The sequence below is a fragment of the Rana temporaria genome, chromosome 1 (genome assembly GCF_905171775.1).
Source record: "Rana temporaria chromosome 1, aRanTem1.1, whole genome shotgun sequence".
Classification (NCBI taxonomy): domain Eukaryota; kingdom Metazoa; phylum Chordata; class Amphibia; order Anura; family Ranidae; genus Rana; species Rana temporaria.
The window spans coordinates 65,876,824-65,948,912 of NC_053489.1; positions in this window are offsets into that span (position 1 = coordinate 65,876,824).

The window sequence follows — 72,089 nt, forward strand, 5'->3', positions numbered from 1 at the left end:
TGACTACAGATTTACATAGTGGGACTTATTCCTTTTAATAAAGGACTTTTTCTAAGGTAAGTGTGTGTTTTACTTCAATTTTTTTGAATGAGTAACCTGGGGGGTAGTGTGTACACCTTATGCCGCGTACACACAACCATTTTTAATGGTCTAGAAAAAACAACGTTTTTTCTACGTGATTCTTGTCAAGCCTGCCTTGCATACACACGATCGTGAAAAAAAATGAAAGCTCCGTCATGTACAACACGTACGACGGCACTATAAAGGGGAAGTTCCATTTAGATGGCGCCACCCTTGGGGCTGCTTTTGCTGATTTCGTGTTTGTAAAAGTTTGGTGAGAGACGATTCGTGCTTTTCAGTTTTCGTGCTTTTCAGTCTGTTATGCCGCATACACGCGATAATTTTTCGGCATGAAAAAAACATTTGAAAAGGGGGAAATACTGCGCTGATCTAAAATATCAAGTGAGCAGCCACACAAGCAATATGACAAAAATTGAAAATACAATAGTGGAAAAATATGCAGCGCTAAAAATTCTTATAAAGAACAAATTATGCATCAATGTGATGATAACACAATAACCTGTGAATGAGTGTCCATTTGAAACAACCAACACAAAAAGAAAACACAAAGAAAAGAGTCCATCAATAGGGGGTGTATGACCACATCCTCATCTTTGGAAAAACTTTCTGCACGGTAGAATCAGAAATAGATGGAATACTCTTACCAGATGACGTGGATCTGCTTGTCAGCGACAACAGATCACAAAGGCATGTAAGGGATCGGCTCGGCTCTGCTCGGCTGGATGATGGTACAGTGGTAGACTCACCACGGGGTATCCTGTTGGATGGCTGTAAGCCTGGACTGGAACCTCACCGTAGGTGTACTCGCTCCAACTCGAATCCGTGGACAGGAACAGAGGGTCCGATTCTTTAAACGCCAACTGGTGATACGAACAGTGGTGTCCACTGATGCAAGGTGCACACTGGTATGGAGTTTTGAAAAAACTTTGCATCCAAGCAAGTCATGCAGGGAAGAGAAAGAAAACAATGCTCCGGATGGTGCAGGTAAAAGAGGGTAGGTTTTATTGAAATAAAACCAATAACATGAAAGTGATCACTTCAGTATAAAATTGAATAAAAGCAATATGGGGTGCAGGTATAGCAAGCCCGACGCGTTTCGTCCAAGTGGACTTCAACTGGGGCATCTACCTTCACCCCCATATTGCCACATATATATAATAAAATTGCTTAGTCAAACAGAGTGGGCGGACCAATCAGGTAAGCTCGGTAATTAACCAATCGGATCCGGCAGTACTCCTGACCCAAATGGTTACCAATCATCAATCAGCTTTTAGAAAGACAGGAAATGAGTAAACAAAACCTTATCTAAAAAACATACAGTTACAAAAAAGGAAAACAGATATTACACCATTCCCATTGTGCAACCTGTGTTAAACTCATGAATTCATTATACAACCTGTATTAAGCTCATGGACTCATATCGGTGATTATTTTGAATGAACAAAAAGAAGGGGGAAGTGAAAAGTGGGGAGGGATGTTTGCCACCTGTATCTGGGCTGCAATGGATACTCTCCACCTTCCTGTTGAATCGGTACATATTGGATCCTCCCATGGATCCAGGCTAACCTGCAGCGAATGCAGGAAGTGTTGACCAATGTCCTGTCTGGGGACACAGGCCAATGCGCCGCTCGATCTTCCTTGCAGCGCTAGCCTGGCGTCCCCAGACATCCCGGAACCACCCTGGAGCGCAACGCCCATGTGCGGATTCACGCCGCGCGTGACAGGAAAGCACACGGCGCTCAGTGGCCAATGGGAACGCGGCACCACTAAACACATGGCATTCGATGGCCAATGGGAGCGCGGCTCCTCTGACGTGTGGATCTAACAGAAAAGCGCCGCGCAACCATGTCCATCAGGGTATTAATTTAAATGTACTGGCAAAGCTGCCAGACACTTAACATATGAGCGATAAAGTGAAACCTTCTACGCTCATATATGCGGCCAATAAAATGATCATCCCTGCGTGCTCCTATATTAAAGTAAAACGTGCATGGGGAATAGAGCGTGAAAAAGGGGGAAATGTCGCCCTCAAGGGGGGAAAAAAGGGCAGCACAACCCCAGGACCTTTTACACAAAAAAAATGTGTCATAAAGTGCAGAAAATATGTATATCTATGGGCTATAAATATACATCTCTCAAAAATGTAAAACATATAAAAATGTGAATCAGAAAATAGTTGCTGGATCTATTAAGGATCACAGTTAAACTAAAAATATTTTTTTATATAAACTCTGTGGTTTGCGAAACACAAAAAAGACAAAAATAAATTAAAATAACTCAAACATTAATAAGATTAGGCCTTGTTTATGAATGAATTTATATCCCATTCTACGTTCATACCGAATGGTTGGTATGTGCGTAGTTCATGTATCCAGTATGTTTCTAACTGCGATACACCCCATATGCGGGATTCACCTCTCCAGTGGGGTACAAAACGATCAATAACCAAAAACTGAGTCCCATGGGGATTTTTGTCATGATATTGTAAATAGTGTCGTGGAACACTATGGTTGGTTTTGCCCAGCAGGATGTTAGCTATGTGCTCATTCACTCGAACTGTAAAGGTTCTAATAGTCCTCCCGATATATTGTTTCTTGCAAGGGCAAGTTAAAAGGTAAACAACGTATCGGGTGGCACATGTCGTGAAATGTTTCATCTGGTATATTTTAGAGGTGGTCGTAGACTGGAAAGTTTCACTTTTCCGTCTGCCGCTTGTGTTGTGCAGACAGACGGAAAAGTGAAACTTTCCAGTCTACGACCACCTCTAAAATATACCAGATGAAACATTTCACGACATGTGCCACCCGATACGTTGTTTACCTTTTAACTTGCCCTTGCAAGAAACAATATATCGGGAGGACTATTAGAACCTTTACAGTTCGAGTGAATGAGCACATAGCTAACATCCTGCTGGGCAAAACCAACCATAGTGTTCCACGACACTATTTACAATATCATGACAAAAATCCCCATGGGACTCAGTTTTTGGTTATTGATCGTTTTGTACCCCACTGGAGAGGTGAATCCCGCATACGGGGTGTATCGCAGTTAGAAACATACTGGATACATGAACTACGCACATACCAACCATTCGGTATGAACGTAGAATGGGATATAAATTCATTCATAAACAAGGCCTAATCTTATTAATGTTTGAGTTATTTTAATTTATTTTTGTCTTTTTTGTGTTTCGCAAACCACAGAGTTTATATAAAAAAATATTTTTAGTTTAACTGTGATCCTTAATAGATCCAGCAACTATTTTCTGATTCACATTTTTATATGTTTTACATTTTTGAGAGATGTATATTTATAGCCCATAGATATACATATTTTCTGCACTTTATGACACATTTTTTTTGTGTAAAAGGTCCTGGGGTTGGGCTGCCCTTTTTTCCCCCCTTGAGGGCGACATTTCCCCCTTTTTCACGCTCTATTCCCCATGCACGTTTTACTTTAATATAGGAGCACGCAGGGATGATCATTTTATTGGCCGCATATATGAGCGTAGAAGGTTTCACTTTATCGCTCATATGTTAAGTGTCTGGCAGCTTTGCCAGTACATTTAAATTAATACCCTGATGGACATGGTTGCGCGGCGCTTTTCTGTTAGATCCACACGTCAGAGGAGCCGCGCTCCCATTGGCCATCGAATGCCATGTGTTTAGTGGTGCCGCGTTCCCATTGGCCACTGAGCGCCGTGTGCTTTCCTGTCGCGCGATGACGTCACGCGCGGCGTGAATCCGCACATGGGCGTTGCGCTCCAGGGTGGTTCCGGGATGTCTGGGGACGCCAGGCTAGCGCTGCAAGGAAGATCGAGCGGCGCATTGGCCTGTGTCCCCAGACAGGACATTGGTCAACACTTCCTGCATTCGCTGCAGGTTAGCCTGGATCCATGGGAGGATCCAATATGTACCGATTCAACAGGAAGGTGGAGAGTATCCATTGCAGCCCAGATACAGGTGGCAAACATCCCTCCCCACTTTTCACTTCCCCCTTCTTTTTGTTCATTCAAAATAATCACCGATATGAGTCCATGAGCTTAATACAGGTTGTATAATGAATTCATGAGTTTAACACAGGTTGCACAATGGGAATGGTGTAATATCTGTTTTCCTTTTTTGTAACTGTATGTTTTTTAGATAAGGTTTTGTTTACTCATTTCCTGTCTTTCTAAAAGCTGATTGATGATTGGTAACCATTTGGGTCAGGAGTACTGCCGGATCCGATTGGTTAATTACCGAGCTTACCTGATTGGTCCGCCCACTCTGTTTGACTAAGCAATTTTATTATATATATGTGGCAATATGGGGGTGAAGGTAGATGCCCCAGTTGAAGTCCACTTGGACGAAACGCGTCGGGCTTGCTATACCTGCACCCCATATTGCTTTTATTCAATTTTATACTGAAGTGATCACTTTCATGTTATTGGTTTTATTTCAATAAAACCTACCCTCTTTTACCTGCACCATCCGGAGCATTGTTTTCTTTCTCTTCCCTGCATGACTTGCTTGGATGCAAAGTTTTTTCAAAACTCCATACCAGTGTGCACCTTGCATCAGTGGACACCACTGTTCGTATCACCAGTTGGCGTTTAAAGAATCGGACCCTCTGTTCCTGTCCACGGATTCGAGTTGGAGCGAGTACACCTACGGTGAGGTTCCAGTCCAGGCTTACAGCCATCCAACAGGATACCCCGTGGTGAGTCTACCACTGTACCATCATCCAGCCGAGCAGAGCCGAGCCGATCCCTTACATGCCTTTGTGATCTGTTGTCGCTGACAAGCAGATCCACGTCATCTGGTAAGAGTATTCCATCTATTTCTGATTCTACCGTGCAGAAAGTTTTTCCAAAGATGAGGATGTGGTCATACACCCCCTATTGATGGACTCTTTTCTTTGTGTTTTCTTTTTGTGTTGGTTGTTTCAAATGGACACTCATTCACAGGTTATTGTGTTATCATCACATTGATGCATAATTTGTTCTTTATAAGAATTTTTAGCGCTGCATATTTTTCCACTATGAAAAAAACATTGTTTTAAAAAAAATGTCATTTTAAATGATCGTGTGTGGCCTTCACATCATTTTTCAGGTTCTGAAAAACGACAAAAAAAAAAATTCGATTTTTTTTTTAACGTCGTTTTAAATTATGTTGTTTTTCGGGTTGTAAAAAATGGTCGTGTGTGGGCTAAAACAATGTTAAAAACCTGCGCATGCTCAGAAGCAAGTTATTTGACGGGAGCGCTCGTTCTGGTAAAACTACCGTTCATAATGGAGTAAGCACATTCATCACGCTGTAACAGACAAAAAAGCGTGAACAGTCTTTTACTAACAGGAATCAGCTAAAGCAGCCCAAAGGCGAATGGAACTTCCCCTTTATAGTGCCGTCGTATGTGTTGTACGTCACCGCGCTTTGCTAGATCATTTTTTAAAAACGATGGTGTGTGGGCTACGTCGTTTTAATGATGAAGTTGGAAAAATTCATTTTTTCAAAATGCTGAAAAACTATGTTTTTTTTCATGCTGAAAAATTATCATGTGTACGCGGCATTACAGCGTGACGAATGTGCTATCTCAATTACGAATGCTAGTTTTACCAGAACAAGCGCTCCCGTCTCATAATTTGCTTCTGAGCATGCACGTTTTTTTCACATCGTTAAAGCCTACACACGACCGTTTTTCACGACGTTAAAAACGACAACGTGAAAAACGACGTGAAAATTTAGAGCATGTTCTAAATTTTTAATGCCCATTTTTCACGTCATGAAAAATGCTCTGCAGCCTACACACGGTCGTTTTTAATAACCATTTTAAAAAATTTAATTTTTCAATACATAAAAAACGGTCGTGTGTACGCGGCATCACTCATTCACATGAGGGATTATATGGTCCTTTTATTTAAAAAATGAGTTAAAAAATTCTGCCCCCCCCCCTCCTAATTCCCCCCTTGCAGACCAACAACCAGTGAGCCAGAAGAATCCCTTGTCCTCATCAACATAGGGACTGTGGGGTAGATTCAGGTAGGACTTACGCCGACGTATCTCAAGATATGCCACGTAAGTGTAAATGTGCGCCGTCGTATCTATGCGCCGTAACCACAGAACTAGATATGCCTGAAAATAGGCTTCTCCCGACCGACGTAACTTTTCTCCGCCGGCGGAGCGCATGTCTGGGCGTAATTATAGGCTCGGCGTATCCCAGGAAGTTGGGCCTGCGTAGTTGTGAGCATGCGCACAGGGGAGCGATCATACGTCCACTTCACTGCGCATGCTCCGTTCAGGATACGCCGGGCGTATATCACTACTCCATGTTCCGACCATCATTTTCATAAAGTCACACCCACTTACACTTACGCTGGCTTACACCGACAAAATTAAGTTACGCCTGCGCAACGTTAGGAGCAAGTGCATTGTGAATACTGTACTTGCCTCTCTGATATACGTCGGCGTATCGCAAATAAGATGCGTTACGCAGGTATAAAGATGCGCCAATCTACCTGAATCTACCCCAATGTGCTTTGTAAGGGGCATCTCCAAGGTCCGCTGCCCATGTTGAGGACATAGACCCTGGTATGGTTTGGGGGAAAGCTGCATGCTCGACCCTTCTTTTCCTGGCCAGACTGGTTGCATGCTCGCAAAAGAGTCTGGTGTGGCTTTAGGGGGTGCAGCATTTTTTCTTGTTCGCTCTTCAGTGCAGTTTGCATTCAATTTTGCAACTTGCCGAACCCATCTGGGAACCAAACCCATGCAGATTCCCTCATCTCTAGACTATATAAATATATTTATATCATACCTTTAGTTTGCCTGGAATGAAAAGACGGTAGTAGACAAACTGCATTGCTTTTTAAGTAGATTTCATACAAAACAATACAGACCACCTGGCGTTCTAAGAGACTAGAGCTTTCCGTTGAATAAAAGTATTGTTTATGCATTATTTTCTACAGCTATTTTGTGCTTTTCAAAAATACCTGAAAGATGAGATATTAGGCATAATAATCCCATTATTTATGGGTTCTGTCCCTATCGTTAGTTATTTTGGGAATCACAACAATAACTCATAGGCCTCGTACACTTATGCTTAGAAACCTGCGCATGCTCAGAATAAAGTATGAGACGGGAGCGCACCTTCGGTAAAAGTAGTGTTCGTAATGGAGATAGCACATTCGTCACGCTGTAACAGACTGAAATGCGCGAATCGTCTCTCACCAAACTTTTACTTAACACGCAGTAACATGAGATTAGCAAAAGCAGCCCCAAGGGTTGTGTCAGTGGAATCGAACTTCCCCTTTATAGTGCCGTCGTACGTGCTGTACGTCACCGCGTTTGAGAACGACGAGATTTTGTCTCGACAGTGTATATGCAAGGAAAGCTTGACAAGAATCTCGTCGAGGAAAACAACGCTTCTTTTACGACGAGATTCTCGGTCGTGTGTACGAGGCCATAGCCTGGAATCTGCATATATTTCTGTCATGTATGCATCATTTGTAATAACATTATTTTGTATACTGTAAATTTCAAGCAACTATGCAGGTTGCACATACTTTATATTTTCTAGAAACCATTTGTAAATGCCATTCCTGTAAACCTGTTGAATCAAGCTGTGGTTTCTCTTGGCGCAGGCTAAAGGTGGCATGTATGGGCTCAGGATCTCTATCATCCTATGCCCCTTCTGCACTGGAGCAACATAATGTAGCCTTACAAAAAAGGATTGTATGCTTACCCTTTTCCACGTGTCCTTTGCCAATGATGTCACTGATACTTCTCATCCTCTTCTTTCTCTGGTGGTTGTTGGATCCTATGTGTTGCAGGAGGTGTGTCAGATAATGAAGTGCAGGGCTGGCACAAAACATTGTGCTGCCTGTATCCAAGAATGAAATGCTGCCCCCCCCCCAAAAAAAAAAATTACACCCATCAAAAGGCCCCCACATGCATTCTTTTATATCATGAGATAATTAAAACTAAAATGTTATTTTAAACAATGTAGGGATCAGAAGTGCTTTGAACTCAGATTGTAGAGATCTGGGGCCAGATTCAGATAGATTAGCAGATCTTTAGATCCGCGTAATCTATCTGATTTACGATCCGCCGGTCCAATTTAGCGAGGCTAGTGCATGATTCACCAAGCACTTACCTCGAAAATTGTACTGTCGGATTGTAACTCCCCCGGCGGAATTCAAATTCCGCGGCTAGGGGGAGTGTACAATTTAAATCAGGAGCGTTCCTGCGCAGATTTAACTGCGCATGCGTCGCCGGCGAAATTTGCCAGTGCGCATGCTCCAAATGACGTCGCTAGAACGTCAATGTTTTCGGAGGCTACGTAAATTCCGTAAATTCCGGCCATCCGTATTCCCGTTCGACTTACGCAAACGACGTAAAAATTTGAATCTCGGCGCGGGAACGACGGCCATACTTAACATTAGCTACCCCTCATATAGCAGGGGTAACTATCCGCCGTAAAAAGCCGAACGCAAACGACGTAAAAAAAAAGCGACGGGCGGCCGTTCGGTCTTGAATCGGCGGTTCTCCTCATTTGCATATCCGATGCATAGAAAACTGCGACGACACCTAGCGGCCGGCGGTAGATTGCAGCCTAAGATCCGACTGGTGTAAGTCACTTACACCAGTCGGATCTAAGGGAGATCTATGCGGAACTGATTCTTATGAATCAGTCGCATAGATCCGACCGTCGGATCTCAGAGATACGACGGCGGATCAGAAGATCCGCCGTCGTATCCCCTTGATGAATCTGGCCCCAGGAGTCCATTGCACTCATAATGCAGGGATCAGGAGTCAATTTGCTGCCTCTCTCAAAGTGTCGCCTGGGTTCAATGGACCCAGCGGGACCCATGGTAGGGCCAGCCCTGATTAAGTGGCACCTCTCTCTGCACCAGTCTGTGAATCCATGGTGGAGGGGGCAAAGTACTGGCAGGAAGTGGGATGAATGGTGCTGGGCACACTATATGAGCACAAAAATCCTATTGTTAATGTTATTATTACACTACGTTTTTTTTTCTTCTGATTTATAAACAATATTTTTTTTTTTTTTTAGATCAAATCATCTTTTTATTTCTTTTACATACAAACAACAAAAAGACCAAATACAACATACAAACCAAGCCCGCATTGAGAGGAATGAAAAAAAAAAACACAAATCACATCCCCCTTATCTCATATTTAAGAGGTCCTGTCATGCTTTTTTTTAATTACAAGGGATGTTTACATTCCTTGCAATAGGAATAAAAGTGATTTTTTTTTTTTTTTTTTAAAGAACAGTGTAAAAATAAAAAGTAAAATAAATAAGAAAAAAAATTCAATGCAGCTATAGTGATATATCTCTCTGATGGTCAGACTGAAGGAAGCGGTATTACTGACGGAAGCACTCAGCGGAGTATGGGATAGGATCCGTCACAGACTCTATTTACTAATCAGGTAACTTCTGAAGGCAATTGGTTCCACCAGATTTTAGTTAGGGGTATCAGATTAAAGGGGGCTAAATACAAATATACACCACACTTTTCACATTTTTTTTTTTTTAATGAAAAGACACTAGGATCTTTCTAGGCAATTTTCATCATGTGAGAACTATTTTTAATCATTCGCAATATACTGTATACAAATATAAATAGGAGACTATTTTTCTGCCCCACTTATATATATTTGTATATGTGTTGTATTGAACTGCATCAGGTTATCATTATTTTGTAGTATGCTGACATCTAGTGTCTGTTTTGGACCACTACAACTTATTTACTATGTGATCTTGGTTTCTCCCTTTGTTTTTTCATCCTGTTTAGTGCTAGTTAGTTTAGTCCTAGTTAGACCCCTGTTTCTTCCATTCCCCACCCCCCCAGTCTGTGTTAGAACTTTTCAGAGACAAGGCTTAGAAAAGTCATTGACTTCCTACACTTCAAAGGACTGGAAAACCTGTCCTGCAATTGGCTGAAGTAAAATTGAGCTTGATTCACCGCCTGTGTCTTATTGAAGAGTTAATGGATGGTGCTCAGTTAGCAGGTGACTATTATTGTCCAGATGGACTGGGGTTGATTTACTAAAACTCTAGAGTGCAAAATCAGGTGCAGCTGTGTATGGTAGTCAATCAGCTTCTAACTTCAGCTTGTTCAAGTAAGCTTTGACAAAAAAAAAACGAAGAAAAACTGGAAGCCGATTGGTTTCTGTGCAGAGCTGTATCAAAATTTGGACTCTCCAGTTTTAGTAAATTACCTCCACTGGGTCTAAAGAGGTTTGCCAATGCATTAAGTGGCATTTAAAACAGAATATTAATATAGGATGAAAGTGCTGGCATTACCCGCAACTGTTCTTGAGCCTAGGTTCACATTGCATGCGATTTGACATGTCAAATTGCATGCCAATTCAGCCTCTATTTCCGGCAGGGGCCCCGTCCGAATCTGGCGACGCCTAGGTTCACATTGCAGCGTTTGGCATGCAATTTGACAAGCCGGCAATGGCCCTGTCCGAATCGGTGCGACGCCGACTGCAGTGTCGCACGGATTCCCAAAAGTAGTTTCTGTATTACCTTTGGCAACTTCAGGGTGCGATTTCTATAGACATCTGTGCAGCAACACACACAGATGTCTCAGAAATCACCCTTGAAGTCGGGACTGACATGCAGGAATGAAATAGTGCGAGTTCAGCTGAATCCGCACAATTTCAATCCCGCTGGTCCGTGTGAACCTGGGCTTAAGTATAGAAAATAGGAAAAGTGGGCCAAATCCTCAGCCAGGCGGCGTAACTTAACTTTCAGCAGTTAAGTTACACTGACTTAAAGTTTCTACCTAAGTGCCTGATCCACAAAGCACTTACCTAGAAATTTCAGGCCGTGTAACTTAAGTGCCGCCGTCGCAAGGCGGTCCTCCTCTCCGGGGGGCGTTTAAAATTTAAATGAGGCGCGCTCCCGCGCCGGCCGTACTGCGCATGCGTGTGACGTAATTTTCCCGACGTGCAGCGCGCAAACGTAATTGACGCCGGGCGGCTTTGTGGATTGCGACGGGACACTAAAGTTGCGACGGGTGAAAAAAATATACGCGCCGGGAAAACAAATAATAATTTAAAAAAATGACAGCGTCGCTCAGCATGCATTCCTGAGAGGGAGAACTCCATGCCAATTTTCAAAGAAAAAACCGGCATGGGTTCCCCCCCCAGGAGCATACCAGGCCCTTAGGTCTGGTATGGGTTGTAAGGAGACCCCCCCACGCCAAAAAATCGACGTAGGGGGTCCCCCTACAATCCATACCAGACCCGTATCCAAAGCACGCTACCCGGCCGGTCAGGAAGGGAGTGGGGACGAGCAAGCGCCCCCCCCCTCCTGAGCCGTGCCAGGCCGCATGCCCTCAACATGGGGGGGTTGGGTGCTCTGGGGCAGGGGGGCGCACTGCGGGCCCCCCCACCCCAGAGCACCCTGTCCCCATGTTGATGAGGACAGGACCTCTTCCCGACAACCCTTGCCGTTGGTTGTCGGGGTCTGCGGGCGGGGGCTTATCGGAATCTGGGAGTCCCCTTTAATAAGGGGCCCCCAGATACCGGCCCCCCACCCTAAGTGAATGGATATGGGGTACATCGTACCCCTATCCATTCACCTGGAGGCAAAAAGTTTAAGTTATTAAACACACAACACAAGGGTTTTTAAAATAATTTATTATTCTGCTCCGGAGGCCCCCCCTGTCTTCTTTATTAGCTCTATTACCAGGGGGGGCTTCTTCTTCCACTCTCCGGGGGGGGTCTTCTCCGCTCTCCGGGGGTCTTCTTCTCTCTTCGCCGCTCTCCGCTGTTGACTCGGCGAACCCCGGTTCTTCTCCAGCTGTCCGGTGCCTTCTTCTTCAGCGCTGGCTGCCTGCTATCTTTGTGTGTTAGCTCAACTAGCAGGCAGCCGGCGCGGTCTTCTGTGACGTCAGGTTCTTCTTCTCCCCTCTTCCAATGTTGACTTGTAGCCTCTTGTCACTGCAATGATGGAAGCGCGCCTTGCATCCCATTTATATAGGCATCACCGTCCCATCATGCTCCGGCAGGTACCCACGTGGTGGGTGCCTACCCACGTGCACCCACCACGTGGGTACCTACCGGAGCATGATGGGACGGTGATGCCTATATAAATGGGATGCAAGGCGCGCTTCCATCATTGCAGTGACAAGAGGCTACGAGTCAACATCGGAAGAGGGGAGAAGCAAACAAAATGTGAGCAAGTTTCGTGTTGGTAGGTGGTGGGGAAAGAAAAGAAAAAAAAGTATAGCTAAAATCAAAACTTTTTTTGTTGTTATCTTTGAATAGAGTGGGAAGGGGGAATTAGCACACATGTTTTTTATTGTAAATTGTGCCCCTCGTTATGGAGATTCACCCTCTCTATTTGTCCTGTGTAACACCGAGACTGAAAGTGAAAGAAAATTCCAAACTTTGGGTTGTCACCAGAACTGGAATAGAGGAGAAGTTTTCCAATTCCTGTTATGTCTATGGAACAGGAAGCAAAGGGAAATCTGCCCTATAGGACACAGATGGCAAAAAAAAAAAAGGTCCAAAACAGAAGAAAAAGGTTTTGCCTTTACTTTTACTATAATTTACTAATCTATTTTCAAATGTAAAATACTGATAAAATAATAGTTTAGTGATCTAACCAATTTTTTTTCTCTAATTTGCATTAACTTGTTTAAAGTGGAGGTTCACACAAAAAGTGAACCTCTGCTTTTTGGATCCCTCCCCCCCTCCGGTGTCACATTTGACACCTTTCAGGGGGGAGGGGGGTGCAGATACCTGTCTGAGACAGGCATTTGCACCACTTCCAGGTTTGAATCCCCACGGGGAATCCAGGCTGGCACTATTCCCAGGAGAGAGCGGGGACCAGTGACGGCGCGCCGCAATCCTCGCGCATGCGCAGTAGGGAATCGGGCAGTGAAGCCTCAAGGCTTAACTTCCTGATTCCCTCACCGAGGATGGCGGCGAAAGCAGCCGAGGACCGAGCGATTGCTCAGCCGAGGCTGCTGACATCGCGGGCACGCTGGACAGGTAAGTGTCCATTTTTTAAAAGTCAGCAGCTGCCGTATTTGTAGCTGCTGGCTTTTTTTTAAAAGTCAGCAGCTGCCGTATTTGTAGCTGCTGGCTTTTAAAAAAAAAATTCGGCCAAATCTCCGCTTTAAGTATACTATGCTAGAAGATTCATTAAAAGGGTTGTTCGCTTGTATGAAAAATAATACCACTGAAGCCCACTAGTGGAGAGATTGGTAGATTTAGTAATTCAGCAGGTTGCCCCATAACTTTTGGATCTGGCAAATAAAAGGTTGTATCGTACAACCATGGGTGTCCGCAGGAGGGGGCAAGGGGGGTCAAGTGGCCCGCCCTGAAATCAGCAAGGTGTCCACACTCTAGGGAGGAAAGTGCAGGAAAGTAAAGTCAAACATGATAAGACCTTTACTTCACTGGGGCTCAGCCTTATTTATTGTCTGGCTGACACCTGGCTCTCCTTCACCGCTGTCACAGTCTACCTGATCGCTGTTATCTTCTGTTATCCACAAACTTCTTGTGGAATGTGTCTCCAATTGCAGGACTGTGTATCTGTCAGCATAGACTGTCTAGCTTCTTACACCGTCAGGCTGAACCTTCTGTTATCATGTTAAAGCGGAGTTCAGCTGTAGCTGCTGACTTTTAATAAACAGACACTTACCTTCTCCATGGTCCAGCGATGCGGCCGTCTGGAGCATCGCTCCTCTCCCCCCTCTCCGCCCGCGCCTCCATTCACATTGTGGGCACCCGGCCGTGACAGCTTTCGGCTTCACAGCCGGGCACGCACTGTGCATGCGCGAGTGGCGCTGCGCTCCCTGAGGGGACAGGCGATCTCCTGGAACCTGTCACGTGTCCCAGAAGATCGCCTAGAGGGACGTAGGGTGACCACATTTCCAAACTGCCATTCAGGGACACCCCCCTCCTTCACAAAAAATTACCAATTTTAGAGGCTTATATGCAAGTAATTCACCATAATAGGGGTCCGGGTACTGCCTTGAGGGACATATATCAATGAAAAAAAATGTTTTTAAAAATATAGTGCCTGGGGGGTCCCCTTAGTCTTCCTGAAAAGTGGCCCATGTGTACCATGTATAGAACATGCTGCAGCAAAAAAGAGATTTCTAAAGAAAAAACAAAAAACTAGTCAAATCACATTAAAAATGACTCACAGTTTTAATTGCTGGCACCCGGCTATTGAAAAAAAAAAGCAAAAAAAAAACGTAGTAGCTCCCCCCGGTCCAAACCAGATCCCACGGTTATATGCCCCCCCGGTCCAAACCAGATCCCACGGTTATACGCCTGTGCGTGTTATACGCCGATAAATACGGTACATACATTATATTGTCAAAAGAATTGGCACACTTGCCTTTACATGCACATGAACTTTAATGGCATCCCAGTCTTAAGCCTCGTACACACTGTTCGATTTTCGGAAGGGGATCGTCTGTTGACAAACTGTCTGAAATTCTTACCGTTAATACGCTCCTTTTGACAACTATTGTCCAATTTTCCAACAACAAATGTTGCATGACAGGCTAGTAAATTTTTGTCAAATGACAGCTCCACGTCAGATTTTCAGATGGTCAGTACACAAATTCGTCACACAAAAGTCTAAAGTTCAAACATGCATGCTCGGAATCAATGCTCACCAAAACACAAAATTAGCAGAAGGGGCCCAAAGGGTGGCGCTCAAGAGCTGAAATTCCTCGTAGTACCTCACTACGTTCGTGTTTGTAGCACGACAATTTGTGTAACGTTAGTATGCAAGACAAGATCCTGGCACATGCCCTTTTGACGAAAATCAGACGCTCGGTTGTCCAACAATTGTACGTGTGTATGAGGCTTTAGTCCATAGGGTTCAATATTGAGTTGGCCCACCCTTTGCAGCTATAACAGCTTCAACTCTTCTGGGAAGACTGTCCACAAGGTTTAGGAGTGTGTCTATGGGGATGTTTGACCATTCTTCCAGAAGTACCTTTGTGAGGTCAGGCACTGATGTGGACACGAAGGCCTGGCTGAGTGCAGACACCTTAAGACAGGTAGTGTCTGTGTCATTTATGCAGAGTCATCCTGTTCTTCAGCTCATAAAAGGAGTTGGCAAATAGGACATCATCTACAGAAAGCATTGAAGGTGATATCCTATTCAGATCATAGGCTCGATGCACACCGCTTGCACATCAGGATAATATACTTATTTTCAGAAGAGTCCAATGAGATTTTAAAATTATAGTCATGTGGCTAAATTAGAGAGCCTTATGCTTGTGTTAAAGCTTTGTGAATTGTGCCTTATGTGTTTCTATTGGTCTTGGAGATCAACATTACAGTTTTACCTTTTGGACACTATGGCCCAGATTCTCAAAGGACTTACGACGGCACAGCGTCATGTACGCCGTCGTAAGTCCTAATCTGGCCCGTCGTATCTATGCGACTGATTCTTAGAATCAGTTACGTATAGATATCCATTAGATCGACAGGCGTAAGTCTCTTACGCTGTCGGATCTTAACTGCAATTTTTTTTTTGCCAGCTAGGTGGCGCTTCCGTTGATTTCCGCGTTGAGTATGCAAATTAGCTCGATACGCGAATTCCCGAGCGTACGCGCGGCCGACGCAGTAAAGTTACGACGTTTACGTTAGGCTTTTCCCAGCGTAATGTTGCCCCTGCTATATGAGGCGCAGCCAATGTTAAGTATGGCCGTCGTTCCTGCGTCGAAATTTTAAAAAGTTACGTCGTTTGCGTAAGTCGTCCGTGAATGGGGCTGGACATCATTTACGTTCACGTTGAAACCAATGACGTCTTTGCGACGTCATTTGGAGCAATGCACACTGGGATATTTTACTGACGGCGCATGTGCAGTTCGTTCGGCGCGGGGACGCGCTTCATTTAAATGATACACGCCCCCTACCCGCCAAATTTGAATTCCGCCGGGTGATTTACGCTACGCCGCCGCAACTTTACAGGCAAGTGCTTTGTGAATAAAGCACTTGCCTGAAAAACTTGCGACGGAGTAACGTAAATCGGATACGTTACACCGCCGCAGAGATACGCCCAATGTACCTGAATCTGGCCCTGTGACTCTGGATTTACAGTATATTGGTATGAAATATAAGTACAGTAGCTACAATACTTGAGTTTAGCCCCGGCTTTATTTAACCACACCCTCTTATTCTTATGCCGTACTCACATTTTGGCAGCACACTCTTTCCATTGGTCTACAGCTGTCTAGGAGTGCCGCACTTACAGAACTGCGATAACTAATAACAATTCTCCTTTTGTGTCTAACAATCCTTTGTAAGTCCTATACAGACTATCATCAAACAGAGGATTGTGTTGCTTAGATACATTTCTGCTTCCTTTGGATATTCTTGATGGCTTTCTCTTGAAGGGATTTATAACACTTTTATCCATGTTTGTTCTTTTATAAGAAACAATAAAAATTGTCAAATAAAAGCCTTTCCATATAGCAAGTGCTCCGTACAGAAGAAAATAGATCAGTACACTGAGCTTGAAGGATGTAGCAAAGATGTACACATAAAACCAGTCTGAACGTGTGAATTTATTGTTCTCTCCAATACTAATTATACTTAAGAGTAGATGAAGATGTCTTAATATGACAGGCTTGGACTACACCCAACTATTAGCTATTATCTCCCACAATGACATTGGAAAAGCAGTTTTCCTAGAAAGTGAAAAGGGTGGATCCAAGAATCATGTAGCCGCAGGGCCTTATCATACGAAGACGTGTGGAAGAAAATTCACCTGAGACTGGAGAACAGTACAAACCTTTGCACAAATACATATGCAGAGATGTGGTATTTTGGCTATTTTTGTTAGTGTAGGTAAATTCTGCCTGTACTTTTCTGGGTCAGGATTTGAGTGACTCCGGGAGGGCTGGATGACTCAGCAGCAGCATCTCTGGTAATTCCTCCCTGCTTGCTGGAAACTTGGAGAAGGTTCCAGAAGCAGTTGTGAGGGATCTAGGGAGAGCTGGCTGGAGTGTTCTGAGGGCCCTTGTTCTGTCAAAACAGCCAACTCGTCAAAGTCACCTCTACAGCAGCGATATATGCAGATTTAGATGACTTTGATGACTTCTACAGCATATACAGTACGGTACACGATATAATGAAAGAACATTGTTAGTCTGCCCGATGATAACCAACAACATGGCTGCCTCCAAGGCGGCGATAACTTTTTTCCCCCTAACTTGGTGTTCTGTCAAAACAGCCAAGTCCTTGTGTGCCGTACTGCATATGCTGCCGTTGTTATGTCAAAACAGCTAAGTTGTCGAAATCTGCAATTATAGCTGCTGTAGAGTCACCCGAAGTGATGTAATTGGCAATTTTGACGAGTTGGCTCTTTTGGCAGAAGACAATGACCAATCCCCAACAGATGTGTTGGCAGGGAGCAGGCTCCCTCAAATACTCTGGGTCAACCCAGCTGGGACAGTAGAGCTCGGGTGGAAGATGGAGATGGAGTATTAGGCTGTCAGAGGTCTTTAAGAGTAGCTCCCAGTCTAGGGAGGGAGGGTGAGAAGGGACCCTCATGACACACAGAGGAATCCTGACCAGGAGGCACGGGAGCAAGGAGAGGACAGCAGGAGAACACTGTAGTGCAAAGCTCCATGGAGAAAGACAGTCACATGGGCAGGTGAGTTTACAGTCAGAGGACTGAGAGGCATGCCTGAAGGGACTGGGTGCAACCAGTCTGGGATGGATGCAGAGTCAGTCTGGGAGGACTGTGGAGAAATAGCCAGGAGGGCTAGTGAAAGGGGGAGCTGCAGCCATGCAGCCCGTCTGGCACCAACAACCATGCCACGTTCAAAGTCACTTAAATCCCCTTTCTTCCTCTCTCTGATTTAAACTTCAGCAAGCCGTCTTTACCGCATCGAGATCCCTAAAGTTGCTGCCATGTGATTGGCTGATTAGCAATTTGTGTTACCAAGCAATTGAACAGGTGTACCTAATAAAGTGGCAAATGAGTGTATATACAGTATGTATAACTTATCAGGTGCTAAGGGGGAGTGACTACATGTCAAATCCTGAATCCTCTGCACAGTGGCGTATCAAGGGTATGGCAGCCATGGAAAGTGCCATGGGCGCCATAGGGAGGGGGGCGACAAAAAGTCACCCCTGCATGAAAAAAAACCCCATCTGTTCTGCTGCACTAATGAAGCTGCTGGAGTGTAGCACCGGCACAGCAATTGCTAATATTGCTACTTGGCCTGGGGAGGGGAGTGACAGGTGCCCCCATGACAGCTGATGCCTGGCCAGACTGGATCCACGTAGGGTAGGGTAACAGTGGTGGAGGCGGAGCCAAAGGCTCCGCCTACCCTCCTCTGCACGGCATAATCTTATCTCTAGAGCGGGGAATGTGACGTGAGGTGAGGAGAAGAGAGGATGGGAGAAGGAATGTATGACGGCCCGATATGGAACCCCTAGCAGCAGCACCAAGGATAGCAGCCAGGTACTACTTCTTGATCCCCGTCATCATATTCATGTGTGCCAACTGACAACCAGAAACAAGCTCAGTGGATTAAATAAATATGCATAGCCATATCATAAATAAACTGTAATAAAGTGATTTGTGAACAGCTGTTGCACAAATCACTTTATTAATGATATCTATGGCTATGCATATTGTGACAGGAAGTCAGGTAAATCTGTGGGTGTTGTCACAGACGGGAGATACATTTCTGCCTTGTTTAGACAATACACCAATTATTATCAGGTGTCGGCTGCAGAAGTGGCCAGAAAGGTTTAAGGGCGTTGGAAAATTTCAGCTGTTCAGAATGTGGCAATTAAGGCCTCTATAAGTAATCCAGAGGATTACTACTGATTGCTGCATCCTGAGGCTCTTGTGTGAAGGAGAGCAGTGAGCAGAAATACTTCTGAAGAGGTGAGGTGCTGTTGATTTTTCTGTGTGAAAACAAAATCAAAAGACTATTGTTTTTCTGCTGTATGACCAGCAGTTTCTGCACAGCAGTAGGCTGTGTCAGACTCCACAGAAAGGTTCCTGTGTGGTGAAGGTAGACGCCCCAAGTGGCCAGGGTTTATTTTATGTTTGATTTTGTTTATGCTGTTTGGATGCTTGCACTTGTTTCCAGCAAGATGGAAGAATAAATCAAATTCTTTGTTTTCAACCGTCTTCGGCTGTTTCTCTGTATCGTTCAGTGTGTAGTGAACCCATCCAGGGGGTCACACACCCCCGCTACCGAGCTAACCCCCTACAATATTTATAATTATTTTAATCCATATTGAGCACTATATTTGATGCCTGGCACACACGCACAATTGCACATGATGACTTAAAAGTTTTAAGTCATCATGTGCGTTTGTGTGTGTGTGCCAGGCATCAAATATCGTGCTCAATATGGATTAAATAAATTATAAATATGCATAGCTTTTAATGAGCAGGGGCTATTAATGGGCACAGTGGCTGCGCTTGATGGGCACAATGGCTGCGCTTGATGGGCACAGTGGCTGCGCTTTATGTTTTTCAGTTTGTTTGCACCCTCCAAAAATGTTCAGCATTAGCCACCAGTGGTTCCCAGTGTCCCTCTCTATCTTCGTCGCACTGCGTCCCTCCCTGTCCCTGGTTATATGAAAGATGGGTTTCAAATGTTTTGACAGGGGCGCAGTTTTAGTGCTTGATATAGGCGTCATTTTCACTAGCTACGCCTCTGCCTCTGTACACTGCTATATATCCTTTCTAAAGCCCTGTACACACGATCTGATATCTGAAGGAATCTGATCCGATGGCTTTTTTCGTTGGATATCCGATGAAGCTGATGTTCATCAGTCTTGCATACACACTATCAGTCAAAAATCCGATCGTGCCAAAATGAGGTGACGTACAACACCCCACGACGAGCCGAAAAAGTTCAATGCTTCCGAGCATGCGTCGACTTGATTCTGAGCATGCGTCGATGTGAAGCATGTAATTCTCCCTGCTTGTTTTAGATATATTGTGTGTGTTAGAGGTAAAAAGGGTTCATGTGTTACAGGCTGATTGATATGTTAATGACCCTTCCTCAGCCAGCTCCCTAGTTCAAATGGTAATTGATTTATTGTGTGTGGGAAGGAGACCGGCCTTACTGTTTACAATGATTAGATAAGTGGCTCATGTTAATTATTCTGATTGCTTCATTGTGGTCAGGCTGTTACACCTAGTAATTAACTCCACTGATGTCCTTATCTAAAGAAAATGTGTTTTCAGGTCAGCTCCGAATTGTCTGGCTATATTCTGTATGAGAACTCCAGAGTGGGTGAAAAGGGGGTGGAGCTCCCATTGTTCCTTGATTAAGGATTTAGCTTGTAAAACTGTATTTATAACCAGCAGCAAGCTGCCAATAAATCAGTCTTGGTTCCAGCCTTCAGTCTTGACTCATGTATGGATGATCCTGTGATGTTCTTGTATGGAGAGGAGGGAATGCTTGACGGGGATATCATACCGATACCGTCACAATTGGATGGCAGCAGCGGGATCTTCCCTTCTACTCTCCCTTACACCAGGATTCCAAGCAGACCCTGGGAACAGTGAATGGAAGGCTGCTACACCCTGCTTAAAAGAAATACACTGAAAGAACTACTGGAAGTTCGTGGAAGGATTGCTAGCAACAAAACCAAGCGGGTCATCATAGCAGAATCAATGGAGATAGACCAGGAGGACGTGATTGCAGCAACGCCAGCAGTACAAGAGATGGAGACACCAGTGATTCAGGAGGAGTCACCAACCAACAAGCTAATGAGAGAGAAGCTAGCGTGGTTCGGCCCGAGCCCAACGCCGGATGTGGTGCTGAAAGTGATGGACCTGTTAGCGGAGGAAACTAAACAAATAAGAGACGCAGAGCTACAGTTAAAACTGGCAGCAGTCCGACAAGCAGCCGCACATTCTCCAAACAGTGAGTACAGCACAGCAGACGCAAGGAAGATTCCGTTTAGCGCTTTTAAAGCTTTTGATGAAAAGGACTGTGAGATTGATAACTACCTGGCAGACTTTGAGCGACACTGTAACCTGCACCGAATAGCTAGAAGAGAGTGGGTTGCAATATTGTCAGGCAAACTGTCAGGCAAAGCTTCTGATGCTTTCCGGACCGTGCCAGATCAGGATATCCATAGCTACGCCCGGGTTAAAGAAGTGCTCCTGGCTCGTTATGCAGTAACCCCAGAGTCCCACCGACAGAAGTTCAGGGACTCACGCAAAACCACGAAAGACTCTTACGCGGAATGGGCATGCCAGTTGTCCCTGTCGGCCTCTAACTGGGTTAACAGCAGCCAGGCCACCACCGCAGAGGACATTTTGCAACTAATGCTCCTGGAGCAATTTTACAATCACATCCAGACAGATGTCAAAGATTGGGTGAGAGATCGCAGGCCCATGACTCTACCAGAGGCCGCGAAGTTGGCGGATGAATATGCGGATACTCGCAAGACAAACCAGGTCCCACCACGGGTACAACCTCCACGACCAACGGCGCCCTCACACCCACCAGCCGCTAGATACCAACCTCCTAACAGACCGGTGACATCTAGCCCTCGCTATCCACGCCAGGAGGACAACGAACAACGCTGCTTCCGGTGCAAACAGTTGGGTCACTTCAAGCAGAATTGCCCCCTGAATGACAACACCAGATCAAATTGGTCTCAACCTGGGTACCGCCCACCAGCAGCAGCCCATTGTGTAGACTCGGCTTGGGATCCCCAGGAGCTGGGTCGGGAAGAACCATTGGGCACCCCTTACGAAGCCCTCATGGTACAATCTGTTATTACGGACAACAGGGAACACCATTGTCAGCTGGTCATGGGCGACAGCCATGAGCCGGAGGGGCCCTGGAGGGAGCTGGGCAGAAAGAGGCACCGCCAGCTACCCTCCAAGAAGAAGAGGTCCTGGAAGTCATATAACCAGCGGACCTGGGAGGAGAAGAAGCGACTGGAGGAGAGGGAGTCGCAGCGGGCGTCCCAGATGCGGGTCGAGATGTTCGCCAAGGGCCCACCGGTGGCCCCTTACACCACCACCCAGTTCCTGATGATGAAGGACCACGTGGAGAGCCTGCAGGACATGAGCAAGCAGGAGCTGATCCGTGAGTACATAGAGCTGGAGGAGTGCATAAGCCGCATGGAGGAGGAGAACAACCACCTGAGGTCACAGCAGGCTGACCCCCCCAGGCTCCATGAACTGGAGATGGAGCTGGAGAAGCTCAAAGAGGAGAACCGGTGGCTGCGGAGGGAGCAGAGGGTGGCTGACCCTATGGGGCACTGATCCCCCCCCGAACTCTGAGCACCAGTGCTACAGCATTTCAACAAATATAACTTTTTCTTTTTATGAATCTCCTGTGATTGTCACTTCAGAGCCATAACCTGCCCCTCCCATAGCGGGACACCTAGATGGCGGCGCACAGACCCATTCGCCATCTTCACACTGACTTCTGGTGACTCTGCAGATCGCACAAAGACTTGGGGACTGACCGGCGTGTGATCCGACGACCCGGTGACATACCTGAGTCGGAAGCAGTTGCCAAACGGAGTTAACCTCGGACTAAAAGCTCTGAACCCGTCAACCCTACTGGACCAGGGAAGGTCCAACCGGGTTTGCCGGAGCAGGGAGAAAAAGGGGGGCCATTGTGAAGCATGTAATTCTCCCTGCTTGTTTTAGATATATTGTGTGTGTTAGAGGTAAAAAGGGTTCATGTGTTACAGGCTGATTGATATGTTAATGACCCTTCCTCAGCCAGCTCCCTAGTTCAAATGGTAATTGATTTATTGTGTGTGGGAAGGAGACCGGCCTTACTGTTTACAATGATTAGATAAGTGGCTCATGTTAATTATTCTGATTGCTTCATTGTGGTCAGGCTGTTACACCTAGTAATTAACTCCACTGATGTCCTTATCTAAAGAAAATGTGTTTTCAGGTCAGCTCCGAATTGTCTGGCTATATTCTGTATGAGAACTCCAGAGTGGGTGAAAAGGGGGTGGAGCTCCCATTGTTCCTTGATTAAGGATTTAGCTTGTAAAACTGTATTTATAACCAGCAGCAAGCTGCCAATAAATCAGTCTTGGTTCCAGCCTTCAGTCTTGACTCATGTATGGATGATCCTGTGATGTTCTTGTATGGAGAGGAGGGAATGCTTGACGGGGATATCATACCGATACCGTCACAGTCGATTTTTGTCCAATGGAGTTCCACACAGACGATCAGATTTTTCTATCGTTTTTTTTATCCATAGGAAAAATTTAAAACATGTTCTATTTTTTCTTCACCGATGGAAAAAAACAAACAATGGGGCCCACACACGATTGGTTTGTCCGATGAAAACAGTCCATCGGTCTGTTTTCATCGGACAAACCGATCGTGTGTACACAGCTTAACAAACTTTGCACAAAAACAGTAATCTTTTGCTTACATATGTTGCAATTCATGTTGATACGTTTAAAGGTAAGAGTGATGTAAGCTTGTTGTGATTGGATGGTAACTTGAAAGTCTGAGAAAATGGCATTGAAAGACGTCTCCAGAAATGGAGCAAGGGATGTGAGAAAAGTTTTGTAAAATATATGTGCCTTGTCCTTGACTGTTGTCAGCAGGCAAGGCCTTAACCTCCCTGGCGGTATGATTCTGTCTGGAATTACGTACCAAAAGCGGTACAATTATTTTGCAAGGAAATTTGGAGTTTTATACTGTAGGCCTGTAATTTTTAGAAATAACTCACTTAAATCTGACCAAGCAAGAGTCTTGTAGGCATCCCGGGTATGATTTTTTTTTTAAAACAAAATTATAATATAATAAATAATTATAAATAATTATAACAAATAATAATATAATTATAATAACAATTATTCAATAATGTAATCAACTCAAAATCACTGAAATTTGCTCAGTTGCAGAATTGTCGCTGTCATTATTTTTTTTTTTTTATGACGAATTTCCCCACAAATCGCTATCGCACAATTCTGCAAGTGATTATAATTTATTATCGCTGTTTTCTAGCTGATCTAAAACCATTTTTGACATAAAGGGACACTTTTGGACAATCTACAGTTTTTAGGCAGAAAGAACATTTTTTATTATATAAAAGTACATGCAGGGCACTGGGCAGACCACTAGGGACAAGGGGGGTGTGTATTTTTTACATACAGTACTGTAATCTATAAGGTTACAGTATACTGTATGAAAAGTGTTTGTTTACTTTTTTGAATTTGGCGCCGTTCTCCGCCCCCGTGCGTCGTAACGTCGCAGGGAACGGAGATCGGCGGCACACGGGGAGACTGTGAATCGAGCGAGGAGGTCCCGCTCGTTCACACAGCGGGGTGGCATCGCTGGATCCAGGGACAAGGTAAGTAACTTGCCTGTGGATCCAGCGAAAGGTAAGCCGCGCCGCTGCACACTCTGCACGTCCACCCCGAGCGTGACTCGGGGATACCGATCTTATCATTGAAAACCAAGCCCGAGTCACGCTCGGGGATACCGTCAAGGGGGTTAATGACCTTAACTATTTCCAGCATAGTAAAAGGTTCTGCCAATTCAGTGACAGCAGAGGAGCCTAAGGTAGGGAAAGTGGTGCTAGCAATGTAGTATGTATTAGACATGTGCATTCGTTTTCATCCGAATGCATTTTCGTCCGAATTTCAGGTATTTTCGTTATCGTTTTAACAAACGATAATGAAAGCACAGAAAACGAAACATCCGACAAATGCTTTATTTTCGTTTTTGTTGCGGTCAAATGTGCCTAACCTTAACTCTATTAGTCCAATATATACATAAAAAGAAAAGATTCGACATAGAGAGAAAAGATTCGACATTATAGAGACATGAAGAAGATTCGACATAGAGAGAAAAGATTCGACATTATAGAGACATGAAGAAGAGTCCACATAGAGAGAAAAGATTCGACATAGAGAGACATGAAGATTCCGCGAAGTAGCTAAAAACATACGATCGCAGCCAGGGGCGTAACTAGAAATCACAGGGCCCCATAGCAAAATGTTGTATGGGGCCCCCCAGAGCCGCCCTAGTCTCAATGCAGCGTGACCTGTGCCCCATACAGCGTGACCTGTGCCCCATACAGCGTGACCTGTGCCCCATACAGCGTGACCGGTTCCCCATACAGCGTGACCTGTGCCCAATGCAGCATGACCTGAGCCCCATACAGCGTGACCTTTGCGCCATACAGCGTGACCTGTGCCCCATACAGCGTGACCTGTGCCCCATACAGCGTGACCTGTGCCCCATACAGCGTGACCTGTGCCCAATGCAGCATGGCCTGCCTATGCCCAATACAGCCTGGCCTGCCTGTGCCCAATACAGCGTGACCTATGCCCAATACAGCCTGGCCTGCCTGTGCCCCATACAGCGTTACCTGTGCCCAATACAGCATTGCCTGTGCCCAATGCGGCATGACCTGTGCCCAATGCAGCGTTGCCTGTGCCCAATACAGCCTGGCCTGCCTGTGCCCAATACAGTCTAAACTGCCTGTGCCCCATACAGCGTGACCTGTGCCCAATACAGCATTGCCTGTGCCCAATACAGCCTGGCCTGCCTGTGCCCAATACAGACTCACCTGTGCAGAGGAAGAACCAAGCAGAGAGCGGAATTGCCCGCTGTTAGGGTTGTCCCGATACCACTTTTTTAGGACTGAGTACAAGTACCGATACTTTTTTTCAAGTACTCGCCGATACCGAATACCGATACTTTTTTTTAAATGTGTCCCCAAATGCAGCCATGTCCCTCCACAGATGCAGCCTTGTCCCCCCCCCATATGCAGCCATGTCCCCCCATATGCAGCCATGTCCCCCCATATGCAGCCATGTCCCCCCCATATGCAGCCACGTCCCCCCCCATATGCAGCCATGTCCCCCCCATATCCAGCTATGTCCCCCCCATATCCAGCCATGTCCCCCCCCATATGCAGCCATGTCCCCCCCCCATATCCAGCCATGTCCCCTATATGCAGCCATGTCCCCCCATATGCAGCCATGTCCCCCCCATATCCAGCCATGTCTCTCTCCATGCAGCCATGTCTCCCCCCCATATCCAGCCATGTCCCCCTTACCTGCATCCCACCGCATCCCCGCTGCCGCCGACTGGTTAATACGTGCGGAGAACATTACAGCTTTCATTTGAATAGTTCATTTGGACAGTTCACCCGAGCAAGGGGGAGTGTCTATACGCGGCGCGAATCATTACAGCTATTCAAATGAAAGCTGTAATGTTCCCCGCCCGTATTACCCAGTCGGCGGTAGCGGGGATGCGGCGGGATGCGGCGTAACGACGGCGGGGGGGGGGGGTGTGCAAGTATTCTATTTCGGTATCGGGGGTATTTGCGGGAGTACTCCCGCAAATACTCGGAATCGGTCCCGATACTAGTATCGGTATCGTGGACAACCCTACCCGCTGTAATAGCTTTCATTTGAATTTCCAGTCTTCCTGGGGCTCATCGTCACATAGCCCCACCTCTTAGCCCAACGCCTTTGATGATGTCACATGTCCCACACTGGACCGGCGTTCTGTCAATCAAAGGTGCCGGGCCAAGAGGTGGAGCTATGTGACATGAGCCCCAGGAACACTGGAAGTTCTAATGAAAGCTATTACAGCGGGCAATTCCTCTCTCTGCTGATACGGACAGCTCGCCTCTTCCTCTCCTCTCTCTTCCCCTGGCTGGGAGACCATGCCGGCGATCAGGGCCGGTGCAAGGATTTTTGCCAACTCAGATGAAGGTGAATTTTGCCCCCCCCCCCAGCACGCACGCACGCACGCACGCACATGTGCACACACACACACCAACACTATACAGAGAGATACCACATAATATATCTAGATAGATAGAGAACAATGCTAGTACTAGCTGTCTCCTATTGTGCCCACACTGCCCAGTGAAACTGACCTGCTCTCTCTGGTGGTCCTGGACAGCGTGGCTCTCTCTCTCTCTGGTGGTGGTGCGGGTACAGTGTGACGCTCTCTCTCTGGTGGTGCGGTGCAGCTTGGCCCTCTCTCTCTCCGGCGGTTCGGGTATAGTGTGGCGCTCTTGTGGTTTGGGTACAGCCTGGCTCTCATGGCTCTCTCTGGTGGTGCGGGTACAGCATGTCTCTCATGGCTCTCTGGTGGTGCAGGTACAGCGTGGCTCTCATGGCTCTTTCTGGTGGTGCGGGTACAGCATGGCACTCTGGTGGTGCGGGTACAGCATGGCGCTCTGGTGGTGCGAGTACAGCATGGTGCTCTGGTGGTGCGGGTACAGTGTAGCGCTCTGGTGGTACGGGTACAGTGTGGCGCTCTGGTGGTGCAAGTACAGCATGGCGCTCTGGTGGTGCGGGTACAGTGTGGCGCTCTGGTGGTGCGGGTACAGTGTGGCGCTCTGGTGGTGCGGGTACAGTGTGGCGCTCTGGTGGTGCGGGTACAGCGTGGCGCTCTGGTGGTGCGAGTACAGCGTGCCGCTCTGGTGGTGCGGGTGCAGCGTGGCGCTCTGGTGGTGCGGGTACAGCGTGGCGCTCTGGTGGTGCGGGTACAGTGTGGCGCTCTGGTGGTGCGGGTACAGCGTGGCTCTATCTGGTGGTGCTGGGGCCCCCAGCACAGTCCTCTTTCTATTTCCCTGTCTCCTGTAGTACTGTACATGCTTTTTTCTGAGCTTTCTCTTTTTCCCCCCACAAGCAGACAGTAAGATCGATCAACTCCTCATAGAAATCCTCCTTTAGAGGGTTGCTTAAGACTCCACAGAGACAGCTACTAGGTTTCTCCAGGCTCAGCAGGCAGAGTGCATGCTGATGACTGTAATCCCCGAGACTACATTTCCCAGGATGCCCCACGAGTTCTTTCTGCTCCACTGTGGGAGGAGAGAAGAAGAAGCAGGAAGCTTTCTTCTCTCCTGTCCCGTGCTGCACAGACATGCCGACATGAGAAAGGGGGAGGAAGGGACATCCTGACAGCGTCCCACAGTTCCCCCCCCCCCCCTCACCTCACTGGGCAGACGGTCTGGACACCTATGGCTGGCAGAGCAGTAGTCAATGGGGGGCGAGAGCGGAACTGTCAGCGCGGCTCTGAGGCTGAGCTGTGTGTGAGAGCCGCGCTGACAGTTCCTTTAGATGCCGCCCGCTGCCCGCAGAGACACTGAGACTGAGTCACTGACTGAGTCACCGGCGGGTCGGCGGCGGTGATGCTCTTATCCTCACCGGGCCCCCCTGATCCTCACTCAGCTGCGGGCCCCATAGCGCCCGCGTGGGTCGCTATGGCGGTAGTTCCGCCACTGATCGCAGCAAGCAGACATTTATGGTGAAATGCTCGGCCCATAGGCTATAGAAGAATTCTAATGTTGGTTGACTAGTAATAATAATTAATAAAAATAATTATTATTAGTCATACAACATTAGAATTCTTCTATAGCTTGTAGGCGGAACATTCGACCGGAAATGTAGGATTGCGGCATCGTACAGTTTCGTTGCTCCGTCTAATCTTTTTTTTTTTTAAAGATTCTGTGGAATCTTCTTTTTTTTTTTTATTAAAGATTCCGTCTAATCTTCTTAGAACATTTGACAGACACCATAAGCCTTCAATGACAGAATCGACCTTAATTAATTTGGATTTTCGGACGAATGCATTTTTTTTTACGAAAAACGAAATAAATTAAAAACAAAGTAACTAAATAAATGTATTTTTCGGACGAAAACGAAATTCTGAAACAAAATATTTCAGTGTGCACATGTCTTGTGTACACATATTTCATGAATAGCTATGAATAAGCACTGAGATACAGTGCGAAACGTGTCAGCTTTTGTTCTGATTTTTTGCTGTGGCATGTTATTTTTGTGACCAGTTTTATTAAAAGGAACGTTTTTGGAGTGCGGCTGTCCCAGCTTTTTCTCTTCAGTTCAGGAAATACTGCACGTGATGCCACCAGCAAATAAAACATGGTGTTATCGCTAACTCCTGTTCCATTAGTGAATTCTACTTTTTAGACGATTTTTGACGATATTTACCATAAACTTACCAACATTTTTTTTGCATCATTTAACGCGAAAACTCTATATTTTGTTTTTGTGAATGTAACTTTTTTTTACCATATGCAATAATTTATGCAAATGAGTAACGTGATGGTGTTATCATGTGGTAAACGTTAGTGAGTTGACCCCTAGGTCTGGATCAATGGATGAGAATGGTGACCAAGAGTCCTGTTGTCATATATTGTATAGGTCAGAGTAATAAGCATGGAAGGCTTGAACGATTTGATGCATTTGATGCAGTGTTCTGTGGAGTTTCTAATTTACCCTAGGATCACACCTGTGTTTTTTAGTGTGTTTTGCAGTTTGCAGAAACAATTAACATGGTTTCCTATGGTACAAGTTCACATCTATGCATTTTGCAGCCGTTGTGGTTTTGGAAAGGGTCAGGGACCTTTTTCCTGTGTTTTGCAGGTAATAGACTTCAATGAAATCACACCAGAATCACAAGTGTTGTGTTTGTGATGCAATTCTTGCGGTTTTTATTTTAACACTGTGTAGCACTACCCCCGAAGGAGCTGCTGGTTTGTTTTGGATCTACGCTCTAGTTATCAACCACTGAAGTTGGTTCAAAACCCTCCCTTGACACAACTTGTATAATGGGTAGTGTGGACCCCAATAACTTGTTGGAGGGCACAATATCCTGTCACACCACAGTAAATTATGTCAATTAATGGTTACCTTGAGTTGTATGGATCCCGCAGAATGACAGAGAAACTGTACACAAATCTCAGCTTAACCAATGTAACTCTTTACTTGGTAGGATAAAGCAAAAGGTAAGGTAAAACAGTAAAAGACTGCTTGCAGAGCCCTGCAAGAGCCAGAAACAGAAATAACAAATAAATACACGTTAAATTATAATGGCTATGCAGACCTGTGCAAGCATACAGCAAGGGGATTCCCTCAATAGGACATCCACATTGAAGCACCTCCTTGCCAAGCCTCACCCAGCCCCCACTAGTAACAATACTCACAGTGTGATAGAACCAATTACTCAATCAACGAGTAAGGAAATGGATATCAACAGTTTACAACAACTAAATAGGCAGTCTTTAAATAGTATACCTAACTAACGTGGTTTGGTTGATCAAACCAAAACCTCAGTTCAAATTATCCCAAAGTCCGTGCACTGATGCGTAGGCATGCGGTGGCGCGCAAGGGGTAAATTGTAATCCAACAGGGTAACAAATAAAACTGGTGGGGAAGGCCCAAATAGTCAAACCACAGTGGCTAATGTGAACGATCCACCCTCCAATAACACAGTCAATAGGTCCTAGGCAGGTGCCCGTCTCACCCAACCAGTTCAGGCCTTGTCCTTCCGAAACACTCCGTCCGCGATCTCCGATCACAGTTTTCCAAGATGACAGCCTCCAGGTCTCAGACAAGTCACAGGGGTACTGGAGTCCAGTCCGATCACTCCGTCAGAGGTTCTGTCTCTCCCCCTCAATGGCCCTGCCCGGGCGTAGATAGGCCGCAATTCCAGCCTAGACTTCCGGGAAAACACCTCGCACAGGTGTCCTCCTGAGTTGAAGAGGCGGTCCAGAGAGAGAGCGCCAAACACATCCTCTCCCTTAAATTAGCGCTGCACAACCTGTTGGCGCTATATAAATCCTGTATAATAATAATAATAATTACCTCTCCCAGCAGGCCATGCGGGGAGAAAAGCTCTCTGGGATTGTACAGTTTCTCTCTGGGTAACATAGTCTATAACAAGCCAGGGCAAATGGAGTCTCTTTTCTCCCTGTACTCAATTTCCCAACATTCTTTGCGGTATCAAGACAAAAAGTAAGCAGCAGGTGGTTATAACACAATTCGGCCACAGGAGGGAGCTGAGACCCTTCTTGATCAGCAGATGGTAGTCTTTTATATCACAAAAAAGGGTGATATCCCGCTACAACTGTATATAGCTGGTTGCTAAGCAGGGGGCCGAGAAGCCATCTGCCGCATCCTTAACAGCCGAGGAGTCATCAGCTGTCAGCGGGTTTTCCCACTGACAGCTGAATGTAAAAAAAACGAAATTGTTGGAAAAAAAATTGCGGTGTGGACCCTTCAGGTCTAGTATGGATTCGGAGGGTCCTTTGCCCCCCCCAAAGCACCTTTCCCCTGTCCGGTGTTTGTTGGGGTCTGCAGGCGGGGGTCTTATCGGAATCTTGAAGCCCCCAGATCCCAGCCCCCCCACATGTGAATGGTATCAGGTACATCGTACACCCCACCCACTCACCTCAAAAAGCAGTGAAATGCAAAAAAAAACAAGAGCTGTTTTTTGACAAGTCCTCCATTAAAAAAATTCTCTGAGCTCTTCTCTCGCTGCTGTCTCTCCGGCTGTCGTCTTCCCCTGCCATTGTCTTTTCCCGCAGCTGCCTTCTCCCGCCGCCATTTCTTCCCAGGTCTATCTTCTCCCCGAGCTGTCTTCTTGTGCTATCTTCTTCCGCTGCGTTCTTCTTCCTTGCCACTGGTTATCCACTATAAAAAAAACAAAAAGCTGCTCTTCTTCTGTGGCTGTCTTCCTCCATTGTGTTGTTGCCTGCTGTCTGGCATCTCTTATATAGCCATGGTGCGTGGCCATCCGATGACATCACCCAGAGGGCCCATTCCTTGTGACGTCACAAGGGGCAGGCTCTCCGAATGATTTCATCGAATGGCCACACTTCATAAAAGAGTTGACGATGAGTCTTCATATGCCCAAGGGAACCTTGGCAAATATTACTAAAAGTTCAGAATGTTACTGGAGTAACTCCTGAGTTATAGCTTTATCTAAAGTTGCTTTGTGAGGGTGTTTTCGAATATGGAACTCTAGGAGAAGTCTAGTAAGTGTATCGATTTCTCATTCTTAGTATATCATTTAAAAAAAAAAAATTCACTGTTCTGTGGTGTGAGGTGTTTTATCTTATTCCTCGCAGCATGCATGATCATGCACAACGTGACTAAAAAAAAAAAAACATAAAATGCTATGGCATATATGCCATGGATAATACGTTTATGGGGATGTAGTGGTTCGAAGTTGGCGCTGAAGCTGAGGTAAGGGTATGTAGTTTAGTATGTACCTTACACTGGTTGAAGGAACTGAGCTCTCTGGGAATAGTACAATAATATACAGTATTGATCTGCAATAAGGGAAAACTATGACCATAATGTGGCAGAGAGTTCTGGAATTACAAACCCATGCAATGTTGGCAGCGTCTATCCCTCACTGTCTGATTTTCATAATTTAGTGTCCTGTGTTTTTAATTGATCCTTTTTACGGTCACAGCTGTGATGGAGTTCCTGCCAGGAGGAACTGATGGGAACACATTCACATCTGGTGGCTAGCCTTGTTGTCTATTTGGCACCTAGCTTTGCTTCACAGTGGCTGCTATTTTCTTCAGGCTTCTGTCTACACCAGAATGTTTTATGTTGCTGGCAAAAGATAAAGAATAATGACAGGTCTGATTATTCCCGTCTTTTCTGTGGCATATTTTTCTAATGTTGTTTATTGCTATGGTGTTGTCAAACTTGAAAAATTAAAGTAATAATGTCATGGTTCACATCTGGAGCTCCACAGTGGGTTTTGGATCTAAACATCACTATCATAAATTGTGGCAAAGTTATTATTTGATCAATAAAAACCCATAGGTAAGACATATATGTTTAGGGATTACCCAGATGCGGACATTGGGCACTGTCCTGTCCCTCTCCCCTACTAAATCCTCACCAGGATGCTATCTGCATCTGTTTTCTTTGTGCTTGCCTGGGTTTCCTTTCATGCAAAGACCTTGCTGGTAGGATATGTACAGGATGTAGGAGCTTGCAATATAATGCTCCTACATCCCGTACATATCCTACAAGCAAGCTGGGCAGGGACTAATATGAAGGTATGTGGGTAGATGACTTCTTCAGGCCAGGGGCTGCATTACATTTCAGAATCCCCACACACCTGTGGAAGGACTGCGTCTTCTCCTTAGCCAGCAACCTGGTCTGTTCCTACCTGTCCTGACACATGACTTCAACATCATTTTCAGACTGTGGTACTAAGTACTCACTTAACTCCACCAGCTTCTCTGTTTACACTGTACCTTTAACTGTATTCCACCCATAGTCACACAAGGAAGCTACTGTACTTCATTTTGCAAGACCTTGCACATTGGGACCCACGGGCTTAGTCTAGGGCAGTGTTTCTCAACTCCAGTCCTCAAGGTGCCCCAAGAGGTCATGTTTTCAGGATTTCCCTCAGATGAAATGGCTGTGGTAATTACTAAGGCAGTGAAACTGATCAAATCACCTGTGCAAAATAATGGAAAGCCTGAAAACATGACCTGTTGGGGCGCCTTGAGGACTGGAGTTGAGAAACACTGGTTTAGGGTAGTCTAGGGTTGCCACCTGTCTGGGATTCACCCGGACAAGTCTGGGTTTTGAATCATGTGACACATGCTTCAGACCGGGCTGTGGTTCCCCAAGTAAAGAAAGATCATCAAATACAAATCTGTTGCCACTTGGGAGCTATGGGCGGCTGTCTGGGGGCAGGTTTGGCATCACTGGGGGAGTTGGGGGGGGGGCAGGGCAATGATGTCAGCAAGAGTAATTTGGCCACACCCACTGTTCGCTGTGGAACGCTATGTGCACCACAGTACTACTCTCCTTGGGGGCACCCAAAGGTGTCCCAGGCTGCTAAAGTGTTCGGGTTTGGCTTGAAGAAAAACTAGCAACCCTAGCTTAGTCCCTGGGAGGGTCTTGTACTGCAGCGGAATCCAACATGGAGACCTTGCCTCTAAGGCTGCATTCACACTATAACGCGGCGTATTTTGCCGCAACAAATTGCGGCGTATTGTACCGTGATTTGCCGTGACAAAAGGGGTAGTTTTAACCTTTTTTTTTTTTACAACACATTGTTGTCTATGCCGAACGCCGAAAGCCGCCTGAAAAAAAGGATCCGGGACTTGTTTTCAGGCGGCAGGCGTACAGCGTTTCGGCGTTCGGCGTGAGATGTGAACCATCTCATAGACAACAATGTAAAATCGCCCCTCCAGCGGCACGAACATACATTGGTGTTACATGGTATTTATGCAATTCTTACAAAAAACATTGCATCAAGTTATAGCGTAGAACATGACATAGTACTCCTGTTGGCTCAATTTTCAAATTTGAAAATAATGCAGTCCTATGGTACATACACCAATATAAAATATTCAAGTGATCATGGATATTTGCCCAATAACTGACGGGAAAAAGGCTTTTGCCCTGTACACACAATAGTTTTTTCAGTCTGAATAAACTCCGACGGGTTTTTCCGGCAGAATTCCGCTCAAGCTGTCTTCCATACACACTGTCACACAAATTCCGACTGCCAAAAACGTGGTGACATACAACACGTACGACAAGCCGAGAAAAATTAAGTTCAATGCTTCCGAGCATGCACCGACTTGATTCCTTCGGAGTTCCATACAGACGAACAGAATTTTTCCGATAGAAAAAGTCCGATGGGGCATACACATGGTCGTAATATCCGATAAAAAAATGTCGTCTGACTTTTTTTATCCGAAATTCCGATCATGTGTACGAGGCATAAGAGTCGTATTCCTGCTCATACCTTAATGTTAGAAATGTCCTTACACAGAGAGTTCATTCATGTGGTTGCCCATAAACATGGGTCCTATTAAAGGGTGATGCTGCCGGTAAAACAGATTACATAGCACACAGGTTCTAAATGTACTGCTCCCACACCAGACTACACCACAAGGCCGACTTCCCTGTGTAGCAAGGTATCACTTTCTACGTGATTCAAAGACTACCATTTATAGAAATGGAAGGAATTCAGCTCCCTCTGGTGGTCAATTGTTTGATGGCCACCTTCTATTTGGTTTTGCACGGATACAACCAGACTCCGTTGCTCTGGTTAGTGATTAGACTACAATACCCAGAGAGCAATTGTGCAATCTCAGAATGCTTTGCACCCCACACAGCCGGCTGGGGGAGGTAATTTAAGGAGGAGGACATGTTTGGCGCGCTCTCTCTGGACCGCCTCTTCAACCCAGGAGGGCGTCTGTGTGAGGTGTCTCTCCGGAAATCTAGACCAGAGCCTTAAGGCCTATCCATGCCTGTGCGGATCGTCATCGGAAGAGAGAGGATCCCTGACGGAGTGATCGGACGGTGTCCCAGTGCAACGGTGACCTGTGTGAGAACCAGAGACTGTCGGTCCTGGAACAACTGTGGATTGGAGTTCGCAGACAGAGCCATTGAGAAGAACAAGTGGTTTCTTTCATCAGTTATTTGTCCCCATGTTGGATTACAAATAAATCATAGTGCACCAACGCATGCAACTAAAACACGTGTGAAAAACTCAGAACGATCATATTAATGTAGCGCCCCCTTTACTTTCAGTAAGGGCACTACGCTAGTGGGAGAATGAGAGAGGTAAGTTACTCTCATTCTTGATTGTGTTAAAATTGACTGTCGCCAATTCTGGATTGTCCTGTGGGTCAGTCTGTATGTGTTCAGAGATACGGTCTCATCTCTGGACGGCAGGTGGTGCCGGAGGGCATCCAGGCAGAGCCGCTTCTTCCCAGCAGCCAATGAGAGGAGTTGAGCCTCACTGTGCATGCTGGGAGGGGGTATTTCTGTATTCTGTATTTCCGTTGTTCTTGGTTCTTCGCGGGTTCCTGGTTCCAAGTGCGGCACCCACCTTTAGGGTGTGCACACATCGCAGGCCCCACCACTATGGCCTACCTGGCCTGGGGTCACGCGCCACGTGGAGTTCCAGATTCTAGGCCCTCCTGGCCTAGAGCAGCTGATGCCGCAAAGGGGCCCCAGTGACTGACTGGGTCCCCCTTCTACTGAGGAGATCCCAGGCTGTATGCCGTTCGGTGGGGGATCGGCTTGAGGAGAACCCGGAGGCAGGTTGTCCAAAAGGGCTTGAACGAACCATCGGGGATCTGGTGACCGGGACATTGACAGGTACACTTCCACTGTCAACCGGCGACCCTAGCGCAAATTTACTGGGAAGATAAGCTCAACTATTTAGCTCATCCAAGTTCTAGGCTTGTGGCAGAGGCCCTTCAGAGCCAGGTCTGTGGCAGAGACCTGCTCCTCCCAGCATTCTTAAAGTGACACTTCGGCTGCCAGGCCTGTGGCAGGGGTCTGTCCGAGGGCACTTTGCCCACTCTGGCTGGAGTGGCGACGAATGGTAGTACTATTGCTGAAAGCAGGATTGCTTTCTTCTTCACCCAAGCCTGATACCGCAAAGTTCTTTCTTTTCTTCTTTCTTTTCTGTCTACCTCAAGTTGGTGTTGGTCGTGTTGGGCCAAGAAATAAAGCATTCAGAAAACCTTACCTACGGATTGGACATTCGCTTATTGCTCTACTCACTATCTTTACCCCTAGACAACACATAGAGGTAACTTAATACGCCGATCCCAAAACAATCAGCGGCTCCTCCGGGGGTATCGCTACATTAACGTTTGGTCTGATCAACCAAACTACATTATTGAAGTATATTATTTAAAGACTGTCTGTTAGGTAAAGTAAACTGTTAATATCTATACGTATTCCTTGACTCTAAGCAATTGATTATATTAAGTTGCACAGCATTGTTATCAGAAAGAACTGGGTGAGGCCCCGTACACACGACAGAGGAACTCGACGTGCTTGGCACGTCGAGTTCCTCGTCGAGTTTTGGGATGAAGCCGCCGAGGAGCTCGGCGGGCCGCCTTCTCCCATAGAACAACGAGGACAACGAGAAAATAGAGAACATGTTCTCTATTTTCTCGTCGAGTTCCTCGGCGGCTCCATCGAGCCAAAACTGTACAGACGACAGAGTTTCTCGGCAGAATCCGGGTTTTGACCGAGTTTCTCGGTGAATTCTGCCGAGAAACTCTGTCGTGTGTACGAGGCCTGAGGCCTGGCTAAGAGGTGCTTCAGTGTGAATATCTTGCTGAAGGAATCTCTTTGCTGTGCACTTACACAGGTCTTCATTATAAATATAATTTATTCTGCATACTGTATAATTGTTACCACCATTCCTGACTCTTACAGGGCCCTGTAAGTAGTCCACTATTGTCTTACTTTTGTTACTTTGTTTTATTTTATGCTTACCAAGTAAAATCCCATTGGTTAAGTTAAATCTGTGTGCAGTCCATCTGTCATCCTGGGGATCAGTGCAACACAAGGTAACCATTTGTTAATATATTTACTGTGGAGTGATAAAATATTGTGCTCCCCAACAAGTATCGGGGCCCACAAGTTTTAGGGGTTGATAGCCAGAGCGTAGACCCAAATCAAACCAGAGGCTCATTTGGGGGTAGTGCTACCCCCGTATATATGGCCTCTTAAGAAGGAAAGTGACACACACATACAGAGGAAGATGTATCACACAATTGCATTCACCCAGCAATTAAAGGAACATTACACAGTAGCAGGCATAACATGTTATAACGTAGACACTTGCCTACATGCTTTGTAAAATGTACAGAGCTGTATAAATGTCTTTAAAATATACTGTAAGGCAATACTTAAGATTACTGCCTCTCCTCTCCAGCTAGTCCAATCATAGAATGCTTTGCATTCATTTAGAGGATGCAAAGTGATCTTTACTGGTGCCCGTCCAGAGCGACTAACCTCCTGTTATCAGTGTAATAGAGCAGCTTCTCAAGTCAGGACTCTGAAGATAGTGAAGATCACTGGAGTAGCCATGTCCACTACAATGATTTCCAGCTTCTAGAGGGATGCCACAGTTATGGCACATGCATAATTACTTTGGTCTAAGTTAGACCAATGTAACTATGTTAAAAACACCATACCTGGATTTCTTCTTTAACCACTTCAGCCCCAAAAGGATTTACCCTCTTCCTGACCAGAGCACTTTTTGTGATACGGCACTGTGTCACTTTAACTGACAATTGCGAGGTTGTGCTACCTTGCCCCCAAACAAAATTGATGTCCTTTTTTTCTGCAAATAGAGCTTACTTTTGATGGTATTTGATCACCTCTGCGGTTTTTCTTTTTTGAGCTATAAACGAAAAGAGCAACAATTGTGAAAAAATATATATTTTTTACTTTTTGCTATAATAAATATCCCCCAAAAATATATATAAAAAAAAAAAATTTTGTTCCGTTTAGGCTAATGTGTATTCTTCTGCATATTTTTTGTAAAAAAAAACAACGCAATAAGCGTATATTGTTTGGTTTGCGCGAATTTATAGCATCCCAGAATCAGTGTGTCAGGAGAGTACTTACCGAGGCCGAGATGCCAAGAGCGGTTCACCCTTGTGACTAGGTGCACTCTGCCCACTGGAGGTGAGACAGAGAGAGGATGGCACGAAGAGGCACAGGCTACCATGGAAGGAAGACTTGCGTAGAGGTCCTCTGTAGAGAAGTGCAGCTGTGTGATGACTGGGGGTCGCAGGACAAGAGTTCCACAGAAAGTCCAGAACAGAACAAGGATCAAACACAGGAGGCCAAAGGCAGATCTGGGTACAGGCCAAGGGTCAAGCACTGGAGACAGAAGACAGATCTGGGTCACAGGCAGAGGGTCAAACACTGGAGACAAGGCGGAGTCCGTAGGAAAGCCAGAGGTCGGTGCAGGAGAAGAGCAGAATGGTCAAGGTCAACTTGGGTCACAAAAGGTAATTAGATGCAGGAAACAGGAAGCAGAACACAACAGGAAGCTGAAGACAAACCAGCAATTCCTCTGAGCACTTGCTCAGCTTTTATAGGCAGCCATGAAGTCATGTGATGCGTGCACTAAGCAGCTGACAGCTTCTCTCTGTCAACTTTGCTGCCATCTAATGTCCAATGTATAATATGCTTCTCTGACACAGTGGGAGCCCTGAGCATGTTACTTGTCAGGTCGCCATCCACCAGATGCCATCAGTTGTCCCCAGCAGATTCCCTCCTTACATCAGGCATCCCCAGTGGAGTCCCTCCTTACATCAGGTGTCCCCAGCGGAGTGCCTATTTACATCAGGGGCCCCCAGGCGGAGTGCCTCCTTACATCAGGCATCCCCAGCGGAGTCCCTCTTTACATCAGGAATCCCCAGCAGAATGATTCCTTACATCGGTGTTGTGGCAAAATCGGTTTCCCCCAGAAAACCTGTTTCCCCTGGCTCTCGGCTGAGATTGGAACTCCGCCCCTCCAGCCTACTGCACTCCAGCTCCTCCTAATCTCTGCCCCTCCAGCCCTCTGCACTATAGCTCCTCCCACTCTCCCTCAAAATGTTATTTGGCCGTCTTCCGCCCCCTGTTTTCATGCGGAAAACTGTCTCAGTACAACACAATGAAAACAGGGGGCAGGGCGGGGCATGGGCGGTAGACAGCTGAATAACATTGCGAGGGAGAGTGGGAGGAGCTGCAGTGCAGAGGGCCGGAGGAGTCGAGTTCGCATATGATCTGAGAGCTAGAGGGAAACAGGAAAGAGATCTTGCAGCAGTGGCGGCAGTCATATTTTTGGAGCCAGAAGCAGCCCGGGACAAAAACAGTCCTGATTTACCTGGACAAAGGCAAAATCCTGGGATTTTAATCAGGACGGCCTTTGATCGGGATTGTCCCAAAAAAACCCGGACTGTTGGCAAGTATGCATACTACCACCCGTAGTGCAATTGAGCGTCTCCTCCGGGGAACATCCCTCGCATGATCCTGGTGTACGCAATGATGTCAGACATCAGCTCACTCCATCTCCCGCAGGGCAGGCAGGATCTTCTAGGGCAGTGGCCACGGCAGACACAAGAGTGACAAGAGTACTGAGGGAAGACAGTAGGTGTTTGGTGGACAGGTCCAGTGGTGAGTTATAGAAGAAGTTAACTTTATTTATTATATTTTCTAAATTTAATAAAGTTATTACTGACTTTGTTTGTTTTTTGTCCCCCCACAAAGCAGCCCTTTTAACACCCCTGACTCACAATGCAGCCCTTTTGGTGGTTGTGATTTTTTTTTAGGGGGGGCAGCATTTCATTCTTGGACCCAGGTAGCACAATGTCTTGGGCCAGCCCTGCCTGTGGCACTGCATCTATAATAAGCAGAGGAAATAAAACAGAGATGTATATTTATCATGCGATGAAGGTTAAAGTGCAGGTGGCTCCATAAAACTGTAACCAGATCATGACCTTCAGAGATTGAGTTGGACATAACTCTCACCGACTGGGAGCATTACTAATCATGAACACAACACCACAAGAAAGTACGACATAGAAAATCCGAGTCACACACTATAGAAATACATTTCTGTGTCCGAAGATGGGACTTGTGTTTGCAGGCACATTGCTGGAAGGGAAATAGATGACTGATCTATGGAAAGACCACCTTTCTGGAAGATTCCACAGATCAAGAATGAAGAGATGTGCTCTTCTAGACAGGTGCTGTTAGTATTACGTACCCATAACCCTCCAGGCTAATTTGATCTAAGAATCAGCTGATCAGTCAGGTTTTGAAGCGTCAGAGAGAGATATTTATTTCAAAACACTCTGTCATTTTCGAGGCATTTATTAGAGCAGAATATTTTAAATTGCAAAGAATTTGAAAAAAAGATGACTTCCAGGTATGGCAATTTCAACATTGTTATATTGGTCCAGCTTATGTCATACCTGTGGGGTCCCTGTAAAAGCTGGAAATCACTGTAGTAGGCACCTGAAATACAGAGATCTCCACTAGCTTCTGGATCCTGTTGTATTGTAAGCAGCTGCCCTGCCACTTGGCATGGAGCCCATTCAGGGAACACTTTACATTTTCTCATTGAATGCGTTCTCTAATCGGATGAGGTGGAGAGCTGGGCTTGTGATGTCATAATCTCCACCTCATCTATTCATAAACCACTTTGCATTTATTGAGTGAATACAAAGTGTTCCCTCCCTGATTGGGCCCTGGAGACAGTCGAGCGGAGGATGTAAGCACGTAAGCATGGTGGCCATGTCTGTTTACTTGGGGATCTGCGAGAAACAGAGAGATACTAAGATGCATTATACCATCAGCTAAAAAAGTTAGGAGCCAGAAAACGCACCCCGTCCCGACGAGCTTGCGCGCAGAAGCGAACACATACATGAGCAGTGCCCGCATATGTAAACGGTGTTCAAACCACACATGTGAAGTATCGCCGCGATTGGTAGAGAGAGAGCAATAATTCTAGCCCTAGACCTCCTCTGTAACTCAATACACGCAACCTGTAGATTTTTTTAAACGTTGCCTATGAAGATTTTAAAGGGTAAAAGTTTGCCGACATTCCACGAGCGGACGCAATTTTGAAGCGTGACATGTTGGGTATGAATTTACTCAGCGTAACATTATCTTTCATAATATAAAAAAAAATGGGATAACTTTACTGTTATCTTATTTTTTAATTAAAAAAAGTGTAATTTTTTCCCAAAAAAGTGCGCTTGTAAGACCGCTGCGCAAATACGGCGTGACAGAAAGTATTGCAACGATCGTCATTTTATTCTCTAGGGTGTTAGGATAAAAAATATAAATAATGTTTGGGGAGTTCTAATTAGAGGGAAGAAGATGGCAGTGAAAATAGTGAAAAATTACATTAGAATTGCTGTTTAACTTGTAATGCTTAACTTGTAATACCAACGGCCACCACCAGATGGCGCCAGCTCACACATCTGGTGGTAATAACTTGTAATACCAATGGCTCACCACCAGATGGCGCCAGCTCACAAAAAAGGAGGGAGTTATTCTTGGCACTTTCTCCGTTAATGGTTTCGTCCCGTTCTGCAGAGGTCCCCGGCCTCTACAAAGGTATGGAAGAGTTAAATGAAATTAGGTGCACATGTGGAGTATGCTCTACTGGCATGGCAGGACCCCATACTGTTACTGGGAGTGAGGTAGCTGTGATATGCTGGACAGGTGGATGTGGACAGGGCTCAGCATGTCCCTCCTAAATACAATTTACAGAAAAGTTGGACATGGTCACAGGGACCCGGAGAGTTAACTGGAGAACAGTTATGGTGCAAGTGTGCGCAGTGTATGTTCATCCCTAAAAGTAGAGGCTCACCGTAAGGTTGAGTATTCTCTTACGGCAGCCTTAGCCTTGTCCCAGGGCATTGATGAAATCAGCAGTAAAGTAAAGATACCACATGTGTAGTCAAGTGATCCTGTTAAAGGTGCCTAGCATAGCCCAGAAGGACTCACCCCAGAGTAGGCCTCTCATGTGACCCTTGCTTGGCATCCAACGAGGAAGGAAACATGGAGGATGTAATTACCACCCCATGTATACTACCCCAGCCTCCCAATTACATACATAAGCCTCGTACACACGACCGAGTTTCTCGGCAAAAACCAGCAAGAAACTTGCTGGGATTTTTTTTTTGCCAAGGAAACCGGTCGTGTGTACATTTTTCGACGAGGAAACTGTCGTGGATCCCGTCGAGCCAATAAAAGAGCATGTCTTATTTTTCCTCGACGGGAATGGAGAAACTTGCCTTGTCGAGTTCCTCAACAGCCTAACAAGGAACTCGACGAGGAAAACTATGTGTTTCGCCTGTCGAGTTCCTCGGTCGTGTGTACGAGGCTTTATATTGGTTCAAGCTGGACCAATTGCCTTATGTAAAAACGACCATACCTTTAATTCAGCTTTAAGTGTGTAGGTGAGGCTAGGATGCAGTCATGTACAGCCTAAAGTTGGCAAGCCAAGGGACTAAAAAGAGCATCATTTGTGTCCTTCCAGCCATGTGGGAGTTAAAGGAAAATGAAAGCATAAAGGAAAATTGTAATGGTTTAGGAGCAGTTTTATTATGGTTTTATTATGGTAATTTCCATCAATTGATTTATGTCTATTTTTAACTATAATGCATTTTCTTTAAAAAGCAAACACTTTGTGTGAGGAAAAGGGTTCTCAGAACACTATGGGGTTGATTTACTAAAACTCGAGTGCAAAATCTGGTAAAGCTGTGCATGGTAGCCAATTGGTTTCTATGAAGAGCTGCACTAAATGTTGCACTCTCCAGTTTTAGTAAATCAACCCCTGTGGGTTATCGAAAGAGACAGCACAGCAGATTAGCTTGCTTGCCAGATCCCTTTATCTGATCAAAACCTCAGACTGAGTCGCCTGATAAGGGATGTCATGACTCTGATGCATCACACAGTTCTGAAGAATAATCACCTTGTATCAATAAAAATATAATAGCAGTAAGATAGTATTGTACTGCGTTAGCCACCAATTAAGCAAAATGTTTAAGCTATCAATTATACCCTTATAGTGGCACCATTCTCTGCATCATTGTGTTGTTACTGCAGGGTGTCATAATGACATACAGTATCTCACAAAAGTCAGTACACCACTCAAATTTTTGTAAATATTTTATTATATGTTTTCATGTGACAACACAGAAGGAATTACACTTTCCTACAATGTAAAGAAGTGAGTGTACAGCTTGTATAACAGTGTAAATTTGTTGTCCCCCTCAGAATAACTCAACACACAGTCATTAATGTCTAAACCGCTGGCAACAAAAGTGTGTATGTCCCTAAGTGAAAATGTCCAAATTGGGTCCAAAGTGTCAATATTTTATGTGGCCACCATTATTTTCCAGCACTGGCTTAACCCTCTTGGGCATGGAGTTCACCAGAGCTTCACAGGTTGCCACTGGAGTCCTCTTCCACTCCTCCATGATGACATCACAGAGCTTGTGGATGTTAGAGACCTTGCGCCAAATGGTATTGCGCATATCTTTGAAAATTGTAAATTATGTCCTTTCCCTACGCTGCAATCCAAATTCCAGCCTCCACGGAATATATATTTTTACTATATCCAGCTGTGACATGTGATTAAGGCACAAATTGGCTCTGATCCATTGGTATTGGTGGAGGTCTACAAGGGCTTCATATCACGATCCTACTATATGCTGCTGCTTATCTTTTTGAGGGATTTTCCTTCAAAGGCTGAGACATGGGTGATGGGAACGTGATGTGGGGGCATCTGAGGAGGAACAATGGGAGGAGGCACTACAGGGTGTTCAAATGTGCTCACTTACGCTACATGCTTCCACTGTTATACAAGCTGTACACTCACTACTTTACATTGTAGCAAAGTGTCATTTCTTAACATCAAAAGATATAATAAAATACTTAGGCCCCTTTCACATGTGCGGACCGTATGTCCGCATTTTCATCCATCCGTTTGCGGATGAAAACGGGACATACATTGGTCCCTATGTGATTGCGGGTGTCAGCGGATAAACATCCGCTGACACCCGTAATCACCCGCCTCTGCAAAGATCCGATTTTGCGGACGGATTTTGCGGGGACCACCCTGTCAGCCGCCGGCTCAGCGGGGATCAACGGAGGGAATCCCCGCTGAGCATACAGACACACAGAGGCGAATCATTACTGATCCGCCCCGTGTGAAAGGGCCCTTACAAAAATGTGAGGGATGTCCTCACTTTTGTGGGATAGTGTGTATAATAAATGCCAAGGTATGCAGGTCAGATAGAGATGAGCAGTCCTATTATTTGGTAGTAAAAATAATAATAATGGTATTATAAAACATAATTTTATTTACAAATAGTGTTTTTATGTGATCCTAATGAAAAAAAACATTTAATAAACAACTTCATGCAGCAAATTAACTGCATATGCTATCCAGGAGACATTAAAGTGGCACTAAAGGTTCAGTTTTTTTTTTTTTTAAATAACAAACATGTCATACTTACCTCCACTGTGCAATTAGTTTTGCACAGAGTGGCCCAGATCCTCCTATTCTGGGGTCCCACAGCGGCTCTCTCAGCTCCTCCCCACAATAGATAACCCCCTCTGGGAAGCTCTCTCCCGAGGAGGTTACCCTGCCGGCGCGCTCCCGTATCATACACTCATCGTTCGTAGCCGCCGAGTGTATGACTCGGCCCCGCCCCCGCGTTGTTGGATTTGATTGACAGCAGCGGGATCCAATGGCTGCGCTGCTATCAATCTATCCAATAAAGAGCCGAGAAGCAGTGGACAAATCAACGCGGGATCGCGCCCACAGATTTTTAGGGCTCAGGTAAGTAAAACGGGGAGCTGGGGGGACAAACACTGCAAGGTGTTTTTTCACCTTACTGCATAGGATGCAGTAAGGTGAAAAAACACAAAGGTTTACAACCCCTTTAAGCTGTGTTAAAGGGTAAGTTCATCTTTTCTCAGAAAAAGGAAAGGTAAACTGACTCCAAATATCCTGCCCACCCCTCTGGATTCCACTGCACATGGCACCAGTGATACTCAATGCTGCCGGTTTAGTGGTCCATACATAGCAAAACAGGCCCAGCTTACAATGGTAAGCACTCATTGGTCAGCGCAGCTACACGAGCAACGGGAAGCACAATTGAGGCTTCTTCTTCTGGTAAGGTGTTCCAGAAGAAGTAAGCACTTCACACTGGTCATGTGGTCACGTTGACCAATGAGTGATTGCCTGCTATTACAAGAATAATGATGGATACTCACTCTAGGGCTGGGTATTGCACAGTACGATGTACAGACCCCTATATTGGCAGCACAAAGTGGTGACCAGGATATTTGGAGTAAGTTCACCTTTTCATTTCTCCTACTCATTTCTCATTCTCATTTTTTCATTAGAGTCACACAGAAACAGTGGGGTAGATTCAGTAAGCAATTGCGTCTGCGTAACCATAGTTACGCAGCGCAATTGCTTAGTTGCGCCAGCGTAACGACTTTTCTGTATTCAGAAAGCTTGTTACGCCGACTGCAGCCTAAGATATGACTGGCATAAGGCTCTTATGCCGTCGTATCGTAGGCTGCATTCTTACGATGGCCGCTAGGTGGCGTTCCCGTAGTGGTCAGCGTAGAGTATGCAAATTGCATACTCACGCCGATTCACAACCCTACGCGTGCCCTGCGTACGCATTTTACGTTGTTTGCGTTCGTCGGGTTCCGCGTAAGGCTGCTCTTGCTATTAGCAGGGGCAGCCAATTCTAAGTATACCCGTCGTTCCTGCGTCGCGATGTTTGAAAATTACGTCGTTTGCGTAAGTGAATCGTGAATGGCGCTGGACGCCATTTACATTCACGTTGAAGCAAATTACGTCCTTGCGACGTCATTTGCCGCAATGCACGTCGGGAAAGTTTCCCGACGGAGCATGCGCACTACGTTCGGCGCGGGAACGCGCCTAATTTAAATGATCCACGCCCCCTACGGGATCATTTAAATTACGCGCCCTTACGCCGGGCAGTTTTAGGGAGCGCACACGCAAATTACGGAGCTACTGCTTCGTGAATGAAGCGTAGCGCACGTAATTTACGGAGGCGCAGCGTAAAAACGGTACGCTGCGCCTCCGTAAGAGGGCGCAAGTCGTACCTGAATCCAGCCCAGTATCAGTAAAAAAAACACTTATTATAATTATATTGATTATTATTATTACTACTACTACTATATACCAGGAATGCTAGTCTCTATCTGGTCTGAATACCTTAGTGTACATTATATAATGGACTGCAATTTCTGAGCTTACTTCTTGGTTTATTTTTTTCTCCATTGCATCTGAACTTCTATGAACCTACAGGCAGAGAGATCTGTACAGTCAGGATTGTGAAGAAAATGGATAATTCCTCACATCAGAAGAACAGCACAAGAAATCTAAAATGATTTGTTTCTTTAACATGGTCTAATAAAGTTGGCTGAACCTTGAAAAATAGTGTTGGTGGGCAGTATGGAGATCTGGGCACTCCGTTCACAAATGTCCTTGTGTTGTCACTAGAAGAAAAAAATATGTCCCTGTGTCCATCATATGTGACATGTACCAGGAAAAATTAAAGGGTGGTAGGAAGCTGACAGTGGGGGATTATGATGAGGAAGGAGATGATGATGACAAGGGGTGGGGTGGTAGGATACATATATGCTTACCACTGGCGTGAAAAGGTTAAGGAGACTGTCAGGAGTTAACATATTGGAAGTAAAAACATAGGTGTCAATTCACTAACTTTACCAAATTCGATAATGCAGTCACGTGACTCATTTGCATAAAATATTGCATGCGGCAAATTAAGTCCAATTCATATATATATATATAAAAAAATACAACGATTATGTGGTATTTAAAAAAAAAGTGCCTGTAAGCATTGCTTTAAAAACTCCAAAAAGTCCAATTCACAAATGGACCAGAGAGTAAAAAAGCATGCGATATTTACCACCAGGGTTTTGCTGGCAGTATCACATGCGGTATTTGTCAAAAAACAGGATGGGGTCGGGAAGCCGGCCGCCATGTCCTTAACAGCAGATGACTCATCAGCTGTCAATGGGTTTCCTGCTGACAACTGAATAAAAACAAAACAAAAAAAACAGACAATTAAAAAATGATGAACAAAAAGAAACATACCAAAATGGAAACAAAAGGGTGTGGGGTCCCCCCAAAATCCATACCAGACCCTTATCCGAGCATGCAGCCAGGCAAGTCAGGAAAGGGTTGGGGCGAGCAAGTGCCCCCCTCCTGAACCATACCAGGCCACATGCCCTCAACATGGAGGCCCTTGGGGGAAAAGGACCTCTTCACCACAACCATGGCTGGCCCCCCACCTATGTGAATAAGTATTGGGTACATAGTACCCCTACCCATTCACCAAAAAAGTGTCACAATGTAATAAAAACACAGAGACAGTTTTTTATTACTGTGTTTTTATTACTTTGTGACACTTTTTTGGGGAATGGGTAGGAGTACTATGTACCCCATACTCATTCACATGGGGGGATATGGGGGCCCCCTTATTAAAAGAGGCTTCCAGATTCCGATAAGACCCCCACAACCACCGGCCATGGTTGTGGGGATGAGGTCCCCCGCCCCAAAGCACCTACTCCCTCATGTTGAGGGCATGTGGCCTGGTATGGTTCAGGAGGGTGGGGGGGACGCCTGACATGCCGGGCTGCATGCTCAGATAAGGGTCAGGTATGGATTTTAAAATAATTCATTTAATTAGACCCGAAGGGCCTGCTAAGCATTGGACTGTGTTTTTTTTTTTCATCATTTTTAATTGTCTACTTTTTTTTTACATTCAGCTGTCAGTGGGGAACCTGCTGACAGCTGATAAATCATCTGTTGTGGTCGGCTTCATATGTAGTAAATTACTGCATTAAATAATGCGGTAATTACCGCTAAATAAAACAAATACCGCATTTAGTATTTAACGCAAAACTCTTAATGAATTTTACCTCATTTTATGAGCCGATATATAACTTTTCGTGAATGGACCCCATAGTATCTCCCTTGTATCCTAGGATCTGACTTTTATTCTGTTCCAATCTATGACCTGCTGGGGAGCATTGCCATGTATAGGTACACTGCTTTTCCTACAAATTGCACATACAGAATATGTGAAGAGCTGCGGTCTAAAAAAAAATACATAGCACCTGTGATTGGTAGAATGGGCAACAGTGCCCTTTCATTGATATTAGTGGGAGAAATTGTGCCGCATCATTAGAATCAGTGGAAGAAAATGTGCCCCATTGTTGGTGTCAGTGGGAGGAACAGTGGCCAATCATTGGTGTCAGCGGGAGGAATTATGACACATTATTGTTGTCAGTGGGATGAATAGTGTCCCATTGGCTGGATAAAGGCAAGCAAAGGTCCACGGTTCACTGTTTGGGGATCACTTCTATAGAGGTATTGGGATCCCTATCTTTTTCATATGAAGGGTTGTCAATTTAAATGTTATATTGCAATCCAACCTCCTGGGAGCATTCTTCTTCAAAGATCTTATTCCATCTCTCTTACACGTCACCAGATGAACCCATACTCCACATGCATTTGTTACTGTAATAGGGGGGTCATATGGTCATATAAGGCCTGGGCTTGGTCACAAATCTTTTACAACCTCAAATCCATCCTCTCCAGATCATTTCCCCAAACATCCCTCAATGTTTCCATGATCACTAGACCACACATGGCATCTAGGGGGGCATTTCCAGCTCTGCCTATAAATGGAGTTTACCATAGAATCAACCAAATAATGGCTTTTGAAAAAATATATGGTAAAGGGCACTACGGACACAACATGGACCTAGGAACTGTTGATTACATATGGTGACTTCACTTGGCCCCCTCATATTAGGAAATAGCTACACTAAAAAACTAAAATAATTCACCAAATTTATGAGTTGGTAGAAATCATGTAATCTTGTGCTCTTCACTCTATGTATTTATCTAGTCCTGTTTGGGAATTTCAACTGTTCTCTATCCTTACAGTTTGATTTAAAACCGAATAGAATATTAGAACCCAAAATATAACAGCGATATGCTGCAGCTGAATAGGACTAGGTAGGCCGTGCACCTAGAGGTGTGTATGTTTAGGCAAGTATGTGCCCAGGGATGTATGCCCATAATGCGAGGCGGGCTTTGCTTGGGGCATTCGTCCTTGGGCGCCTGCTGCCCTAAACAGAAAAACTGCTGAGAGCAACACCCAGCCACATACATTGCAGCAGCTGTCAGACTCTCATAGATTTTGACCTGCTGGTGGCAGAGGGGCTGGATGGCATACTTGTACCCTCCAGGCACAGCTAATTGCCATAGACTTGTGCACCAGGACCTTAAATGAGTTGTAAAGGCAGAAGGTTTTTGATCTTAATGCATTCTATGCATTAAGATCAAAAACCTTCTGTGTGTGGCAGCCTCCCCAGCACCCCCTAATACTTACCAGAGCCCCATCCCGATCCAGCAATGTCCACGAGTGTCTTAGCCATCCGTGAGACTCTCCTCTTGATTGACTGAGTCACAACAGCAGCGCCATTGGCTCCCGTGGCTGTCAATCAAAGTTAGTTAGCCAATCCGGGGAGAGAGGGGGCAGGCCTGGTTAGGGGCTCCGTGTCTAAATGGACCCACGAAGCTGTGACTCGGCTCGGGTGTCCCAATAGCAAGCTGCTTTTTGTGGGGGCACTCGACAGAAGGGAGGGGCCAGGAGCAGCGAAGAGGGGCCCAAGAAGAGGAGGTTCCAGGCTGCTCTGTGCAAAACCAACTGCAGCAGAGCAGGTAAGTATAACATGTTATTTATTTTTTATTTTGTAAAGAGACTTTACAATCATTTTAATGCCCAATGTGCAAGAGGCCAAACAGGTAATTGATTCACTTAACGGCTGTTTTCCTGGAGATATGCTTTTACATACAAACATCCCTTTAATAATTTTGGACATGCACAGTAGGATATATAATATATTTTCTTATTTAGTCAGTAAACATTTGCACAAAGAACACTTTTTGCTGTATTATTGAACATTTTAAAACTCTTGCTGACAAGACGGTTGTCTGTTAATTAGAGAGGAAACATAGATAGTGGAAACATTGAGGCCAATGCAGGATTTTCAATTGCAGACATTATTTCATTTGGATGCCATGACTGTTTAATTTGATTAAATGCCATAGAACCTTCTCTATGATTCACAATTTGGCTTTACCAGAAGTCCAAGCAGGGCAAGCTGGCTCTCTGAAGGCCAAGGCAGTCAAATGAAGGTCATCCTGGGACACAGAACTTTAGGTGGATATGTCACAGGGAACATAGTCAGAATTAATGTCCTAAAGTAGGTCTAAGATGAAAGCTTTAATATGGTAATGTAAGATTAGAAGTTGTTTTAAAGCCCAACTTAACACAGGTATTTTAAATCTTTAATACTCGCATTAAGCCTGTAATATTTTTATTGCTCCATGAGCTCTCTGTAAGCTGAACTCAGTGCTTCTGATATGTTTAGCAAAGTCCGGGCCCCTGAAGCCCAATGGTGATCTCCAGCGTTAGGGACAGCTCACATCCTTCAGTGTAGAGTGGGTTACAAGGCATGGTGAGTGTAATGCAAGATGAACAGGTGGGCGCCAGACACTTTTTGAATGCCAAGAGATTTATTGTTTCTTAAACAGAACTGTGGGAGAGAGGATTAAGGCCAGGACACCCTTAGGTAGATGCAGGAAGATGTAGATGTAGGTAGAAAGCTATACAGGTGAAGGCCTCCAACCGGGCACCACTTCTGTATAGGTAGGACCGCTGTCTCCTATGGCAACAATCTTGTAGCTGTTACTAATGGTGAAGGTATTCAACTGCAATACAAACAGTTCTCGTTACCCCACACTCACTCAAGACTGTGGGTCTTCACTCAACAAGTTCACAGTCTCTCTCCCTAGACTTCAGATCCACTAGCCACTGGATCCCCTGAGCTCTTTCACTGTAGCATTCAGTATCTTTCTCAAGCATCACCCCCGCTTCACTGCTGAGTCCCTGGCTTGGCACTCACAAATATTCCTCAAGCTTCACCCCTGCTGACATGTTAGGTCCCTGGCTTGGCACTCCACAAGTGTCACCTCTACTGTCCTGGCTTGTGACTTGGCACTTGCTGATGCTTACCCACTTCTTCACTGTCCCCGGCTGACAAGAAGTCTGCTCTGGTACTGGACTCACCTTACTCACAATGGTCTCTGGTAGCAAAGTGGATGGTCCTTTTGTGGCGACAGCTTCCCCTCTACCTCTGACCATGACCGGTTTCTCGGCCAGCGGAACCGTTACTTCTGGTTGGAATACAAGTCTGCAGTCCCAACCCTGCACTACTTCTGGATAGGCATTAGGTTTCTGTCCTAACAGCCCGGGACAATATGACACACGTCCACCCAGACAGCCACCCAGGTGGCACAGAACACCCTAATTCTGGAATTGCTGCACTTCTCTTTTCTGTCACTAGATGGCTAGGTATCAGGTGGCATTAGATAAGACAAGGGCAATGCAAGGACAGGTTAGGAATGAATGGGGTGTCTCAGCCAATGGGCAGTGATTTTCTTAGGTCCCTTGGCCTGCTGGGAGAGCCTATTTATTTAGGTGGAGTCAGGTGATCAGGATTTTCTGTGCCACCTGGATGGCTGTCTGGGTGGACGTGTGTTGTATTGTCCTGGGCTGCTAGGCCAGAGACCTGAGGCCTATCCCGTGGGGCATCTGGCTGCCAGAGATTTGAGGGCCTATCCAGAAGCAAGAGAGCAGCGTAGGGTTGGGATTGCGGCTTGCGGTCCAACCAGAAGTAACGGTTCTGCTGGCCGGAGAACGTCTCGTGGTCGGAGGTAGAGGGGATGCTGTCGCCACTAAGGGACCATCCACCTTATTGCCAGCGAACATTGTGAGTAGCTGAAGCAAGTACCTGAGCAGAATTCTCACCCACGGGTACCTGAGCAGCATTCTCACCCACGGGGACTGTGAAGAACTGGGAAACTTCAGCAGACGTCAAACCAGTGACCGAGCAGGCCAGTGGGGTGAAGCTTGAAGAGTGTCTGTGAGTGCCCAGCTAGGGACCCAGCAGGGACACGGGGTGATGCTTGAGGAAGATACTCAGTGTGAAGATTGGAAGAGCTCAGGAGATCCAGTGGCAGTCTAAGTGATAGACTGGGAGCTCAGTTGAGTGAAGATCTAAAAAGGAGATGGTGGAGGAAGTGAAAGAGTTCATTACACTCACATCAAAAACTTTAAAAATGTGCAGAGTAACGACGCCCTGGCATGCAAACAACCGTCACAAGGTCTCCTCATCTTGATGCGTTTTGCCCCAGTGGAAGGGGCGAAACGCGTCAAGCTGAGGTGACCTTATGAATAAACTTAGCAGTATTACCGTATATACTTACATATGTTTAAAATGGATATCTGGTCACAGTGAAAGCTGGGAAGGTGATAATTAAGATTTGGATCAAGGATATCCCATACACTCTCTTAAAAATACCGGTAGAAGAAAGGAGTCATTCCTATATAATCACCGTATCTAACAATCCTGATCAGTAATGGGAAACACCATCCTAATATAACAAACAGGCATATTTAAAGATTTTTTTCTGGTGAGTGGGGACCCAGGAGGGGAGCACGGAGAGTCACCTGACAACCACACCAAACTGCATAGCTTGCACAAGCTCAGCACTCCATACTGAATGGACTTTATATGATTGCACTTTATTTGTTTGCACTTTAATTGCACTGAGCACTTTATATCACATTGTTAAGTAATGTTATGCTATTGAATATGTTGATGCAGGTATTTTTTAATTAGATACCATATTAATGTTATGTTTATAGGAGCAGCAGAGTTTAATATTCATTTATATAACACTTAAGACACAGGTGAGCTTTTCTCAACTGAATTCAATTTTATCAACATGATGACCTCTATCGGTCAGCCTCTCCTTAAGCAGATAATCGTGTAATAACATGTACTTAAAGTGATTTTTTTGCTAAACATAACAAACATGTTACACTGCTCTGTGCAGTGGATTTGCACAGAGCAGCCCCAATCCTCCTTTTCTCAGGTCCCTCTTCTGTGCTCTTGGCCTCTCCCTCCTTTTGAGTGTCCCCACAGCAAGCAGCAGACAAACAGGTACCACTTATGTAGATTTGTGTCATCTCTGTGTATCACCTGAGGCCAGTCACATCCCTGGGTGTACAGTATGTAAGGGTTTACTGTCACTTTAGGCTTTAACGCCTGGATTTGGGCTTCTAATATCAACATATTGAGCCACATCTTGCTTAAAAGGATAGTTCACCTTTACAAAAAAACTGCCTATGCAGGTATAGGATGTTTGTAGATTAAAACAAACCGTGCAGCTCTGACTAAAGATAAATAATACTCTTCCCATAGATGTAGGCAATTTACATACCTTATGAAGCCTGGTTGGAATACTCCCAGGACGTTGATAAGTGAGGCCTAGTGATCACTTTCTTCACTTTCGGGTGCCGCTGCACAGTGATCTCCTGTTCGACAAGTACATGACAGTCCCAGTCTCTTCTATATCAATCCGCCGGGCAAACTTGTCGCACAGGAGATCACTGCACCCGAAAGTAGAGAAAGAGTCCTCTTGACTGGGGAAAGTTTTTTTTTTTTCCTTTTTATTTCTACAGCCTGCAGATCACAGGCGCCCAGTCTTCTCTCTGCCCACCCTCTTCCTTCTTCTCTGACTGGGGTGGCTCACCAGCCCCATTGCAGCCAGACCCCAGCTCCAGCAGCCAGACCCCATGGCCAGCAGCTCAGTTCCAGAAGCTGGACCCTTGGCCCCAGCAGCCAGAGCCTTGGCCCCAGCAACCAGGCCCCAGCCCCAGCAGCAAGGGCCTAGCAGCCAGACCCCGGGCCCCAGCAGCCAATCCCTTGGCCCCAGCAGCCAGGCCCCAGGACCAGCAGCCAGACCCCAGGACCAGCAGCTGTGTGATCAGGCTGCATTTTATGGGCACTGGTATAGCTACATTTAATTGACACTGGTAAGGCTACATTTTATTGGGGGGGGTGGGGTCGGCGCCGGCACGAAGCGTCACCTCCCTGAAATTAGTTAATTTGTTTTGTAGGTTGAGATGTCTGGCTTTGCTCTCAGCATTGGAGAACTCACTCCTGTGAGGTGAGCAGTGACGACTAGGCCTCACTTAGCAATGTCCTGGGAGTATTCCAGTCAGGCTTCATAAGGTATGTAAATGGCCTATACCTAGCAAGGGCTTTATTCAACTTTAGTCAGAGATGCCCCTTATCTGCACAAACAGTTTTGTTGTAAAGGTGAACAATCCCTTTAAACTACACCTACATTCACATGAAAGCACTACCAGTTTATTTTTGGGCCCTGTGCAGCTTTCAAGTGTACAGTACATGTTTGATTACACCTGTATATCCTGCTTTATACATTTTATTGACCATCCCTATGAGGCACCTTCGCATTATAGGACATTTTTTATCCATACCAAGAGGAATATTTCTGACTGTAGAGGTTTTACAATGTTACAATAAATAGTGCAGATCTGCAGTGCGCAGGAAACGCACACAGATGAATGCTGGGTATGTGGAGGTCTGAAATTCATAACATTGCCTTGCAGTACTTTTCCTCTCTGGCTCATTTCTATACAGAGCCATTAATTCTGAGTCTGACTGGGAGACTTGCAACATCTGTTTACATTCTTAGCAGGACTGCACAGGATTCTACGCCATAATAACGCTGCCTATATGATTAACCCCCCAGTTTCCATGAAAGAGGTCTCATGATCAGAGCCGTACTATTGTTAGCCATGTACACATCAGTTCTTGTATTTCGTTTTTTGAGAAGGATTCACCCCACAACCTCCTTTTTCCCCTTTAACCATTTCAGCCCTGGAAGGTTTACCCCCTTCATGACCAGGCTATCTTTGGCGATACGGCACTGCATTGCTTTAACTGAAATTGCGCCTTAATGCGAAGCTGTACTCAAACAAAATTTAAATAGAGCTTTCTTTTGGTGGTATTTGATCACCTCTTCGGTTTTTACTTTATGCGCTATCAACAAAAAAAGACTGACAATTTTGAAAAAAAAACCAATATTTTTTTTCTGCTTTAAAACACATCCAATAACAAAATGTAAAAAAAAAATGTCTTCATCAATTTAGGCCAATATGTATTCTGCTACATGTGCATGACGAAAAATTTGTTTTGTTTTGATTAGTTAATCTAGTTATTTAATTTAGTTAAATTTGGTTGATTCGTTCAATTCCTATTCGGAATTCGTATTCGGAATTTTAGAATTTGCTGATTTTTTTTTTTCAATCCAAAACGATCAAATCGATCCATTTTCAAATCAGTCGAAACGACAATTTTACATTATTTTCGATTCGAATACAGCAAAGTGAACAAACAAAAGAAAAATCTTCATCAAATGATTACAGTGGGGTGGATTCAAGAAGCAATTGCGCCTGTGTAACCATAGGTTACACAGCGCAATTGCTTACTTGCCCCGGCGTAACGGGTGCTCCTGATTCAGGAACCTCGTTACGCCGACTGCAGCCTAAGATCTGCGCGACATAAGGCTCTTATGCCCGCATATCTTAGGCTGCATTCTTGTGATGGCCGCTAGGTGGCGTTCCAGTTGTGCTCAGCGTATAGTATGCAAATTGCATACTAGCGCCGATTCACAACGTTGCCCGAGCCCTGCGTACGCAATTTACGTCGTTTCCGTACGGCGGTTTTTGCGTAAGGCTGCCCCTGCTATTAGCAGGGGCAGCCAATGTTACGTATACCCGTCGTTCCCGCGTCGCGAAATTAGAATTTTACGTATTTTGCGTAAGTGAATCGTGAATGGCGCTGGACACCATTCACGTTCACTTTGAAGCAAATGACGTCCTTGCAACGTCATTTGCCGCAATGCACGTCGGGAAAGTTTCCAGACGGAGCATTGTGCTCTACGATCGGCGCGGGAACGCGCCTAATTTAAATGATTCCCGCCCCCTACGGGATCATTTAAATTGCGCGCGCTTGCGCCGGGCATTTTGCCGGCGCGCCCGTGCAATTTACGGAGCTTCTGCTCCGTGAATCGAGGGCGGCGCAAAAAAATTGCGGGGGCGCAGGGCAAAATCGTTGCCCTGCGCCTCCGTAATAAATGCGCAAATCTATCTGAATCCGGGCCAATGACTCACCTTTGGCTTAACAAAAACAGCATTACAGTATTTCCAAATGGTACTCTAATAACACACACAGTTTTTTATTTCAGCAATATGTGTATTTAGAATTCAAATGGAGTTCAATGTAAAATTTGATTCGAATTAGAGTCCAAATTTCGTTATTCGGAGCATTCGATAAAATTTGTTTATATTATAATTCGGGCATTCTAAAATATCAGATGTCCGAATAACAAAAAAATTGTCCGAATATTAATTTGGAATCAAACGATCTGAACATGTCTAATGTATTCTGCTACGTGTTTTTGGTAAAAAAAAAAATCCAAATAAGTGTGTATTGATTGGTTTGCCCAAAAGTTATTGTGTCTACAAACTATGAAATATTTTTATAGCATTTTTATTTGTATTTTTACTAGTAATGGTGGCGATCAGCGATTTTTAGTGGGACTGCGACATTGCGACAGACATATCGGACACTTTTTGAGGACCAGTGACACTAATACAGTAATCAGTGCTAAAAAAATGCACTCTCGTCGTACTAATGACCCTGGCAGGGAAAGGGTTAACACCAGGGGCGATCAAAGGGTTAAGTGTACTCCTAGGGAGTAATTTTTATGTGTGTGGGGGGGGGGGGTGGATTAACTGGAGGAAAACAGAGATCTGTGTTTCTGCTTAGCAGAAACACAAGATCTCCACTTTCCTCTCTGACAGAATGGCGTTCTGCCTTGTTTACATAGGCAGACCTCCGTTCTGCCTCCCTTGTGAACGATTGGCGGGTCCCGGTGACCATCATGGCAGGAGCTGGTCGCCGGTGGTGAGTGCACACCCCAGACCACGAAGAGAAAACAATGTACAGGTACGTTGTTTCGCGCAGCTGAGTCGCCCTGCCGCCGTAAATGTGCGGTGGGCGGTCCGGAAGCGGATAAATGATGCGTTAGGCCTCTTGCACACTGTACTGATGTATGCGCATCAGACATTCCTGGCAAGAAAAAAAAAAACACAGGGATGGGCTGTATAACACTTTTGCGTTATTGACGAGTATTTGAGAATATTCACACTCAAGCAGGAAGCGTGGCATTTGCAAGTTTTTTTTAATTGTAAAAAATGGAAGTTCCACCCAAGCACAAAAAATCCCCCCCCCCCCAAAACAACTGAGCCCCCCCCCCCTACACTCCCACGCATGTACGATAATAAATACACGCATCGTATTACAGTGCAGATAGAGAGCAATATTTCTAGCAGAAGACCTCCCCCATAATGGTCACTGACTTTTAAAGTGTCAACTATGGAAAATATAGGGTGCTGAAGTTTGTTGCACGCAAATTTAAGGTTTGACGTGTTGGGTATTTAATTTACTCAGTACAACCTCATCTTTTATATTTTACCCAAAAAATTGGTAATGTATTGCCTTTTTATGCTCCAAAATTAACTTTAGTGTAAAATTTTGCATTTCCTAGACCTTTGCGGTAATTTCGTGTGACATAAAACATTGTAACTACCACTATTTTATTCTCTAGGGCAGTGATGGTGAACCTTGGCACCCAAGTTGTTTTGGAACTACATTTCCCATGATGCTTAACTACACTGCAGAGTGCATGAGTATCATGGGAAATAAAGGGCCAGATTCACGTACAAGAGCGCCGGTGTAACGTAAACCGTTTACGATACACCGCCGCAAGTTTCCAGTTTTAGTGCCCGATCCACAAAGCACTTACCTGGAAACTTGCGGCGGTGTATCGTAAAGACGTCCGGCGCAAGGCGGGCCAATTCAAATGGGCGTGTGCCATTTAAATTAGGCACGCTCCCGCGCCGGACCTACTGCGCATGCTCTGTTTCGCAATTCCCGTCGTGCTTTGCGCACAGTGGCGTCATTTTTTCGAACGGCGACGCGCGTAGCGTAATTCCGTATTCCCGGACGGCTTACGCAAACGACGTTCATTTTTAAATTTTGACGCAGGAACGACGGCCATACTTTATACAGCAATACGATTGCTGTGTAAAGTTAGGGCACCTAAAACGACGACTAACTTTGCGACGGGAAACTAGACTAGCGGCGACGTAGCGAACGCGAAAATCCGTCGTGGATCGCCGTAACTCCTAATTTGCATACCCGACGCTGGTTTACGACGCAAACTCCCCCCAGCGGCGGCCGCGGTACTGCATCCTAAAATCCGACAGTGTAAAACAATTACACCTGTCGGATCTTATGGCTATCTATGCGTAACTGATTCTATGAATCAGTCGCATAGATAGAAACAGAGATACGACGGCGTATCAGGAGATACGCCGTTGTATCTCTTTTGTGAATCTGGCCCATAGTTCCAAAAGATCTGGGGTGCCAAGGTTCGCCATCACTGCTCTAGGGTATTTGCTTTCAGAAAAAAATAATGTTTTGGGGGTTTATGCAATTTTCAGGCCTAAAATGATTTTGTTTGAAAAAAATTATAATAAAAAGGTTAAAGCGGGGGTTCACCCTTAGAGGGCACTTTTTCCCCATAGCTGGATGCTCGTTTTCTCTAGGGGAATCGGCTATTTGTTTTAAAATATGAGCAGTACTTACCCGTTTACGCGATGCATCTTCTCCGTCGCTTCCGGGTATGGGCTTCGGGAATGGGCGTTCCTTCTTGATTGACAGTCTTCCGAGAGGCTTCCGACGGTCGCATCCATCGCGTCACGATTTTCCGAAAGAAGCCGAACGTCGGTGCGCAGGCGCAGTATAGAGCCGCACCGACGTTCGGCTTCTTTCGGCTACGAGTGACGCGATGGATGCGACTGTCGGAAGCCTCTCGGAAGCCTGTCAATCAAGAAGGAACGCCCGCTCCCGAAGACCCATACCCGGAAGCGACGGAAGAAGATGCAGCTCGAAAACGGGTAAGTACAGCTCATATTTTAATACAAATAGCCGATTCCCCTAGACCGAACGAGCAGGAATCTAAGGGGAGAACAAAAAATTTTTAATAAATGGGTGAACTCCCGCTTTAATACCACGGTAACAAAAAGCAATGCAAAATACCTATAATTAAAAAAGAAAAACAAAAACTATAATGCTTAGCGCCATCTAGTGGGCAAATGCAGTATTTTTCATTTTTTTTTATCCATGAAAAACAATCAAACAGCACGGGTAATAGTCTAAGAACATTTGTTATTTGCCCAGTTTTATTAATGTACATGTACAGTACTTTTGATGGGTCACATGCTTACAAATTTGTTATAAATGCATCCCCTTAGTGTGAGTGTTTTTTTTTTTTCTTTTTGTGGGACCAAAGAAAAGAAACCAAAACGCTAGTTTAGTTTTCCTACTTCTGGTACAAAGTAATATACACATATATAGTATTGCTATGGACATGGTGGTAGGTCATGGTAATGGCTAGAAATATACAGCTAACTATAACCTGCCTCTGTCCCTTTTCACTTTTTTCACATATATTTTATTGATTTTACTTGATGTTTCACATAACAGTATCCATCCTTTTCCCCTTTTGAAAATGAAAGAAGGTGTGTGTGTGGATGGAGGGAATATAGGTAAAAAAGAAGGAAGAAAAAAATTACTTATTTTTTACTTGTATTCCCTCCATCCATACACACACCCTCTTTCATTTTCTTCTTTGTGTTACCTTCACTCCACCCTCCTTTATTGTTTCTGCTATTAATGCCTTCCTTTTTTTTTTCTATACTTTCTTTCCGTTCATTTTACATTTCCAACATAAAAATTAAGGGTAATCCACAAACACCCGGCGCAACGTAACTTTTGTCATTTAAGTTACACCGCCGCAAATTGCACAAGGTAGTGCCCGATCCACAAAGCACTTACCTTGAAATTTGCAGCGGTGTAACTTAAAATCGTCCGGCGCAAGGCCTTCCTAATTTAATGGGGCAAGTCCCATTTAAATTAGGTGCGCTCCCGCGGCGGACGTACTGCGCATGCTCCCGACGTCATTTTCCCGACGTGCTTTGCACGGTTTTACGTTGCGCCGGGTTTTGAGAATCGCGACGGGCGAAAAAAAAAAATACGAGTTGCGGCGGAAAAAAAAAAAAAAAAATAGACACCGTCGCGGGAAAAGAAGGGTCTACTTTTACATGGTGTACTAACTTTACACCTTGTAAAAGCAGCCCTAATTTTGCGACGGCAAATTAATACTTACGGAGAAAAAACAAAGCTGAAAAGCTTTGTGGATCTCCGTAAGTGCTAATTTGCATACCCGACGCGGCATTTCGACTCGAAATGCCCCCAGCGGCGGCTGCGGTACTGCATCCTAAGATCCGACAGTGTAAGTCTCTTACACATGTCGGATCTTCTGCCTATCTATGAGAAACTGATTCTGTGGATCAGTTCCATAGATAGAAACAGAGATACGACGGCGTATCAGTAGATACGCCGGCGTATCCCTTTTGTGGATTACCCCTTAAGCCTTCACTGACAGGGCTTTTTTCCTGCTGTTATATTTAAAATTCCTTTAACAGACCAAGCTGTCCAGCAAAAGTGGCAATTAGATGGTTGAAACAAACCATTTACCACTCACAGATGAACCTACAACGATCAGCTTTTATTGATTTTATTAAAGTTTTACTAAACCCAGGACCCTGCATTCACTATATCTGGTCTCGCAAATAGTTAAATAGTTAAAAGCAAATATGAAAAACAATATTCAAATATTTTGGAGATTTACCACCTGCTAAAATATTTCTCATCAACTTGACACCTTGACACATACTCTGAACCTGATCCAACAATATCCAGTGTCCATGCTCCCCCCACACAGTATACCACCAAGGTTCATGAGTTACTGACAGCTACCGAACACCAACACATTCCTACCCGACAATGCCCAGCACAGAACTGCATACAGCCGCAATTCTTAGAGCATTCTGGAGTCACACAACCTAAGAATTGCTGACCGATGTAAAACAATAATGTATCCCTCTTGCATAGCTCCCAACTGTCCCTGATTTTGAGGGACTGTCCCTAATTTGGAACAAAGTCCCTCTGTCCCTCCTCATTTGTTCCTCCTTCTGGTCTGATCTTTATATTTGTATATAAAATGCACTACTTATGTATCAAAAAGTGTTTCCCAGTGCTAAACCTTTCATCCAATTTCTAAATTGCTGAATTTGTAAATTCCAAAAGCCAATATAAAGGAATAGTAATAGTAAAAGAGCACTTGTGGGTTTAATCAATCGTTTATTTTTTCTGTACAATTCACCTTCAAGGGGGCGTGGCAGGGTGTGTGTCCTATGCCTACATACTTTTGCTAATAGGTGTCCTTCATTCCCATCTCAGAAAGTTGGGAGGTATGGTTTTGGTACCTTAAAGGTACAGCAATACATATTAACTTATTTAACATAATATATTAAATTATATGGGCCAGATCCACAAACGAATTACGCCGGCGTATCTATTGATACGCCGCGTAATTTCAAAGTTCCCGCGTCGTATCTTTGTTTTGTATCCACAAAACAAGATACGACGGAATGAGGGATCGATCCGACAGGCGTACGTCTTAGTACGCCGTCGGATCGTAGGTGTATATTTACGCTGGCCGCTAGGTGGCGTTTCCGTCTAATTCCGCGTTGAGTATACAAATTAGCTAGATACGGCGATCCACGAACGTACGTCCGGCGCATTTTTTTTACGTTGTTTGCGTTCGGCTTTTTCCGGCGTATAGTTACCCCTGCTATATGAGGCGTATCCTATGTTAAGTATGGCCGTCGTTCCCGCGTCAAATTTTAAAAATGTTACGTCGTTTGCGTAAGTTGTTCGCGAATAGGGCTTTGCGTAGAATGACGTCACCGTCGTAAACATTGGCTTGTTCCGGTTTAATTTCGAGCATGCGCACTGGGATACCCCCACGGATGGCGCATGCGCAGTTGAAAAAAAATGTAATTTACGTCGGGTCAAGACGTATTTACATAAAACACGCCCCCATCACATCCATTTGAATGGCGCGCCCTTATGCCGCCAAAGATACACTACGCCGCCGTAACTTATGACGCGCATTCTTTGAGGATTAAAAAATAAAAAATAAGTTACGACGGCATAGTGTATCTGAGGTACGCTACGCCCGACGGATATATGCGCCGATTTACGTGGATCTGGCCCTATGATGTTAAAAGCAAACATCTAAAAGCAAGCTGTCCTGATAACTGGTATTTGAAGTAAGCTATTTTGTTTGAAAGAAATACAGAATATAGGGCCAGATCCACAGCCCGGCAGCGCAACGTAACTTTTTAGATTTAAGTTACACTGCCGCAAATTTCCTAAGTTAGGTACCGATCCACAAAACACTTACCTGGAAATTTGCGGCGGTGTAACTCGAATCCGTCCGGCGCAAGGCGGGCCAATTCAAATTAGGCGCGCTCCCGCGCCGGACGTACTGCGCATGCTCCCGACGTTTTTTTCCCGACGTGCATTGCGCGACGTGACGTCATTTTTTGAACGGCGCGTAGCGTATTTCCGTATTCCCGTACGGCTTACGCAAACAACGTAAAATTTAAAAATTCAACGCGGGAAGGACGGCCATACTTTACACAGCAGTACGCCTGCTGTGTAAAAGTAGGGCTGCCTCACAAAAGTGTAACTAAGCGACGGGAAACTAACGTAGCGGCGACGTAGCGAACGCGAAAAAGCTTTGAGGATCAACGTAACTCCTCATTTGCATACCCGACGCTGGATTACGACGCAAACTCCCCCCAGCGGCAGCCGCGGTACTGCATCCTAAGATCCGGCAGTGTAAAACAATTACACCTGCCGGATCTTAGGAATATCTATGCGTAACTGATTATGTGAATCAGTCGCATAGATAGAAACAGGGATACGACGGCGTATCAGTAGATACGCCGGCGTATCCCTTTTGTGGATCTGGCCCATAATGTACATCTTTTTTTCTTTAGGGAGATTTTCCCTTTATTTGTCCGAGGTCAAAGTTATATCACTCAAAAAAAAAATCATTAAAAAAACAAGCATTTTTAGAACCCTTGGAGGGTTTGTTTTTTTGACCGACCGTTTTTTTATCGATAGGTGGCGTGGGCCTTCCTCATCTGGCCCGTTACTATCAAGCTGCACAGGTAGCCCAGCTTTCCGCGTGTATGCCTGTTCCGAAAAGCCAGATTGGATAGAGAGGAATCTGTTTAATGGCAACCGACAAGGCATAGGAGGCCAATTTTAGCCCTTACCCTATCCAACTCCTTGGCGGTCTGGGATAAAGTGCATAGCAATCTGAAATTGGTCTTACCCTTTGTCCACTAAATCATCTTTTTAACAAACCTGAATTTCCCCCTGGCCAAGATCCTGAAGCATTTCGCTGGTGACTGAATAAAAGCCTTTATAGAATAGGACACTTGTTAACCTCTCAGAGTCCGTTCACAATGGCCCGTTATCGCTAAAATGCCCACATCAGAAATGTTTCGCTTTTGCCAAATCTCTCTGCGACAGAACCCACTGTCACTGTGTGATTTGGAAGGGGCTGTGGTCTGGCCTCCTACTCCCAGACTATGGCCCAGCAGAGAACGGGAGAATTGGAGGGCTATTTTCCGTCTCCCACCACCTGGAGTAGATGCCACCTCCAGACATGTGTATCCGCGGTTCATCGGAACCGGGTGAACTCGGTATCTGTGGCTGGGCTCATGGAGTCGTTTTGGGCTACCTAAGCCTATTGGCTCGGATGGGCTAAATATATATTTTTCTTCCACAAACAATGTACTTTTCGCTGATAAAGGCATTGAGATAATGTAATGTAATTTAATGCTACATCCCTTCTCCCCCCCCCCTTGTTACTGTGTTTAATTATGTTAGGTCCTGGCAAGTAGACAAAGGTCTGGAGACACCTCCCAGCAGGGGATGTGTAAGGAGGGGCTGCCTGTTTATCATAATCCCTTGGTGTGTTTGAACTGTAGTGGTTTGAATATACAAGTGTTGAGTTTCCATTGGTTCTTCCTTGTCCCCTACCCCCCTGTTTTTAAAGTGTATGTCTGGTACCTAATAAAGAGTTTATGCTCTGCATGTTTAACCCTCAACACCTGTGTGGCTTGTCTTGTGATTGAGTGGTTAAGGGCTGGTTATGGCGAGTCTGCAGGCTGCGGGTGCGTTTGGAGGACAGGAGACACAGGTCTGGCGGAGGTTCCCATATGGGGTATCCGAGATCCGTCACATTCTCATTTTTTACACTCCTTAGGCCGCTTGTGACTTAAGATCCTAAAGTTACCCTCTATGGTGTCCACAGGAGGCAGGGCAACGTGGAGCCATTTCTATTATCTACAAGCTGCTGCCCGACTCCCCAATACATTTCCCTACATGGGACTTGGATCTGGCATCTGACAATGATCTTGACCATTGGCACTCGTCTTTCCATTTAGCTTACAAAGGTGTGCTAAACATCTCCCTAGTAGAGGCTAATGTCAAGGTCGGTCATGACTCTATGGTACATGTCCCTCTTCGGTTGTTGGGGCTTTACTTGTCTGCATCGCCACTGTGTTTCCGAGGATGCCAAACACTTGGAAGTATGTATCATATCTGGTGGGAGTGCCCGAGGTTGCAAGGTTTCTGGAACAGGGTTTTTGCCTTGATTCAGAAAGTTTCAGAGGTTCTGGTCCTCCAGCCTCCACGGATAGCTTTGTTGAATGAGCCTATTGAACACCTGCCTCACTCTGAACAGCGACTGCTCTTTTTTATGCTCTTGGCGGCTAAGCGTTCCTTTGCCCGTTCATGGAAGAAAGCTTCTGTGAGCATGTCGTTGTTCAGACGAAAAGTGTCCTGGATTATGCTTAATGAGGAAATTGCTGGTGTTATTAACGTTACTGCTAAACGGTTTGAGACCATCTGGAGTCCCTGGGCAGACTATGTACACGTGAAACTCTAGGAGACTTGATGGCACCAGGCCTGTCCCTGGGGACCAACGCTCCCTCGCTTTCCATCCGGGTTTCCCTTTTCCTCTTTCCCATGGGCGTCCGCTGAAATTTTTTCAGGGGGGGGCACGCTTCGGCATTTTACCCTTTTTTTGACCGCTAGCGGGGGTTAAAGGCGCCCCCCCCCAGGTTAAAATGTAAAAACACCCCACTGTGCCCCCTGCATCTTTTAATATCTCTGTCACTACTGTGTACCTCCTCTCCACAATGGCACCTCTGGACCCCTTTACATTACACAGCACCCCACAGCTCTGGACCCCTTTACATTACACAGCACTCTGCATCACTGGACCCCTTTACATTACACAGCACCCCACAGCTCTGGACCTCTTTACATTACACAGCACCCTGCATCACTGGCCCCCTTTACATTACACAACACCCTGCATCACTGGCCCCCTTTACATTACACAACACCCTGCATCACTGGCCCCCTTTACATTACATAGCACCCCTTTCCCTTGACTGAAACAATACACTATATTGACAGTATATTTATTTCAGGTCTAAAAAAGGAACCTTTTGGAATGAGGGACAAATGGATTTGATTCCAGAAGAGGGACAGGCACTCTAAATAAGGGACAACTAGAAACTATGCCGTATGCTACAACTCTGTGTTGTGTTCGCTCTGCGTTTCCAGACTTGCTAAAAACACATCAGAAAATAGTCTAGTGTTACCTGTGGCAACAGATGTTGAAACAAACAAAGCACAGGCCTGGTAAACGATATAAAATGGCGCTCCCCTCCCTCTGTCCTCTGGCCAGTTCGGCCCTGCTCCTGGCTCTCCCTGGCGATTCCAGGGGGGGGCAAACGACCCCCCTTGCCCTATGGAGCGGACGCCCATGCTCTTTCCTTCTTTTCCTATTTTCTAATCTTTCTTTATTCTCAGGTCTTTTTCTCTTCTGTTGCTCTTGAGACATCTGGCTCACAGGATTCTCTTAGGTCACGGATGCTTTTTGTTGAATATTTCATGTTGAGGGTTGTCCAGATAATGCTGCAAGATGAGGCGATGGGTGGCGGAAATAACGTTAGCGATGACGATGGTGGTACCTATAAGGTAAAAAAGGTGCGGGGGGGGGGGACAGTGTCAGTTAGGTGTCGGATTTCGCACTCCTGTTATAAGTCACCGATCACCGCCATTACTAGTAAAATATAAATACAAATTCCATAAAAATATCCCATAGTGTGGCCAGGTGACAAGTGCACCCCGTTAGGGTCAGGGATGCACCACAGGGTAGTGAACCCCATAGCCGACTGCTGCGAACAGAGAGGAAGCGTGAGCCCAAGATTCCCCAGGGCGCGGAGTCTAAGACCCAGCTTGGGGTTCACCAGAGCCTCTGGTGGTGAGGATTGCCTTCACTGCAGCTGAAACCAGGTCACAACCCTGGGGTCCCCTAGGTCACGCTCCGCAGGGAGAGAGGGGAAGCAGCAACCAGGACAAGCAATAGTGATAGGTAAGCCAAGGTCAGGGCAACAGGCAGACAAGAGTAACCGAGGGACAGGCAAAAGGTCAGGGAAACCGGCAAGCAGGAGTAGTCAGATACAAGCCAAAATCGGTTCACGGGAAGGTAAACTTAGCACACAGCAGACAGGAACTCAAGCTACAAACAAAGTTGAACAGCACTGCAGACCTGCAAGGTCATCCACTGACAGCTGGAAGACAAGGAGGAGAGCAGCGGGAGGTCAGCTGAGAACCAAGCAGCACTGTAATAGAGTGGATTATAGGATTTTTCAACCACTAGGGCTTATTTTCAGGGTAGGACTTATGCTGCAGCCATCCTGGAAAACCACAGTAGTTCCTATTTTCAGGGTAGGTCTTATTTTCAGGGAAACGCGCTATAACTTTTGCGCAAACCAATCAACCCCCTTCCTTTCTTACAAACAGACATTTTTTTAATTTAGCAAAAGAAATTTGTATATATAAAGGTTTAGATTCAGATAGCCCTGCGTAATTTAGTGCGGGCATAACGTATCTCCGATACGTTACGCCGCCGTAAATTAGGGGGCAAGTTCCGTATTCATAAAGAACTTGCGCCCTAAGTTACGGCGGCGTAACGTATGTGGGCCGGCGTAAGCCCGCCTAATTTAAATGGGGATGATGTGGGTGTGTTTTATTTAAATTATTGTTGACCCCGCGTATTTTAAGTTTTTTACGAACGACGCATGCGCCGTTCGTGAAAGAATCCCAGTGCGCATGCTCGAAATTCCGCCGTAAATCGTCATTGCTTTCGACATGAACGTAAATTACGTCCAGCCCTATTCCCGAACGACTTACGCAAACGACGTAAAAAAATCAAAATTCAACGCGGGAACGACGTCCATACTTAACATTGCGTACGCCTCATAAAAGCAGGAGCAACGTTACGCCGGAAAAAGCCTTACGCAAACGACGTAAAAAATTCCGCCGGGCGCACGTACGTTTGTGAATCGGCGTATCTAGGTCATTTCCATATTCTACGCCGAAAACAACGGAAGCGTCACCTAGCGGCCAGTGTAAATATGCACCCTAAGATACGACGGCGTAAGAGACTTACGCCAGTCGGATCTTAGCCAAATTTCGGCGTATCTTGCTTTCTGAATACAGAAAGAAGATACGCCGGCGCAGCTTTGAATTTACGCGGCGTATCTATAGATACGCCGGCGTAAATTCATGCTGAATCTAGCCCAAAGTGTTTTTTTTATACAGCTAATCAATGGATGAAGGATACAGGTCTGCATTTGGATTGTTTCTGTACACAACGTGAATAGATCTGCTGCGTCATAAGTAATGCAAAACAGACTAAGCAGTAAGCGCAGTCTCTTAATAGACGTCTATATTGTGTGTTTCATATGCAAGTCAAGCACAGAAAACAAAGTCCTTCTATATGATGCCTGAATCTTTCTTGCCATTCATTTTTCCACTATTTTTAACCACTTAAAGACCAGGCCTATTCTGACAAAATTTTTTGCTAGAAAATTACTTAGAACCCCCAGACTTTATATATTTTCTTTTAACATAGGCCATAGAGAATAAAATGGCAGAACTTTAAGGTATCCTTTCTGTATTGTAACTTCCTCTCATATGATCCTAATGGTGTTATCTGGCGCAGCTACAAATATAAATAATGTGAATGTTGTACATATGCTGAAAGTATGGTGAATAATTCCAATGTGCGAAGGGAGCAGGCCAGGTGAAACCAGAAGTGTTTTTATTAAAAAATGTTTCTGCAATGACACAAACACATGACCTTCAGACAGAGACTGGGTAGCAACTGATATTGTGTTCCCACCAGAAAAAGGTCAGTCTTTTGGTTCCCCTGCTATTAGCAATGGTTCCATTAGAATATGCTCTGTCATGTCATTCAGGCTTTTCACTCTATGCTGCCATCTACTGGCGATTTAATAGAAATGCCATGAGTTTTACTTTCTCCAATAGCAGAACTATAATCCTTTTTTATGGGGTACCTGATTTTGACATCCCTTACATGAACAAGGCATAGATGTCTGCTTTCAGTGTTTGTTATAGCGTAAGAACTGACTTCCAGTGGAACTACAAGTACCACCAAGCTTAACTATGTGAATAATGTCTGAAAACAGTCTCTTATAACAACAAGATGGGCTATGCCCGCTCACCACTCTGGAACTCAGATACAGCTGGCAACAATGTAGATGTTAAAGAACACTCTATCAGGAACTCCCTCCGTATCCTGGCTCTGGAAAATGGCTCCCTCCGCACCATGCTGTGGCCAACTTGGATCTGAAGTGCAGGCGTCTCTGGATAATCACGAATACCCTCCAGTCTGCTGCAGGGAAGACACAATGCTGTCTACAGAGGTCCCTCTGAGTATAGCTGAATGTCTCCCTGCTGTGTTGGCCACAAATCAACAGCAGCTCACTGTCACACAGGCCTCCTGCTGGCAGAGTCAAATGGTGTCCCAAGAGAAAGATCTAGGCCACGCCAGCCCTTTTATATTCTTTCCCAGCAGTCTGTTCTGTCCACTCAGCATTCTGTTAATTGTAGTTCAGATCAGTCCTGCTGGCATTGAAACTTCAGCATTCTGAACTACACAACCCACGATGCTTAGCTCTGAATTTTGTCACAAAAAACAAAACAAAAACAAGGCTGCTAATTCACTCTGAGGTTATCATTCACCTTGACTATTGTAACTCCCTCCTTGTTGGCTTAACCTTTACATAGGCTAGCTCCCCTGCAGTGCATTATGAATGCTGGTGGCAAACTCATCTACCTTACCAACCATTCAGTGTCTGCTATCCCTCTCTACCAACCCCTCCATTGACTTACGCTCATCAAATTAATAAAATTCTAAATAATAACAACTTATAGAGCCATCCACAACTCGGCCCCCAGCAACATCACTAACCTAGTCTCCAAATACCAACCAAACCTCTCTTGACTCCTCCCAAGAACTTCTGCTCTTTAGCTCCCTTGTTACCTCCTCCCTTGCTTGTCTCCAGGACTTCTCTGGAGCCCAGGGATGGACTGGCCATTGGGACTACAGGGAGTTTCCCGGTGGGCCGATGGCTCAGTGGGCCGGCTTCAGTGACAGCGGACCGCCGCCCCCTCCCGCTCCTCTGTCTCTCCCTTCCCGCAGCACTCACCTGGGGGGAACAGAGAAGCAGGGGGAGGACCAGAGGAGCGGGGGGACGACAGAGGAGCATGGGGGAGGGGACAGACAGCCGACTCAACAGCTATGGTCTGGGAGTTTCTCACTTCTGCCTAATCTTGTCCCATAAGGGGGGGGGCACCAAACTGATTCTTTGCCCCGGGTGAAATAATGTCTATCTTCCCCACTGGAACTGCCTAAAAACGTACCAGTACCAGCCGTTCTACTCTAATAAAGTAGAACGGCTAGTGGCTAGTGAAGGGGGAGAGGGGGCTTGGGTGGCCGGGGGGGTGCGCGGGAGTTGTCCCGCCGCCATGGGAGAGACCTGTTAAAGTGGGCCAGTCTGGGTGAAGTCCAGGGCCAAATTTTTGTCCCAGTCCAGCCCTGCTGGAGCCTCTCCCATCCTCTCAAACTCCCTACCCCAATCTGTCTGACTATCTTCTACCCTATCCATCTTAAGGTATACCCTGAACATCTATCTCTTCAGAGGGACTCAACCTTCCTCTAACTAATGAACTGTATTTTTACTTTCTCCATCAGATCATCCCCAACAGATCTTACCTGTTGTATCACTTGACCCTCCCTTTTAGATTGTAAGCTATAAAGAGCAGGGCCCTCTGATCTCTTTTGTACTGAATTGTATTGTAATTGCCTCCACTTTGTATAGTGCTTTGGCTCTATGTAAATATTTAAAGATGAACTACACTGCATCTGAGCACCACAAACCAAAAGTACTATTTAACCTCCCTGGTGGTATGATTCTTTCAGAAAAAAGGTGCTGAAAGCGGTACCATTATTTGCAAGGAAATTTGGCGTTTTATATTGTAGGCCTGTAATTCTTAGGAATAACTCACTTAAATCTGACCAAACAGGAGTCTAGTAGGCATCCCGGGTATGAACTTTTTTTTAAAACAAAATTATAAATTATAATATAATAAATAATTATAAATAATTATAACAAGTAATAATATAATTATAATAAAAATTATTCAATAATGTTATCAACTCAAAATCACTGAAATTTTCTCAGTTGCAAAATTGTCGCTGTCATTACTTTTGTTTTTTTATGACGAATTTCCCCACAAATCGCTATCGCACAATTCTGCAAGTGATTATAATTAATTATCGCTGTTTTCTAGCTGCTCTAAAACCATTTTTGACATAAAGGGACACTTTTGGTTGCTATGGACAATCTACAGTTTGCAGGCAGAAAGAACCGTTTTTATTATATAAAAGTACATGTAGGGCACTGGGCAGACCACTAGGGACAAGGGGGGTCTGTATTTTTTACATACAGTACTGTAATCTATAAGATTACAGTATACTGTATGCATGGGCGTCCGCTCCATAGGGCAAGGGGGGTCGTTTGCCCCCCCCTGGAATCGCCAGGGAGAGCCAGGAGCAGGGCCGAACTGGCCAGAGGACAGAGGGAGGGGAGCGCCATTTTATATCGTTTACCAGGCCTGTGCTTTGTTTGTTTCAACATCTGTTGCCACAGGTAACACTAGACTATTTTCTGATGTGTTTTTAGCAAGTCTGGAAACGCAGAGCGAACACAACACAGAGTTGTAGCATACGGCATAGTTTCTAGTTGTCCCTTATTTAGAGTGCCTGTCCCTCTTCTGGAATCAAATCCATTTGTCCCTCATTCCAAAAGGTTCCTTTTTTAGACCTGAAATAAATATACTGTCAATATAGTGTATTGTTTCAGTCAAGGGAAAGGGGTGCTATGTAATGTAAAGGGGGCCAGTGATGCAGGGTGTTGTGTAATGTAAAGGGGGCCAGTGATGCAGGGTGTTGTGTAATGTAAAGGGGGCCAGTGATGCAGGGTGCTGTGTAATGTAAAGAGGTCCAGAGCTGTGGGGTGCTGTGTAATGTAAAGGGGTCCAGTGATGCAGAGTGCTGTGTAATGTAAAGGGGTCCAGAGCTGTGGGGTGCTGTGTAATGTAAAGGGGTCCAGAGGTGCCATTGTGGAGAGGAGGTACACAGTAGTGACAGAGATATTAAAAGATGCAGGGGGCACAGTGGGGTGTTTTTACATTTTAACCTGGGGGGGGGCGCCTTTAACCCCCGCTAGCGGTCAAAAAAAGGGTAAAATGCCGAAGCGTGCCCCCCCCTGAAAAAATTTCAGCGGACGCCCATGACTGTATGTATTGTGTTTGTTTACGTTTTTGAATTTGGCGCCGTTCTCCGCTCCCGTGTGTCGTAACGTCGCAGGGAACGCAGTTTGGCGGTACACAGAGGCACTGTGTGAA